The sequence below is a fragment of the Dendrobates tinctorius genome, unplaced genomic scaffold (assembly GCF_039654945.1).
Source record: "Dendrobates tinctorius isolate UK_male_01 unplaced genomic scaffold, ASM3965494v1 ptg000443l, whole genome shotgun sequence".
NCBI lineage: Eukaryota > Metazoa > Chordata > Amphibia > Anura > Dendrobatidae > Dendrobates > Dendrobates tinctorius.
In genome coordinates, this window is record NW_027362106.1 from 1,584,648 (window position 1) to 1,656,736 (window position 72,089).

The following is a 72,089-nucleotide window of genomic DNA, read 5'->3' on the forward strand; positions in this document are numbered from 1 at the left end:
GAGCAGTGCAGGTATATAAGGGCCGGAGTATTGGGTATAACATGCAGGGAATGTGCCCCTAGACCATGGTGATCTCCATTGTGAGGAGAGAAGTAGGGTCAGTGCTCAGTGTAATGGAGCACACAGGTCACTGATAAATGCTGATAGGAGACACATGAGCAGTGCAGGTATATAAGGGCCGGAGTATTGGGTATAACATGCAGGGAATGTGCCCCTAGACCATGGTGACCTCCATTGTGAGGAGAGAAGTAGGGTCAGTGCTCAGTGTAATGGAGCATGCAGGTCACTGATAAATGCTGATAGGAGACACATGAGCAGTGCAGGTATATAAGGGCCGGAGTATTGGGTATAACATGCAGGGAATGTGTCCCTAGACCATGGTGACCTCCATTGTGAGGGGAGAAGTAGGGTCAGTGCTCAGTGTAATGGAGCACGCAGGTCACTGATAAATGCTGATAGGAGACACATGAGCAGTGCCGGTATATAAGGGCCGGAGTATTGGGTATAACATGCAGGGAATGTGTCCCTAGACCATGGTGATCTCCATTGTGAGGAGAGAAGTAGGGTCAGTGCTCAGTGTAATGGAGCACACAGGTCACTGATAAATGCTGATAGGAAACACATGAGCAGTGCAGGTATATAAGGGCCGGAGTATTGGGTATAACATGCAGGGAATGTGCCCCTAGACCATGGTGATCTCCATTGTGAGGAGAGAAGTAGGGTCAGTGCTCAGTGTAATGGAGCACGCAGGTCACTGATAAATGCTGATAGGAGACACATGAGCAGTGCAGGTATATAAGGGCCGGAGTATTGGGTATAACATGCAGGGAATGTGTCCCTAGACCATGGTGATCTCCATTGTGAGGAGAGAAGTAGGGTCAGTGCTCAGTGTAATGGAGCACACAGGTCACTGATAAATGCTGATAGGAAACACATGAGCAGTGCAGGTATATAAGGGCCGGAGTATTGGGTATAACATGCAGGGAATGTGTCCCTAGACCATGGTGATCTCCATTGTGAGGAGAGAAGTAGGGTCAGTGCTCAGTGTAATGGAGCACGCAGGTCACTGATAAATGCTGATAGGAGACACATGAGCAGTGCAGGTATATAAGGGCCGGAGTATTGGGTATAACATGCAGGGAATGTGTCCCTAGACCATGGTGACCTCCATTGTGAGGAGAGAAGTAGGGTCAGTGCTCAGTGTAATGGAGCACACAGGTCACTGATAAATGCTGATAGGAGACACATGAGCAGTGCAGGTATATAAGGGCCGGAGTATTGGGTATAACATGCAGGGAATGTGCCCCTAGACCATGGTGACCTCCATTGTGAGGGGAGAAGTAGGGTCAGTGCTCAGTGTAATGGAGCACGCAGGTCACTGATAAATGCTGATAGGAGACACATGAGCAGTGCAGGTATATAAGGGCCGGAGTATTGGGTATAACATGCAGGGAATGTGTCCCTAGACCATGGTGACCTCCATTGTGAGGAGAGAAGTAGGGTCAGTGCTCAGTGTAATGGAGCACACAGGTCACTGATAAATGCTGATAGGAGACACATGAGCAGTGCAGGTATATAAGGGCCGGAGTATTGGGTATAACATGCAGGGAATGTGCCCCTAGACCATGGTGACCTCCATTGTGAGGGGAGAAGTAGGGTCAGTGCTCAGTGTAATGGAGCACGCAGGTCACTGATAAATGCTGATAGGAGACACATGAGCAGTGCAGGTATATAAGGGCCGGAGTATTGGGTATAACATGCAGGGAATGTGTCCCTAGACCATGGTGACCTCCATTGTGAGGAGAGAAGTAGGGTCAGTGCTCAGTGTAATGGAGCACGCAGGTCACTGATAAATGCTGATAGGAGACACATGAGCAGTGCAGGTATATAAGGGCCGGAGTATTGGGTATAACATGCAGGGAATGTGCCCCTAGACCATGGTGACCTCCATTGTGAGGGGAGAAGTAGGGTGAGTGCTCAGTGTAATGGAGCACACAGGTCACTGATAAATGCTGATAGGAGACACATGAGCAGTGCAGGTATATAAGGGCCGGAGTATTGGGTATAACATGCAGGGAATGTGTCCCTAGACCATGGTGATCTCCATTGTGAGGAGAGAAGTAGGGTCAGTGCTCAGTGTAATGGAGCACGCAGGTCACTGATAAATGCTGATAGGAGACACATGAGCAGTGCAGGTATATAAGGGCCGGAGTATTGGTTATAACATGCAGGGAATGTGCCCCTAGACCATGGTGACCTCCATTGTGAGGGGAGAAGTAGGGTGAGTGCTCAGTGTAATGGAGCACGCAGGTCACTGATAAATGCTGATAGGAGACACATGAGCAGTGCAGGTATATAAGGGCCGGAGTATTGGGTATAACATGCAGGGAATGTGTCCCTAGACCATGGTGACCTCCATTGTGAGGGGAGAAGTAGGGTGAGTGCTCAGTGTAATGGAGCACACAGGTCACTGATAAATGCTGATAGGAAACACATGAGCAGTGCAGGTATATAAGGGCCGGAGTATTGGGTATAACATGCAGGGAATGTGTCCCTAGACCATGGTGACCTCCATTGTGAGGAGAGAAGTAGGGTCAGTGCTCAGTGTAATGGAGCACACAGGTCACTGATAAATGCTGATAGGAGACACATGAGCAGTGCAGGTATATAAGGGCCGGAGTATTGGGTATAACATGCAGGGAATGTGCCCCTAGACCATGGTGACCTCCATTGTGAGGAGAGAAGTAGGGTCAGTGCTCAGTGTAATGGAGCACACAGGTCACTGATAAATGCTGATAGGAGACACATGAGCAGTGCAGGTATATAAGGGCCGGAGTATTGGGTATAACATGCAGGGAATGTGTCCCTAGACCATGGTGACCTCCATTGTGAGGGGAGAAGTAGGGTCAGTGCTCAGTGTAATGGAGCACACAGGTCACTGATAAATGCTGATAGGAGACACATGAGCAGTGCAGGTATATAAGGGCCGGAGTATTGGGTATAACATGCAGGGAATGTGTCCCTAGACCATGGTGATCTCCATTGTGAGGAGAGAAGTAGGGTCAGTGCTCAGTGTAATGGAGCACACAGGTCACTGATAAATGCTGATAGGAAACACATGAGCAGTGCAGGTATATAAGGGCCGGAGTATTGGGTATAACATGCAGGGAATGTGCCCCTAGACCATGGTGACCTCCATTGTGAGGGGAGAAGTAGGGTCAGTGCTCAGTGTAATGGAGCACACAGGTCACTGATAAATGCTGATAGGAAACACATGAGCAGTGCAGGTATATAAGGGCCGGAGTATTGGGTATAACATGCAGGGAATGTGTCCCTAGACCATGGTGACCTCCATTGTGAGGAGAGAAGTAGGGTCAGTGCTCAGTGTAATGGAGCACACAGGTCACTGATAAATGCTGATAGGAGACACATGAGCAGTGCAGGTATATAAGGGCCGGAGTATTGGGTATAACATGCAGGGAATGTGCCCCTAGACCATGGTGACCTCCATTGTGAGGGGAGAAGTAGGGTCAGTGCTCAGTGTAATGGAGCACACAGGTCACTGATAAATGCTGATAGGAGACACATGAGCAGTGCAGGTATATAAGGGCCGGAGTATTGGGTATAACATGCAGGGAATGTGTCCCTAGACCATGGTGACCTCCATTGTGAGGGGAGAAGTAGGGTGAGTGCTCAGTGTAATGGAGCACACAGGTCACTGATAAATGCTGATAGGAAACACATGAGCAGTGCAGGTATATAAGGGCCGGAGTATTGGGTATAACATGCAGGGAATGTGTCCCTAGACCATGGTGATCTCCATTGTGAGGAGAGAAGTAGGGTCAGTGCTCAGTGTAATGGAGCACACAGGTCACTGATAAATGCTGATAGGAAACACATGAGCAGTGCAGGTATATAAGGGCCGGAGTATTGGGTATAACATGCAGGGAATGTGCCCCTAGACCATGGTGACCTCCATTGTGAGGGGAGAAGTAGGGTCAGTGCTCAGTGTAATGGAGCACGCAGGTCACTGATAAATGCTGATAGGAGACACATGAGCAGTGCAGGTATATAAGGGCCGGAGTATTGGGTATAACATGCAGGGAATGTGTCCCTAGACCATGGTGACCTCCATTGTGAGGAGAGAAGTAGGGTCAGTGCTCAGTGTAATGGAGCACACAGGTCACTGATAAATGCTGATAGGAGGCACATGAGCAGTGCAGGTATATAAGGGCCGGAGTATTGGGTATAACATGCAGGGAATGTGCCCCTAGACCATGGTGACCTCCATTGTGAGGGGAGAAGTAGGGTCAGTGCTCAGTGTAATGGAGCACGCAGGTCACTGATAAATGCTGATAGGAGACACATGAGCAGTGCAGGTATATAAGGGCCGGAGTATTGGGTATAACATGCAGGGAATGTGCCCCTAGACCATGGTGACCTCCATTGTGAGGGGAGAAGTAGGGTCAGTGCTCAGTGTAATGGAGCACGCAGGTCACTGATAAATGCTGATAGGAGACACATGAGCAGTGCAGGTATATAAGGGCCGGAGTATTGGGTATAACATGCAGGGAATGTGCCCCTAGACCATGGTGACCTCCATTGTGAGGGGAGAAGTAGGGTGAGTGCTCAGTGTAATGGAGCACACAGGTCACTGATAAATGCTGATAGGAGACACATGAGCAGTGCAGGTATATAAGGGCCGGAGTATTGGGTATAACATGCAGGGAATGTGCCCCTAGACCATGGTGACCTCCATTGTGAGGGGAGAAGTAGGGTCAGTGCTCAGTGTAATGGAGCACGCAGGTCACTGATAAATGCTGATAGGAGACACATGAGCAGTGCAGGTATATAAGGGCCGGAGTATTGGGTATAACATGCAGGGAATGTGCCCCTAGACCATGGTGACCTCCATTGTGAGGGGAGAAGTAGGGTCAGTGCTCAGTGTAATGGAGCACGCAGGTCACTGATAAATGCTGATAGGAGACACATGAGCAGTGCAGGTATATAAGGGCCGGAGTATTGGGTATAACATGCAGGGAATGTGCCCCTAGACCATGGTGACCTCCATTGTGAGGGGAGAAGTAGGGTCAGTGCTCAGTGTAATGGAGCACGCAGGTCACTGATAAATGCTGATAGGAGACACATGAGCAGTGCAGGTATATAAGGGCCGGAGTATTGGGTATAACATGCAGGGAATGTGCCCCTAGACCATGGTGACCTCCATTGTGAGGGGAGAAGTAGGGTCAGTGCTCAGTGTAATGGAGCACGCAGGTCACTGATAAATGCTGATAGGAGGCACATGAGCAGTGCAGGTATATAAGGGTCGGAGTATTGGGTATAACATGCAGGGAATGTGTCCCTAGACCATGGTGACCTCCATTGTGAGGAGAGAAGTAGGGTCAGTGCTCAGTGTAATGGAGCACGCAGGTCACTGATAAATGCTGATAGGAGACACATGAGCAGTGCAGGTATATAAGGGCCGGAGTATTGGGTATAACATGCAGGGAATGTGCCCCTAGACCATGGTGACCTCCATTGTGAGGAGAGAAGTAGGGTCAGTGCTCAGTGTAATGGAGCACACAGGTCACTGATAAATGCTGATAGGAGACACATGAGCAGTGCAGGTATATAAGGGCCGGAGTATTGGGTATAACATGCAGGGAATGTGTCCCTAGACCATGGTGATCTCCATTGTGAGGGGAGAAGTAGGGTCAGTGCTCAGTGTAATGGAGCACGCAGGTCACTGATAAATGCTGATAGGAGACACATGAGCAGTGCAGGTATATAAGGGTCGGAGTATTGGGTATAACATGCAGGGAATGTGTCCCTAGACCATGGTGACCTCCATTGTGAGGAGAGAAGTAGGGTCAGTGCTCAGTGTAATGGAGCACACAGGTCACTGATAAATGCTGATAGGAGACACATGAGCAGTGCAGGTATATAAGGGCCGGAGTATTGGGTATAACATGCAGGGAATGTGTCCCTAGACCATGGTGATCTCCATTGTGAGGGGAGAAGTAGGGTCAGTGCTCAGTGTAATGGAGCACGCAGGTCACTGATAAATGCTGATAGGAGGCACATGAGCAGTGCAGGTATATAAGGGCCGGAGTATTGGGTATAACATGCAGGGAATGTGCCCCTAGACCATGGTGACCTCCATTGTGAGGAGAGAAGTAGGGTCAGTGCTCAGTGTAATGGAGCACACAGGTCACTGATAAATGCTGATAGGAGGCACATGAGCAGTGCAGGTATATAAGGGCCGGAGTATTGGGTATAACATGCAGGGAATGTGCCCCTAGACCATGGTGACCTCCATTGTGAGGGGAGAAGTAGGGTCAGTGCTCAGTGTAATGGAGCACGCAGGTCACTGATAAATGCTGATAGGAGACACATGAGCAGTGCAGGTATATAAGGTCCGGAGTATTGGGTATAACATGCAGGGAATGTGCCCCTAGACCATGGTGACCTCCATTGTGAGGGGAGAAGTAGGGTCAGTGCTCAGTGTAATGGAGCACGCAGGTCACTGATAAATGCTGATAGGAGACACATGAGCAGTGCAGGTATATAAGGGCCGGAGTATTGGGTATAACATGCAGGGAATGTGCCCCTAGACCATGGTGACCTCCATTGTGAGGAGAGAAGTAGGGTCAGTGCTCAGTGTAATGGAGCACGCAGGTCACTGATAAATGCTGATAGGAGGCACATGAGCAGTGCAGGTATATAAGGGCCGGAGTATTGGGTATAACATGCAGGGAATGTGCCCCTAGACCATGGTGACCTCCATTGTGAGGGGAGAAGTAGGGTGAGTGCTCAGTGTAATGGAGCACACAGGTCACTGATAAATGCTGATAGGAGACACATGAGCAGTGCAGGTATATAAGGGCCGGAGTATTGGGTATAACATGCAGGGAATGTGTCCCTAGACCATGGTGATCTCCATTGTGAGGAGAGAAGTAGGGTCAGTGCTCAGTGTAATGGAGCATGCAGGTCACTGATAAATGCTGATAGGAGACACATGAGCAGTGCAGGTATATAAGGGCCGGAGTATTGGTTATAACATGCAGGGAATGTGCCCCTAGACCATGGTGACCTCCATTGTGAGGGGAGAAGTAGGGTGAGTGCTCAGTGTAATGGAGCACGCAGGTCACTGATAAATGCTGATAGGAGACACATGAGCAGTGCAGGTATATAAGGGCCGGAGTATTGGGTATAACATGCAGGGAATGTGTCCCTAGACCATGGTGACCTCCATTGTGAGGGGAGAAGTAGGGTGAGTGCTCAGTGTAATGGAGCACACAGGTCACTGATAAATGCTGATAGGAAACACATGAGCAGTGCAGGTATATAAGGGCCGGAGTATTGGGTATAACATGCAGGGAATGTGTCCCTAGACCATGGTGACCTCCATTGTGAGGAGAGAAGTAGGGTCAGTGCTCAGTGTAATGGAGCACACAGGTCACTGATAAATGCTGATAGGAGACACATGAGCAGTGCAGGTATATAAGGGCCGGAGTATTGGGTATAACATGCAGGGAATGTGCCCCTAGACCATGGTGACCTCCATTGTGAGGAGAGAAGTAGGGTCAGTGCTCAGTGTAATGGAGCACACAGGTCACTGATAAATGCTGATAGGAGACACATGAGCAGTGCAGGTATATAAGGGCCGGAGTATTGGGTATAACATGCAGGGAATGTGTCCCTAGACCATGGTGACCTCCATTGTGAGGGGAGAAGTAGGGTGAGTGCTCAGTGTAATGGAGCACACAGGTCACTGATAAATGCTGATAGGAAACACATGAGCAGTGCAGGTATATAAGGGCCGGAGTATTGGGTATAACATGCAGGGAATGTGTCCCTAGACCATGGTGATCTCCATTGTGAGGAGAGAAGTAGGGTCAGTGCTCAGTGTAATGGAGCACACAGGTCACTGATAAATGCTGATAGGAGACACATGAGCAGTGCAGGTATATAAGGGCCGGAGTATTGGGTATAACATGCAGGGAATGTGTCCCTAGACCATGGTGACCTCCATTGTGAGGGGAGAAGTAGGGTCAGTGCTCAGTGTAATGGAGCACACAGGTCACTGATAAATGCTGATAGGAGACACATGAGCAGTGCAGGTATATAAGGGCCGGAGTATTGGGTATAACATGCAGGGAATGTGTCCCTAGACCATGGTGATCTCCATTGTGAGGAGAGAAGTAGGGTCAGTGCTCAGTGTAATGGAGCACACAGGTCACTGATAAATGCTGATAGGAGACACATGAGCAGTGCAGGTATATAAGGGCCGGAGTATTGGGTATAACATGCAGGGAATGTGTCCCTAGACCATGGTGACCTCCATTGTGAGGGGAGAAGTAGGGTCAGTGCTCAGTGTAATGGAGCACACAGGTCACTGATAAATGCTGATAGGAGACACATGAGCAGTGCAGGTATATAAGGGCCGGAGTATTGGGTATAACATGCAGGGAATGTGTCCCTAGACCATGGTGATCTCCATTGTGAGGAGAGAAGTAGGGTCAGTGCTCAGTGTAATGGAGCACACAGGTCACTGATAAATGCTGATAGGAGACACATGAGCAGTGCAGGTATATAAGGGCCGGAGTATTGGGTATAACATGCAGGGAATGTGCCCCTAGACCATGGTGACCTCCATTGTGAGGGGAGAAGTAGGGTCAGTGCTCAGTGTAATGGAGCACGCAGGTCACTGATAAATGCTGATAGGAGACACATGAGCAGCGCAGGTATATAAGGGCCGGAGTATTGGGTATAACATGCAGGGAATGTGTCCCTAGACCATGGTGACCTCCATTGTGAGGAGAGAAGTAGGGTCAGTGCTCAGTGTAATGGAGCACACAGGTCACTGATAAATGCTGATAGGAGGCACATGAGCAGTGCAGGTATATAAGGGCCGGAGTATTGGGTATAACATGCAGGGAATGTGTCCCTAGACCATGGTGACCTCCATTGTGAGGAGAGAAGTAGGGTCAGTGCTCAGTGTAATGGAGCACACAGGTCACTGATAAATGCTGATAGGAGACACATGAGCAGTGCAGGTATATAAGGGCCGGAGTATTGGGTATAACATGCAGGGAATGTGCCCCTAGACCATGGTGACCTCCATTGTGAGGGGAGAAGTAGGGTCAGTGCTCAGTGTAATGGAGCACGCAGGTCACTGATAAATGCTGATAGGAGACACATGAGCAGTGCAGGTATATAAGGGCCGGAGTATTGGGTATAACATGCAGGGAATGTGCCCCTAGACCATGGTGACCTCCATTGTGAGGAGAGAAGTAGGGTGAGTGCTCAGTGTAATGGAGCACGCAGGTCACTGATAAATGCTGATAGGAGACACATGAGCAGTGCAGGTATATAAGGGCCGGAGTATTGGGTATAACATGCAGGGAATGTGCCCCTAGACCATGGTGACCTCCATTGTGAGGAGAGAAGTAGGGTCAGTGCTCAGTGTAATGGAGCACGCAGGTCACTGATAAATGCTGATAGGAGACACATGAGCAGTGCAGGTATATAAGGGCCGGAGTATTGGGTATAACATGCAGGGAATGTGTCCCTAGACCATGGTGACCTCCATTGTGAGGGGAGAAGTAGGGTGAGTGCTCAGTGTAATGGAGCACACAGGTCACTGATAAATGCTGATAGGAGACACATGAGCAGTGCAGGTATATAAGGGCCGGAGTATTGGGTATAACATGCAGGGAATGTGTCCCTAGACCATGGTGACCTCCATTGTGAGGAGAGAAGTAGGGTCAGTGCTCAGTGTAATGGAGCACGCAGGTCACTGATAAATGCTGATAGGAGACACATGAGCAGTGCAGGTATATAAGGGCCGGAGTATTGGGTATAACATGCAGGAAATGTGCCCCTAGACCATGGTGACCTCCATTGTGAGGGGAGAAGTAGGGTCAGTGCTCAGTGTAATGGAGCACGCAGGTCACTGATAAATGCTGATAGGAGACACATGAGCAGTGCAGGTATATAAGGGCCGGAGTATTGGGTATAACATGCAGGGAATGTGCCCCTAGACCATGGTGACCTCCATTGTGAGGGGAGAAGTAGGGTGAGTGCTCAGTGTAATGGAGCACACAGGTCACTGATAAATGCTGATAGGAGACACATGAGCAGTGCAGGTATATAAGGGCCGGAGTATTGGGTATAACATGCAGGGAATGTGCCCCTAGACCATGGTGACCTCCATTGTGAGGGGAGAAGTAGGGTCAGTGCTCAGTGTAATGGAGCACACAGGTCACTGATAAATGCTGATAGGAGACACATGAGCAGTGCAGGTATATAAGGGCCGGAGTATTGGGTATAACATGCAGGGAATGTGTCCCTAGACCATGGTGACCTCCATTGTGAGGAGAGAAGTAGGGTCAGTGCTCAGTGTAATGGAGCATGCAGGTCACTGATAAATGCTGATAGGAGACACATGAGCAGTGCAGGTATATAAGGGCCGGAGTATTGGGTATAACATGCAGGGAATGTGTCCCTAGACCATGGTGACCTCCATTGTGAGGAGAGAAGTAGGGTCAGTGCTCAGTGTAATGGAGCACACAGGTCACTGATAAATGCTGATAGGAGACACATGAGCAGTGCAGGTATATAAGGGCCGGAGTATTGGGTATAACATGCAGGGAATGTGTCCCTAGACCATGGTGACCTCCATTGTGAGGAGAGAAGTAGGGTCAGTGCTCAGTGTAATGGAGCACGCAGGTCACTGATAAATGCTGATAGGAGGCACATGAGCAGTGCAGGTATATAAGGGCCGGAGTATTGGGTATAACATGCAGGGAATGTGCCCCTAGACCATGGTGACCTCCATTGTGAGGAGAGAAGTAGGGTCAGTGCTCAGTGTAATGGAGCACGCAGGTCACTGATAAATGCTGATAGGAGGCACATGAGCAGTGCAGGTATATAAGGGCCGGAGTATTGGGTATAACATGCAGGGAATGTGCCCCTAGACCATGGTGACCTCCATTGTGAGGAGAGAAGTAGGGTCAGTGCTCAGTGTAATGGAGCACGCAGGTCACTGATAAATGCTGATAGGAGACACATGAGCAGTGCAGGTATATAAGGGCCGGAGTATTGGGTATAACATGCAGGGAATGTGCCCCTAGACCATGGTGACCTCCATTGTGAGGGGAGAAGTAGGGTCAGTGCTCAGTGTAATGGAGCATGCAGGTCACTGATAAATGCTGATAGGAGGCACATGAGCAGTGCAGGTATATAAGGGCCGGAGTATTGGGTATAACATGCAGGGAATGTGTCCCTAGACCATGGTGACCTCCATTGTGAGGAGAGAAGTAGGGTCAGTGCTCAGTGTAATGGAGCATGCAGGACACTGATAAATGCTGATAGGAGGCACATGAGCAGTGCAGGTATATAAGGGCCGGAGTATTGGGTATAACATGCAGGGAATGTGTCCCTAGACCATGGTGACCTCCATTGTGAGGAGAGAAGTAGGGTCAGTGCTCAGTGTAATGGAGCACGCAGGTCACTGATAAATGCTGATAGGAGGCACATGAGCAGTGCAGGTATATAAGGGCCGGAGTATTGGGTATAACATGCAGGGAATGTGTCCCTAGACCATGGTGACCTCCATTGTGAGGGGAGAAGTAGGGTCAGTGCTCAGTGTAATGGAGCATGCAGGTCACTGATAAATGCTGATAGGAGACACATGAGCAGTGCAGGTATATAAGGGCCGGAGTATTGGGTATAACATGCAGGGAATGTGTCCCTAGACCATGGTGACCTCCATTGTGAGGAGAGAAGTAGGGTCAGTGCTCAGTGTAATGGAGCATGCAGGACACTGATAAATGCTGATAGGAGGCACATGAGCAGTGCAGGTATATAAGGGCCGGAGTATTGGGTATAACATGCAGGGAATGTGTCCCTAGACCATGGTGACCTCCATTGTGAGGAGAGAAGTAGGGTCAGTGCTCAGTGTAATGGAGCACGCAGGTCACTGATAAATGCTGATAGGAGGCACATGAGCAGTGCAGGTATATAAGGGCCGGAGTATTGGGTATAACATGCAGGGAATGTGCCCCTAGACCATGGTGACCTCCATTGTGAGGGGAGAAGTAGGGTCAGTGCTCAGTGTAATGGAGCATGCAGGTCACTGATAAATGCTGATAGGAGACACATGAGCAGTGCAGGTATATAAGGGCCGGAGTATTGGGTATAACATGCAGGGAATGTGCCCCTAGACCATGGTGACCTCCATTGTGAGGGGAGAAGTAGGGTCAGTGCTCAGTGTAATGGAGCACGCAGGTCACTGATAAATGCTGATAGGAGACACATGAGCAGTGCAGGTATATAAGGGCCGGAGTATTGGGTATAACATGCAGGGAATGTGTCCCTAGACCATGGTGACCTCCATTGTGAGGAGAGAAGTAGGGTCAGTGCTCAGTGTAATGGAGCACACAGGTCACTGATAAATGCTGATAGGAGACACATGAGCAGTGCAGGTATATAAGGGCCGGAGTATTGGGTATAACATGCAGGGAATGTGCCCCTAGACCATGGTGACCTCCATTGTGAGGGGAGAAGTAGGGTCAGTGCTCAGTGTAATGGAGCACGCAGGTCACTGATAAATGCTGATAGGAGACACATGAGCAGTGCAGGTATATAAGGGCCGGAGTATTGGGTATAACATGCAGGGAATGTGTCCCTAGACCATGGTGACCTCCATTGTGAGGGGAGAAGTAGGGTCAGTGCTCAGTGTAATGGAGCACACAGGTCACTGATAAATGCTGATAGGAGACACATGAGCAGTGCAGGTATATAAGGGCCGGAGTATTGGGTATAACATGCAGGGAATGTGTCCCTAGACCATGGTGACCTCCATTGTGAGGAGAGAAGTAGGGTCAGTGCTCAGTGTAATGGAGCACACAGGTCACTGATAAATGCTGATAGGAGACACATGAGCAGTGCAGGTATATAAGGGCCGGAGTATTGGGTATAACATGCAGGGAATGTGCCCCTAGACCATGGTGACCTCCATTGTGAGGAGAGAAGTAGGGTCAGTGCTCAGTGTAATGGAGCACACAGGTCACTGATAAATGCTGATAGGAGGCACATGAGCAGTGCAGGTATATAAGGGCCGGAGTATTGGGTATAACATGCAGGGAATGTGCCCCTAGACCATGGTGACCTCCATTGTGAGGAGAGAAGTAGGGTCAGTGCTCAGTGTAATGGAGCACACAGGTCACTGATAAATGCTGATAGGAGACACATGAGCAGTGCAGGTATATAAGGGCCGGAGTATTGGGTATAACATGCAGGGAATGTGCCCCTAGACCATGGTGACCTCCATTGTGAGGGGAGAAGTAGGGTCAGTGCTCAGTGTAATGGAGCACACAGGTCACTGATAAATGCTGATAGGAGGCACATGAGCAGTGCAGGTATATAAGGGCCGGAGTATTGGGTATAACATGCAGGGAATGTGCCCCTAGACCATGGTGACCTCCATTGTGAGGGGAGAAGTAGGGTCAGTGCTCAGTGTAATGGAGCACGCAGGTCACTGATAAATGCTGATAGGAGACACATGAGCAGTGCAGGTATATAAGGGCCGGAGTATTGGGTATAACATGCAGGGAATGTGCCCCTAGACCATGGTGACCTCCATTGTGAGGGGAGAAGTAGGGTCAGTGCTCAGTGTAATGGAGCACACAGGTCACTGATAAATGCTGATAGGAGACACATGAGCAGTGCAGGTATATAAGGGCCGGAGTATTGGGTATAACATGCAGGGAATGTGTCCCTAGACCATGGTGACCTCCATTGTGAGGAGAGAAGTAGGGTCAGTGCTCAGTGTAATGGAGCACGCAGGTCACTGATAAATGCTGATAGGAGACACATGAGCAGTGCAGGTATATAAGGGCCGGAGTATTGGGTATAACATGCAGGGAATGTGTCCCTAGACCATGGTGACCTCCATTGTGAGGAGAGAAGTAGGGTCAGTGCTCAGTGTAATGGAGCACGCAGGTCACTGATAAATGCTGATAGGAGACACATGAGCAGTGCAGGTATATAAGGGCCGGAGTATTGGGTATAACATGCAGGGAATGTGCCCCTAGACCATGGTGACCTCCATTGTGAGGAGAGAAGTAGGGTCAGTGCTCAGTGTAATGGAGCACACAGGTCACTGATAAATGCTGATAGGAGACACATGAGCAGTGCAGGTATATAAGGGCCGGAGTATTGGGTATAACATGCAGGGAATGTGCCCCTAGACCATGGTGACCTCCATTGTGAGGGGAGAAGTAGGGTCAGTGCTCAGTGTAATGGAGCACACAGGTCACTGATAAATGCTGATAGGAGGCACATGAGCAGTGCAGGTATATAAGGGCCGGAGTATTGGGTATAACATGCAGGGAATGTGCCCCTAGACCATGGTGACCTCCATTGTGAGGGGAGAAGTAGGGTCAGTGCTCAGTGTAATGGAGCACGCAGGTCACTGATAAATGCTGATAGGAGACACATGAGCAGTGCAGGTATATAAGGGCCGGAGTATTGGGTATAACATGCAGGGAATGTGTCCCTAGACCATGGTGACCTCCATTGTGAGGAGAGAAGTAGGGTCAGTGCTCAGTGTAATGGAGCACGCAGGTCACTGATAAATGCTGATAGGAGACACATGAGCAGTGCAGGTATATAAGGGCCGGAGTATTGGGTGTAACATGCAGGGAATGTGTCCCTAGACCATGGTGACCTCCATTGTGAGGAGAGAAGTAGGGTCAGTGCTCAGTGTAATGGAGCACACAGGTCACTGATAAATGCTGATAGGAGACACATGAGCAGTGCAGGTATATAAGGGCGGAGTATTGGGTATAACATGCAGGGAATGTGCCCCTAGACCATGGTGACCTCCATTGTGAGGAGAGAAGTAGGGTCAGTGCTCAGTGTAATGGAGCACGCAGGTCACTGATAAATGCTGATAGGAGACACATGAGCAGTGCAGGTATATAAGGGCCGGAGTATTGGGTATAACATGCAGGGAATGTGTCCCTAGACCATGGTGACCTCCATTGTGAGGAAAGAAGTAGGGTCAGTGCTCAGTGTAATGGAGCACGCAGGTCACTGATAAATGCTGATAGGAGACACATGAGCAGTGCAGGTATATAAGGGCCGGAGTATTGGGTGTAACATGCAGGGAATGTGCCCCTAGACCATGGTGACCTCCATTGTGAGGAGAGAAGTAGGGTCAGTGCTCAGTGTAATGGAGCACACAGGTCACTGATAAATGCTGATAGGAGACACATGAGCAGTGCAGGTATATAAGGGCCGGAGTATTGGGTATAACATGCAGGGAATGTGTCCCTAGACCATGGTGACCTCCATTGTGAGGGGAGAAGTAGGGTCAGTGCTCAGTGTAATGGAGCACGCAGGTCACTGATAAATGCTGATAGGAGACACATGAGCAGTGCAGGTATATAAGGGCCGGAGTATTGGGTGTAACATGCAGGGAATGTGTCCCTAGACCATGGTGACCTCCATTGTGAGGAGAGAAGTAGGGTCAGTGCTCAGTGTAATGGAGCACGCAGGTCACTGATAAATGCTGATAGGAGACACATGAGCAGTGCAGGTATATAAGGGCCGGAGTATTGGGTATAACATGCAGGGAATGTGTCCCTAGACCATGGTGACCTCCATTGTGAGGAGAGAAGTAGGGTCAGTGCTCAGTGTAATGGAGCACACAGGTCACTGATAAATGCTGATAGGAGACACATGAGCAGTGCAGGTATATAAGGGCCGGAGTATTGGGTATAACATGCAGGGAATGTGCCCCTAGACCATGGTGACCTCCATTGTGAGGAGAGAAGTAGGGTCAGTGCTCAGTGTAATGGAGCACGCAGGTCACTGATAAATGCTGATAGGAGACACATGAGCAGTGCAGGTATATAAGGGCCGGAGTATTGGGTATAACATGCAGGGAATGTGTCCCTAGACCATGGTGACCTCCATTGTGAGGGGAGAAGTAGGGTCAGTGCTCAGTGTAATGGAGCACGCAGGTCACTGATAAATGCTGATAGGAGACACATGAGCAGTGCAGGTATATAAGGGCCGGAGTATTGGGTATAACATGCAGGGAATGTGTCCCTAGACCATGGTGACCTCCATTGTGAGGGGAGAAGTAGGGTCAGTGCTCAGTGTAATGGAGCACGCAGGTCACTGATAAATGCTGATAGGAGACACATGAGCAGTGCAGGTATATAAGGGCCGGAGTATTGGGTATAACATGCAGGGAATGTGTCCCTAGACCATGGTGACCTCCATTGTGAGGGGAGAAGTAGGGTCAGTGCTCAGTGTAATGGAGCACGCAGGTCACTGATAAATGCTGATAGGAGACACATGAGCAGTGCAGGTATATAAGGGCCGGAGTATTGGGTATAACATGCAGGGAATGTGCCCCTAGACCATGGTGACCTCCATTGTGAGGAGAGAAGTAGGGTCAGTGCTCAGTGTAATGGAGCATGCAGGTCACTGATAAATGCTGATAGGAGACACATGAGCAGTGCAGGTATATAAGGGCCGGAGTATTGGGTATAACATGCAGGGAATGTGTTCCTAGACCATGGTGACCTCCATTGTGAGGAGAGAAGTAGGGTCAGTGCTCAGTGTAATGGAGCACGCAGGTCACTGATAAATGCTGATAGGAGACACATGAGCAGTGCAGGTATATAAGGGCCGGAGTATTGGGTATAACATGCAGGGAATGTGCCCCTAGACCATGGTGACCTCCATTGTGAGGGGAGAAGTAGGGTCAGTGCTCAGTGTAATGGAGCACGCAGGTCACTGATAAATGCTGATAGGAGACACATGAGCAGTGCAGGTATATAAGGGCCGGAGTATTGGGTATAACATGCAGGGAATGTGCCCCTAGACCATGGTGACCTCCATTGTGAGGAGAGAAGTAGGGTCAGTGCTCAGTGTAATGGAGCACACAGGTCACTGATAAATGCTGATAGGAGGCACATGAGCAGTGCAGGTATATAAGGGCCGGAGTATTGGGTATAACATGCAGGGAATGTGCCCCTAGACCATGGTGACCTCCATTGTGAGGAGAGAAGTAGGGTCAGTGCTCAGTGTAATGGAGCACGCAGGTCACTGATAAATGCTGATAGGAGGCACATGAGCAGTGCAGGTATATAAGGGCCGGAGTATTGGGTATAACATGCAGGGAATGTGCCCCTAGACCATGGTGACCTCCATTGTGAGGAGAGAAGTAGGGTCAGTGCTCAGTGTAATGGAGCACACAGGTCACTGATAAATGCTGATAGGAGGCACATGAGCAGTGCAGGTATATAAGGGCCGGAGTATTGGGTATAACATGCAGGGAATGTGCCCCTAGACCATGGTGACCTCCATTGTGAGGAGAGAAGTAGGGTCAGTGCTCAGTGTAATGGAGCATGCAGGTCACTGATAAATGCTGATAGGAGACACATGAGCAGTGCAGGTATATAAGGGCCGGAGTATTGGGTATAACATGCAGGGAATGTGCCCCTAGACCATGGTGACCTCCATTGTGAGGAGAGAAGTAGGGTCAGTGCTCAGTGTAATGGAGCACGCAGGTCACTGATAAATGCTGATAGGAGACACATGAGCAGTCCAGGTATATAAGGGCCGGAGTATTGGGTGTAACATGCAGGGAATGTGTCCCTAGACCATGGTGACCTCCATTGTGAGGAGAGAAGTAGGGTCAGTGCTCAGTGTAATGGAGCACGCAGGTCACTGATAAATGCTGATAGGAGACACATGAGCAGTGCAGGTATATAAGGGCCGGAGTATTGGGTATAACATGCAGGGAATGTGTCCCTAGACCATGGTGACCTCCATTGTGAGGGGAGAAGTAGGGTCAGTGCTCAGTGTAATGGAGCATGCAGGTCACTGATAAATGCTGATAGGAGACACATGAGCAGTGCAGGTATATAAGGGCCGGAGTATTGGGTATAACATGCAGGGAATGTGCCCCTAGACCATGGTGACCTCCATTGTGAGGAGAGAAGTAGGGTCAGTGCTCAGTGTAATGGAGCACGCAGGTCACTGATAAATGCTGATAGGAGACACATGAGCAGTCCAGGTATATAAGGGCCGGAGTATTGGGTATAACATGCAGGGAATGTGCCCCTAGACCATGGTGACCTCCATTGTGAGGAGAGAAGTAGGGTCAGTGCTCAGTGTAATGGAGCACGCAGGTCACTGATAAATGCTGATAGGAGGCACATGAGCAGTGCAGGTATATAAGGGCCGGAGTATTGGGTATAACATGCAGGGAATGTGCCCCTAGACCATGGTGACCTCCATTGTGAGGAGAGAAGTAGGGTCAGTGCTCAGTGTAATGGAGCATGCAGGTCACTGATAAATGCTGATAGGAGACACATGAGCAGTGCAGGTATATAAGGGCCGGAGTATTGGGTATAACATGCAGGGAATGTGCCCCTAGACCATGGTGACCTCCATTGTGAGGAGAGAAGTAGGGTCAGTGCTCAGTGTAATGGAGCACGCAGGTCACTGATAAATGCTGATAGGAGACACATGAGCAGTGCAGGTATATAAGGGCCGGAGTATTGGGTATAACATGCAGGGAATGTGTCCCTAGACCATGGTGACCTCCATTGTGAGGAGAGAAGTAGGGTCAGTGCTCAGTGTAATGGAGCATGCAGGTCACTGATAAATGCTGATAGGAGACACATGAGCAGTGCAGGTATATAAGGGCCGGAGTATTGGGTATAACATGCAGTGAATGTGTCCCTAGACCATGGTGACCTCCATTGTGAGGAGAGAAGTAGGGTCAGTGCTCAGTGTAATGGAGCACGCAGGTCACTGATAAATGCTGATAGGAGGCACATGAGCAGTGCAGGTATATAAGGGCCGGAGTATTGGGTATAACATGCAGGGAATGTGCCCCTAGACCATGGTGACCTCCATTGTGAGGAGAGAAGTAGGGTCAGTGCTCAGTGTAATGGAGCACGCAGGTCACTGATAAATGCTGATAGGAGACACATGAGCAGTGCAGGTATATAAGGGCCGGAGTATTGGGTATAACATGCAGGGAATGTGCCCCTAGACCATGGTGACCTCCATTGTGAGGAGAGAAGTAGGGTCAGTGCTCAGTGTAATGGAGCACACAGGTCACTGATAAATGCTGATAGGAGACACATGAGCAGTGCAGGTATATAAGGGCCGGAGTATTGGGTATAACATGCAGGGAATGTGCCCCTAGACCATGGTGACCTCCATTGTGAGGAGAGAAGTAGGGTCAGTGCTCAGTGTAATGGAGCACACAGGTCACTGATAAATGCTGATAGGAGACACATGAGCAGTGCAGGTATATAAGGGCCGGAGTATTGGGTATAACATGCAGGAAATGTGCCCCTAGACCATGGTGACCTCCATTGTGAGGAGAGAAGTAGGGTCAGTGCTCAGTGTAATGGAGCACACAGGTCACTGATAAATGCTGATAGGAGGCACATGAGCAGTGCAGGTATATAAGGGCCGGAGTATTGGGTATAACATGCAGGGAATGTGCCCCTAGACCATGGTGACCTCCATTGTGAGGGGAGAAGTAGGGTGAGTGCTCAGTGTAATGGAGCACGCAGGTCACTGATAAATGCTGATAGGAGACACATGAGCAGTGCAGGTATATAAGGGCCGGAGTATTGGGTATAACATGCAGGGAATGTGCCCCTAGACCATGGTGACCTCCATTGTGAGGGGAGAAGTAGGGTGAGTGCTCAGTGTAATGGAGCACACAGGTCACTGATAAATGCTGATAGGAGACACATGAGCAGTGCAGGTATATAAGGGCCGGAGTATTGGGTATAACATGCAGGGAATGTGCCCCTAGACCATGGTGACCTCCATTGTGAGGGGAGAAGTAGGGTCAGTGCTCAGTGTAATGGAGCACACAGGTCACTGATAAATGCTGATAGGAGGCACATGAGCAGTGCAGGTATATAAGGGCCGGAGTATTGGGTATAACATGCAGGGAATGTGCCCCTAGACCATGGTGACCTCCATTGTGAGGGGAGAAGTAGGGTCAGTGCTCAGTGTAATGGAGCACACAGGTCACTGATAAATGCTGATAGGAGGCACATGAGCAGTGCAGGTATATAAGGGCCGGAGTATTGGGTATAACATGCAGGGAATGTGTCCCTAGACCATGGTGACCTCCATTGTGAGGGGAGAAGTAGGGTCAGTGCTCAGTGTAATGGAGCACACAGGTCACTGATAAATGCTGATAGGAGGCACATGAGCAGTGCAGGTATATAAGGGCCGGAGTATTGGGTATAACATGCAGGGAATGTGTCCCTAGACCATGGTGACCTCCATTGTGAGGGGAGAAGTAGGGTCAGTGCTCAGTGTAATGGAGCACACAGGTCACTGATAAATGCTGATAGGAGGCACATGAGCAGTGCAGGTATATAAGGGCCGGAGTATTGGGTATAACATGCAGGGAATGTGTCCCTAGACCATGGTGACCTCCATTGTGAGGGGAGAAGTAGGGTCAGTGCTCAGTGTAATGGAGCACACAGGTCACTGATAAATGCTGATAGGAGACACATGAGCAGTGCAGGTATATAAGGGCCGGAGTATTGGGTATAACATGCAGGGAATGTGTCCCTAGACCATGGTGACCTCCATTGTGAGGGGAGAAGTAGGGTCAGTGCTCAGTGTAATGGAGCACACAGGTCACTGATAAATGCTGATAGGAGACACATGAGCAGTGCAGGTATATAAGGGCCGGAGTATTGGGTATAACATGCAGGGAATGTGCCCCTAGACCATGGTGACCTCCATTGTGAGGAGAGAAGTAGGGTCAGTGCTCAGTGTAATGGAGCACACAGGTCACTGATAAATGCTGATAGGAGGCACATGAGCAGTGCAGGTATATAAGGGCCGGAGTATTGGGTATAACATGCAGGGAATGTGCCCCTAGACCATGGTGACCTCCATTGTGAGGAGAGAAGTAGGGTCAGTGCTCAGTGTAATGGAGCACACAGGTCACTGATAAATGCTGATAGGAGGCACATGAGCAGTGCAGGTATATAAGGGCCGGAGTATTGGGTATAACATGCAGGGAATGTGTCCCTAGACCATGGTGACCTCCATTGTGAGGGGAGAAGTAGGGTCAGTGCTCAGTGTAATGGAGCACACAGGTCACTGATAAATGCTGATAGGAGGCACATGAGCAGTGCAGGTATATAAGGGCCGGAGTATTGGGTATAACATGCAGGGAATGTGTCCCTAGACCATGGTGACCTCCATTGTGAGGGGAGAAGTAGGGTCAGTGCTCAGTGTAATGGAGCACACAGGTCACTGATAAATGCTGATAGGAGGCACATGAGCAGTGCAGGTATATAAGGGCCGGAGTATTGGGTATAACATGCAGGGAATGTGCCCCTAGACCATGGTGACCTCCATTGTGAGGGGAGAAGTAGGGTCAGTGCTCAGTGTAATGGAGCACGCAGGTCACTGATAAATGCTGATAGGAGACACATGAGCAGTGCAGGTATATAAGGGCCGGAGTATTGGGTATAACATGCAGGGAATGTGCCCCTAGACCATGGTGACCTCCATTGTGAGGGGAGAAGTAGGGTCAGTGCTCAGTGTAATGGAGCACGCAGGTCACTGATAAATGCTGATAGGAGGCACATGAGCAGTGCAGGTATATAAGGGCCGGAGTATTGGGTATAACATGCAGGGAATGTGCCCCTAGACCATGGTGACCTCCATTGTGAGGGGAGAAGTAGGGTCAGTGCTCAGTGTAATGGAGCACGCAGGTCACTGATAAATGCTGATAGGAGACACATGAGCAGTGCAGGTATATAAGGGCCGGAGTATTGGGTATAACATGCAGGGAATGTGCCCCTAGACCATGGTGACCTCCATTGTGAGGAGAGAAGTAGGGTCAGTGCTCAGTGTAATGGAGCACGCAGGTCACTGATAAATGCTGATAGGAGACACATGAGCAGTGCAGGTATATAAGGGCCGCAGTATTGGGTATAACATGCAGGGAATGTGTCCCTAGACCATGGTGACCTCCATTGTGAGGGGAGAAGTAGGGTCAGTGCTCAGTGTAATGGAGCACGCAGGTCACTGATAAATGCTGATAGGAGACACATGAGCAGTGCAGGTATATAAGGGCCGCAGTATTGGGTATAACATGCAGGGAATGTGCCCCTAGACCATGGTGACCTCCATTGTGAGGAGAGAAGTAGGGTCAGTGCTCAGTGTAATGGAGCACACAGGTCACTGATAAATGCTGATAGGAGGCACATGAGCAGTGCAGGTATATAAGGGCCGGAGTATTGGGTATAACATGCAGGGAATGTGTCCCTAGACCATGGTGACCTCCATTGTGAGGGGAGAAGTAGGGTCAGTGCTCAGTGTAATGGAGCACGCAGGTCACTGATAAATGCTGATAGGAGACACATGAGCAGTGCAGGTATATAAGGGCCGGAGTATTGGGTATAACATGCAGGGAATGTGTCCCTAGACCATGGTGACCTCCATTGTGAGGGGAGAAGTAGGGTCAGTGCTCAGTGTAATGGAGCACACAGGTCACTGATAAATGCTGATAGGAGGCACATGAGCAGTGCAGGTATATAAGGGCCGGAGTATTGGGTATAACATGCAGGGAATGTGTCCCTAGACCATGGTGACCTCCATTGTGAGGGGAGAAGTAGGGTCAGTGCTCAGTGTAATGGAGCACACAGGTCACTGATAAATGCTGATAGGAGGCACATGAGCAGTGCAGGTATATAAGGGCCGGAGTATTGGGTATAACATGCAGGGAATGTGCCCCTAGACCATGGTGACCTCCATTGTGAGGGGAGAAGTAGGGTCAGTGCTCAGTGTAATGGAGCACACAGGTCACTGATAAATGCTGATAGGAGACACATGAGCAGTGCAGGTATATAAGGGCCGGAGTATTGGGTATAACATGCAGGGAATGTGCCCCTAGACCATGGTGACCTCCATTGTGAGGGGAGAAGTAGGGTGAGTGCTCAGTGTAATGGAGCACACAGGTCACTGATAAATGATGATAGGAGACACATGAGCAGTGCAGGTATATAAGGGCCGGAGTATTGGGTATAACATGCAGGGAATGTGCCCCTAGACCATGGTGACCTCCATTGTGAGGGGAGAAGTAGGGTCAGTGCTCAGTGTAATGGAGCACGCAGGTCACTGATAAATGCTGATAGGAGGCACATGAGCAGTGCAGGTATATAAGGGCCGGAGTATTGGGTATAACATGCAGGGAATGTGCCCCTAGACCATGGTGACCTCCATTGTGAGGGGAGAAGTAGGGTCAGTGCTCAGTGTAATGGAGCATGCAGGTCACTGATAAATGCTGATAGGAGACACATGAGCAGTGCAGGTATATAAGGGCCGGAGTATTGGGTATAACATGCAGGGAATGTGCCCCTAGACCATGGTGACCTCCATTGTGAGGGGAGAAGTAGGGTCAGTGCTCAGTGTAATGGAGCACGCAGGTCACTGATAAATGCTGATAGGAGACACATGAACAGTGCAGGTATATAAGGGCCGGAGTATTGGGTATAACATGCAGGGAATGTGTCCCTAGACCATGGTGACCTCCATTGTGAGGGGAGAAGTAGGGTCAGTGCTCAGTGTAATGGAGCACGCAGGTCACTGATAAATGCTGATAGGAGGCACATGAGCAGTGCAGGTATATAAGGGCCGGAGTATTGGGTATAACATGCAGTGAATGTGTCCCTAGACCATGGTGACCTCCATTGTGAGGAGAGAAGTAGGGTCAGTGCTCAGTGTAATGGAGCACGCAGGTCACTGATAAATGCTGATAGGAGACACATGAGCAGTGCAGGTATATAAGGGCCGGAGTATTGGGTATAACATGCAGGGAATGTGTCCCTAGACCATGGTGACCTCCATTGTGAGGGGAGAAGTAGGGTCAGTGCTCAGTGTAATGGAGCACGCAGGTCACTGATAAATGCTGATAGGAGACACATGAGCAGTGCAGGTATATAAGGGCCGGAGTATTGGGTATATTATAGTATATAGCAGTGACGTCATCTTGTAGCTCCGCCTCCGCAGTTCATTTGGGGGCGTGTCGGTTGTCTCCTTGCTGACACGTGACCATTAGAAGATGGCGGCGCTGTGTAGAAGGTTGTTGTGTTCGCGGGTAATTCTATAGTACAGTGCTCTGACCTCTGTATAGCGCGCCCTCATTGTTTTTTTCTGTGGCGCGTTATATTTTCTCGGTGACGTTCTGTGACCGCTGTTTCTGTCTCCTCAGCTCCTCCGCTCCTCTCTATACGGCGCTTACTATGTGTCTCCAAGATGCAGCGTCAGCACCGGTGAGTACAAGACCAGCAGGGGGCGCCGCCCTCCACATACCGGCACCGATCACACCGCCTGCAGGGGGCGCCACCCTCCATATACCGGGCGCCGATCACACCGCCTGCAGGGGGCGCCGCCCTCCATATACCGGGCGCCGATCACACCGCCTGCAGGGGGCGCCACCCTCCATATACCGGCACCGATCACACCGCCTGCAGGGGGTGCCACCCTCCATATACCGGGCACCGATCACACCGCCTGCAGGGGGCGCCACCCTCCATATACCGGCACCGATCACACCGCCTGCAGGGGGCGCCACCCTCCATATACCGGCGCCGATCACACCGCCTGCAGGGGGCGCCACCCTCCATATACCGGCACCGATCACACCGCCTGCAGGGGGCGCCACCCTCCATATACCGGCGCCGATCACACCGCCTGCAGGGGGCGCCACCCTCCATATACCGGCACCGATCACACCGCCTGCAGGGGGCGCCGCCCTCCATATACCGGCACCGATCACACCGCCTGCAGGGGGCGCCACCCTCCATATACCGGGCGCCGATCACACCGCCTGCAGGGGGCGCCACCCTCCATATACCGGCACCGATCACACCGCCTGCAGGGGGCGCCACCCTCCATATACCGGCACCGATCACACCGCCTGCAGGGGGCGCCACCCTCCATATACCGGCGCCGATCACACCGCCTGCAGGGGGCGCCGCCCTCCATATACCGGCACCGATCACACCGCCTGCAGGGGGCGCCACCCTCCATATACCGGGCGCCGATCACACCGCCTGCAGGGGGCGCCGCCCTCCATATACCGGCACCGATCACACCGCCTGCAGGGGTCGCCGCCCTCCATATACCGGCACCGATCACACCGCCTGCAGGGGGCGCCACCCTCCATATACCGGCACCGATCACACCGCCTGCAGGGGGCGCCACCCTCCATATACCGGCACCGATCACACCGCCTGCAGGGGGCGCCACCCTCCATATACTGGCACCGATCACACCGCCTGCAGGGGGCGCCACCCTCCATATACCGGCACCGATCACACCGCCTGCAGGGGGCGCCGCCCTCCATATACTGGCACCGATCACACCGCCTGCAGGGGGCGCCGCCCTCCATATACCGGCACCGATCACACCGCCTGCAGGGGGCGCCGCCCTCCATATACCGGCACCGATCACACCGCCTGCAGGGGGCGCCTCCCTCCATATACCGGGCACCGATCACACCGCCTGCAGGGGGCGCCGCCCTCCATATACCGGGCGCCGATCACACCGCCTGCAGGGGGCGCCTCCCTCCATATACCGGGCGCCGATCACACCGCCTTCAGGGGGCGCCACCCTCCATATACCGGGCGCCGATCACACCGCCTGCAGGGGGCGCCACCCTCCATATACCGGGCACCGATCACACCGCCTGCAGGGGGCGCCACCCTCCATATACCGGCACCGATCACACCGCCTGCAGGGGGCGCCACCCTCCATATACCGGCACCGATCACACCGCCTGCAGGGGGCGCCACCCTCCATATACCGGCACCGATCACACCGCCTGCAGGGGGCGCCACTTTCCATATACCGGACACCGGTGAGTACAAGACCAGCAGGGGGCGCCGCCCTCCATATACCGGGCGCCGATCACACCGCCTGCAGGGGGCGCCACCCTCCATATACCGGGCACCGATCACACCGCCTTCAGGGGGCGCCACCCTCCATATACTGGGCACCGATCACACCGCCTGCAGGGGGCGCCTCCCTCCATATACCGGGCACCGATCACACCGCCTGCAGGGGGCGCCACCCTCCATATACCGGCACCGATCACACCGCCTGCAGGGGGTGCCACCCTCCATATACCGGCACCGATCACACCGCCTGCAGGGGGTGCCACCCTCCATATACCGGCACCGATCACACCGCCTTCAGGGGGCGCCACCCTCCATATACCGGGCACCGATCACACCGCCTGCAGGGGGCGCCACCCTCCATATACCGGCACCGATCACACCGCCTGCAGGGGGCGCCACCCTCCATATACCGGCACCGATCACACCGCCTGCAGGGGGCGCCACCCTCCATATACCGGCACCGATCACACCGCCTGCAGGGGGCGCCACCCTCCATATACCGGCACCGATCACACCGCCTGCAGGGGGCGCCGCCCTCCATATACCGGGCGCCGATCACACCGCCTGCAGGGGGCGCCGCCCTCCATATACCGGGCACCGATCACACCGCCTGCAGGGGGCGCCGCCCTCCATATACCGGGCACCGATCACACCGCCTGCAGGGGGCGCCACCCTCCATATACCGGCACCGATCACACCGCCTGCAGGGGGCGCCTCCCTCCATATACCGGCACCGATCACACCGCCTGCAGGGGGCGCCGCCCTCCATATACCGGGCGCCGATCACACCGCCTGCAGGGGGCGCCGCCCTCCATATACCGGCACCGATCACACGACATGATGCCATGTGGCTGATATTTCTCGCCGTCTCTCGGCGGTCGTGGGACCGCTTTCAGGTAATCTGCAGGTAACTTTGCTCTTCCTCCATCCACATTGTAATGTGTGTTGTTTTTTTTTTTTTAGGGTTGGTGCGCTTTCTCCCTGCTGTTACCCAGGCTGCACCTGCCTTTAAAGGGACGGCCGTAGTCAGCGGAGAGTTCAAAGAGCTGAGCCTGGAGAAATACAGGGGCAAATACCTGGTGCTGTTCTTCTACCCTTTGGACTTGTGAGTAGTCAGCGTCTCGCGCCCTGGCCCGCCGTCTCACGCCCTTGCCCGCCGTCTCGCGCGCCCTCTCATCCCTTCTCTCTGTTTCAGCACCTTCGTCTGTCCCACTGAGATTGTGGCTTTCAGTGACAAGGCCAATGAGTTCCACGATGTGAACTGTGAAGTGGTCGCCGTCTCTGTTGACTCACATTTCTGCCACTTGGCCTGGACTAACACCCCCCGGAAGGTGAGTGCCCTGGTACTGTCACCAATTCGGGTCACGTTTAGTCCACTGTTTCCATTTTTATGTTAGTGACTTGCGAAAGTATTCACCCCCTCTTGGTTTTTTTACCTTTTTTTGTTACGTTACAATCAGGGCTGTGGAGTCGGAGTCGGTGCTCATTTTGGTGGAGTCGGAGTTGGTATAAAATGGACCGACTCCGACTCCTAAAATATATAATAAATTGGGTACAGTAATTCAATGCAGAATGTGCTGAATATTTATTCATAGGAGTTTGTGAAAGTTATGAAATGTCCTATAAATGGCTGTTATATTCCTGATCTAAGGCTACATTCACACACAGCATTTTTGCTGCGTTTTTTGAGGATACGTTTTTCAGCTGCAAAAGCTGATCAGCTTTTTAAAAAACCGCATCACCTGAAAGGTTTTTGAGCTCATAGATAATGTTTTCAATAGCAAAAGCAGATTTCTAATCTGCTTTTATCTATATATCTATCTATCCATTTATCCATATCTGTCTATCCATATCGTATCTGTACCAAAAAGAATGAAAACCGGGTAGTACACCAATATATATTCTGTTCTATCTAAATATCTTGATTATTGGATCATAAAAATGATTAAATGTCTGATGTTCACATTGTCCTACAATAAATTTTTCACTTAAATATAATATATGTGGGAGTTGGAGTCGGTGTAAGGGAAATTGAGGAGTCGGAGTCGCAGGTTTGGCTTACCGACTCCACAGCCCTGGTTACAATCTCAGCAAGATCATGCATGGGTTATAAGAAATAAATGTAGTGGAAATACACTGCTCAAAAAAATAAAGGGAACACATAAACAGAATATAACGCCAAGTAAATCAAACTTCTGTGAAATCAAACTGCCCACTTAGGAAGCAACACTGACTGACAATCAACTTCACATGGAATAGACAACAGATGTAAATTATTGGCATTTATCAAGACCTCCTCAGTAAAGGAGTGGTTCTGCAGGTGGGGACCACAGGCCACATCTCAGTACCAACGCTTTCTGGCTGATGGTTTGGTCACTTTTGAATGTTGGTTGTGCTTTCACACTCGTGGTAGCATGAGATGGACTCTACAACCCACACGAGTGGCTCAGGTAGTGCAGCTCATCCGGGATGGCACATCAATGCGAGCTGTGACAAGGTTTGCTGTGTCAGTGTAAAGTCCAGAGGCTGGAGGCACTACCAGGAGATGTGGAGGGGGCCGTAGGAGGGCAACAGCCCAGCAGCAGGACCGCTACCTCCGTCTTTGTGCAAGGAGGAGCACGGCCAGAGCCCTACAAAATGACTTCCAGCAGGCCACAAATGTGCATGTGTCTGCACAAATGATTAGAAACCGACTCCATGAGGATGGTCTGAGGGCCCGACGTGATAAGAAACCGCGACGGAGGTTCACCTTCCAACAAGACAATGACCCAAAGCGTACTGGTAAAGCAACACTCGAGTGGTGTAAGGGGAAACGTGTAAATGTTCTGGAGTGGCAGAGTCGCAGCCTAGACCGTAATCCAATGGAGAATCTGGTCAGACGTGAAGATCACTGTTCACCAGAGGAAACCTCTAACTTGAAGGAGCTGGAGCAGTTTTGCCTTTAGGAATGGGCAAAAATCCAAGTGGCCAGTTGTGGAAAGCTCATAGAGACTTATACAAAGCAACTTGCAGTTGTAATTGCCACAATAGGAGGCTCTCCAAAGTCCTGACTTTAGGGGAGTGAAAAGCAGTGATTGGCAAGCCTCTGGATGTTCCGGTCCAATGTGTTCACCCGAACAATTAAAATAAAGTTTGGTTTTGGTACCAGAACAGTACCCGAAACTAGACCCCATTTGGATCATTGGGGACGCCTGAGCATTCATTGTTTGCCATTCATCTGACAGCACGGCAAACACTGCCTCTGATAGGCGGTAAGAGCATTGCCGCCGGTCAGAGAATTGCGGTTCCAACGCTGTCAGATGACGGCATGAGCAGCAGCTGTGACCGGCGATTAAAAAGTTTCCATCCAGTCAGAGGTGTCAACTAATGGGAGTATTAATCAGCCTGCACCTGCAAAATAAACGGTGTGGGTTCCCCAGTAATTCTGATAACCGGCCAAGCAAAACGGACAGCTGTGGGCTTCAACCTTCAACTGTCAGCTTCAGCATGGCTGGGAGTTAAAAACACAGGGGAACCTGTATAAACCACCATAAGTCCGGTGCAGGCTGAATACTCCCATCAGCAGCGCCTGCTATTGCTGTTATTAGCAGCAGCGAGTGGTTGTCTCTCGTCAGCTGACGCCTCTGTGACTAGAGGTAATCTTGCTGCCCATCAGATCTGCCAATGTTTCTCACGCTGTCATGCAGGTGGCATTGTGGGAAGCACCCCGTGATTTGGTAGCTGAACCCAAAGAGTAACACAGACTTCCTGGAAAAGACTGTTTGGGGTCAGTGCCCGCACAGTAGGCGTTCGGTACGGACCCCAAGCTTCACTGTTCGGGTTCGCCCTCCTCTAGTGAATTGTTTTGCACTCTGAAGCTTTCAGTTATTTTGTCCTATTTGTTTGCTTCACAATAGAAAGAAAACCAAATGTTCAGAGTTGTCGGCATGTTCTCTACATGAACTGATGCAAACCCTCAAACAGTGAAATTCCAAAACACGAAAAATGCCAAGAGGGTGAATAATTTCGCAAGCCACTGTAGCAGCTGTGGCGCTGCCTCTTTCCGTGCCTCATGCCTGGTGTTTGTGTTGTAGAGCGGAGGTTTGGGACACATGAACATTGCGCTGCTATCAGACTTATCCAAACAGATTTCTCGGGACTACGGGGTTCTCCTTGAAACTGCGGGGATCGCTCTCAGGTAATGGTCGTCTGCGTGGCTTCCTTATGTCATATGTGGACTCTGTGGTGCTACCATGCACTCTCCCCTCCCCCATCTGTCCTGGGTGCAGCCCCCGGTGTTGTCCACTCCCCGGTCAGTCCTAGGTGCGGCCCTGGTGTGCCCCCCCACACTCCCACGTCTGTCCTGGGCGTGACCTCTGTTATGCCCCCCCCCCTCACTCGTCTCGCCCGGGCTCAACCTTTATGCCCCCCCACTCACTCGTCTATTCTGGGTTCAACCTTTGTTATGCCCCCCCCCCCCCACACTCGTCTGTCCAGGGTTCAACCTTTGTTATGCCCCACTCACTCGCTCGTCTGTCCTGGGTTCAACCTCTGTTATGCCCCACTCACTCGCTCGTCTGTCCTGGGTTCAACCTCTGTTATGCCCCACTCACTCGCTCGTCTGTCCTGGGTTCAACCTCTGTTATGCCCCCTCCCACTTGCTCGTCTGTCCTGGGTTCAACCTCTGTTATGCCCCCCCCACGCTCGCTCGTCTGTCCTGGGTTCAACCTCTGTTATGCCCCCCCACACTCACTCGTCTGTCCTGGGTTCAACCTCTGTTATGCCCCCCCACTCACTCGTCTGTCCTGGGTTCAACCTCTGTTATGCCCCACTCACTCGATCGTCTGTCCTGGGTTCAACCTCTGTTATGCCCCCCCGCACTCACTCGTCTGTCCTGGGTTCAACCTCTGTTATGCCCCCCCACACTCACTCGTCTGTCCTGGGTTCAACCTCTGTTATGCCCCCCCACACTCACTCGTCTGTCCTGGGTTCAACCTCTGTTATGCCCCCCCACACTCACTCGTCTGTCCTGGGTTCAACCTCTGTTATGCCCCCCCACACTCACTCGTCTGTCCTGGGTTCAACCTCTGTTATGCCCCCCCCACTCACTCGTCTGTCCAGGGTTCAACCTTTGTTATGCCCCACTCACTCGATCGTCTGTCCTGGGTTCAACCTCTGTTATGCCCCACTCACTTGCTCGTCTGTCCTGGGTTCAACCTCTGTTATGCCCCACTCACTTGCTCGTCTGTCCTGGGTTCAACCTCTGTTATGCCCCACTCACTTGCTCGTCTGTCCTGGGTTCAACCTCTGTTATGCCCCACTCACTTGCTCGTCTGTCCTGGGTTCAACCTCTGTTATGCCCCACTCACTTGCTCGTCTGTCCTGGGTTCAACCTCTGTTATGCCCCCCCCCCCCCCCCCCCCACTCTCTTGTCTGTCCTGGGCACAGCCTCCCATTATGCTACCCTCCCAATATAAAAATGAGAAATGACACCGGGAAAAGTCTTGAACACATGAAAAAAGAGAGGAGCAAAAGACCTTTAAAGTCTTGACACTGGCTGAGATCTATCAGTAATTGGGAAGCAGTCCTGCCACTTAGTGACCAATAATATCAACTGATTCATCTAATGGCCTAAAGAGGTGTCTCATTACCAAGGCACCAAACAAGAAACATCTCCTGATGGTTAACACCAGTGAGCTGTCTCAAGACCTTCACAACCTTATTGTTACAAAACATCCTGATGGCATTGGTTACAGAAGAATTTCTAAACTACTGAAAGGTTCCAGTGAGCACTGAAGAGACAATCCGGAAGTGGAAAGATCATTTCACCATAAACTGGCCACGTCCAGCTGCTCCCCGGAAGATTTCGCCATAAACTGGCTACGTCCAGGTTTTCATACAGGAGTTAAGAGTTATCAGAAGAGTTGTCCAAGAACCCAGGACTGATGTGGAGAGCTACAGAAATGCCTGGAATCCGCAGCTACAAGAAAAATAATGCACTCAACCTCCATGGTGCGTATGCACACTCGCCACACAAGGCTCCATGGTGCGTATGCACACTCGCCACACAAGGCTCCATGGTGCGTATGCACACTCGCCACACAAGGCTCCATGGTGCGTATGCACACTCGCCACACAAGGCTCCATGGTGCGTATGCACACTCGCCACACAAGGCTCCATGGTGCGTATGCACACTCGCCACACAAGGCTCCATGGTGCGTATGCACACTCGCCACACAAGGCTCCATGACGTGTCCTAGAAAATATCTTTCTTTTGCCTTCTAAGTCTTAGCCTTAAACTGTAATTTAACTACTGGTTTCACACTGGCGTATCTACACGCAGCGCACGGTGCCGTTAAGCCCCGCCCCCTCCGGTCATCTCCATACTATCGCACACTGCTGCATGCGATCTGCGCACCCTATCTTTAGCGCAGATCTACCACGTCCAATGACTCACCTTGGTCCAGTCTATAGCTTACCTCTCCATAAAAGCTGATTAGATTGGTGTGACAGGAGCGATTCCTCATAACCCCATGCTGATATGGCGTTACACAGTTATTCTCAGTGAGATCATCCAGAATAACAACCCTCAGAAACCCTTCACATATCTCACCAACAATAGAGGGTAGACTTACTGGCCTATAATTTCCAGGTCACTTTTAGAGCCTTTTTGAATATTGGTACCACATTTGCTGTGCGCCAGTCCTGTGGAACAGACCCCGTCGCTATAGAGTCTCTAAATATAAGAAATAATGGCTTGTCTATTACATTACTTAGCTCTCTTGGTACTCGTGGGTGTATGCCATCTGGACCCGGAGATTTATCTATTGTAATCTTATTGAGCCGGTTTCGCACCTCTTCTTGGGTTAGATTGGTGACCCGTAGCCCCTTTCTGACATCAGACGTACTATCCCGTCCATGGGACCCGGGCCCCTATGCCCATGGACGGGATAGTACGTCTAGCGCGATCAGCGGCGCCCACGTGATGAGCGCCGCTAATCGCGGCCTGGTGTCAGCTGATTATCACAGCTGACACCCGGCACAATGTGTCAGGGGCGGTCACGGACCGCCCCGACACGTTAACCCCTTGCACACCGCGATCAAACATGATTGTGGTGTATCAGGGGTTAAAGGGAAGCATCAGCAGGGAGGGGGCTCCTGTGCTTCCCTGAGCCCCCCACGGCAGCGCAATGTGCAGCGCTGCTGCGGGGGGCTCCTTCCCTGCAGGCCCCCGAATCCAAGATGGCGACCGGGACCTTTGGGGGGCCTGCAGGAAGCTGACTTCCTCACTGCCTGCAAAGCGCAGGCATGAGGAAGTCTGCAGAACTGCCTGTGACAGATCGCTGATCTGTCACAGTGATCTGTGATGTGACAGATCAGCGATCTGGGACTATATAATAAAGTTAAAAAAAAAAAAAAAAAAGTTAAAATTTTTAAAAAATCGCCAAATAAATTAGAAAAAAAAATTCCCCAATAAATTCATTTTTTGGAAATAAAAACAAAACAATAAAAGTACACATATTAGGTATCGCCGCGTCCGTAACGACCCGCCCTATAAAACTGTCCCATTAGTTAACCCCTTTAGCGAACCCCTTAAAAAATAAAAATAAACGAAGCAAAAAATGATTTATCATACCGCCAAACAAAAAGTGCAATAACGCGCGATCAAAAAGACGCATATAAATATCCATGGTACCGCTGAAAACGTCATCTTGTCCCGCAAAAAACGAGCCGCCATACAGCATCAGCGAAATAATAAAAAGTTATAGCTTGCAGAATAAAGCGATGCAAAAATAATTATTTTTTATATAAAATTGTTTTCATTGCATAAAACCGACAAAACATAAAAAAAGACCTAAATGAGGTATCGCTGTAACCGCACTGACCCAAAGAATAAAACCACTTTATCAATTTTACCGCACACAGAACGGTGTAAACGCACCCCCCAAAAGAAATTCATGAAACGCTGGTTTTTGTTCATTCTGCGTCCCAAAAATCGGAATAAAAAGCGATAAAAAAAAGTCACGTGCCCGAAAATGGTACCAATAAAAACGTCAACTCGTCCCGCAAAGCAGTGGTCCCCAACCTTTTTTGCACCAGGGACCGGCTTCAAGCAAGACCATTCTTCCATGGCCCGGCAGGGCGGGGAATGGAGGTGTGACAGGGGCGGGGCTTTGGTCATAAGGGGGCGGGGCTATGGACGCGATTGTAGTTTAGCAGTGCATACTTATCATTTAATTATAACATTTATAATGTGACTCAACTCACCATAGGTTATGAATGAGTGGGAGCACCGGGCTTGTTTCTCTGTTTCAGTGGGAGCACTGGGCTACTTCTACTGATGACCGTCACTGCTAATGATGATTGGAACCTACAAGGAAATGGGAGCATTGAGCACTTAAGAAAAATTGTACTGGAGTACTGTACATGCTGATTATTTTCTAATCATCAGAAAATGTATGTGTTCCCCCCCATCCTGTCCAGCTCTGTGTGGCTCCCCCTGTTGTATGCATGGCTCCCCTGTTCCATCCTGTATACATGGCTCCGCTCCCATTCTCCCTCCCTTGTATATACGGCTCCCCTCCCATTCTCCCTCCCTTGTATATACGGCTCCACTCCCACTCTCCCTCCCTTGTATATATGGCTCCGCTCCCACTCTCCCTCCCTTGTATATATGGCTCCGCTCCCACTCTCCCTCCCTTGTATACATGGTTCCCTTCCCATTCTCCCTCCTGTATATACGGCTCCACTCCCACTCTCCCTCCCCTGTATATACGGCTCCGCTCCCACTCTCCCTCCCTTGTATATATGGCTCCGCTCCCACTCTCCCTCCCCTGTATATACGGCTCCGCTCCCGCTCTCCCTCCCTTGTATATACGGCTCCGCTCCCGCTCTCCCTCCCTTGTATATACGGCTCCGCTCCCGCTCTCCCTCCCTTGTATATACGGCTCCGCTCCCGCTCTCCCTCCCTTGTATATACGGCTCCGCTCCCGCTCTCCCTCCCTTGTATATACGGCTCCGCTCCCGCTCTCCCTCCCTTGTATATACGGCTCCGCTCCCGCTCTCCCTCCCTTGTATATACGGCTCCGCTCCCGCTCTCCCTCCCCTGTATATACGGCTCCGCTCCCGCTCTCCCTCCCCTGTATATACGGCTCCGCTCCCACTCTCCCTCCCCTGTATATACGGCTCCGCTCCCACTCTCCCTCCCCTGTATATACGGCTCCGCTCCCACTCTCCCTCCCCTGTATATACGGCTCCGCTCCCACTCTCCCTCCCTTGTATATACGGCTCCGCTCCCACTCTCCCTCCCTTGTATATACGGCTCCGCTCCCACTCTCCCTCCCTTGTATATACGGCTCCGCTCCCACTCTCCCTCCCTTGTATATACGGCTCCGCTCCCACTCTCCCTCCCTTGTATATACGGCTCCGCTCCCACTCTCCCTCCCTTGTATATATGGCTCCCCTCGGCTCCCCATCATACTTACCCTCACATCGCTGACCTTCCTTCCGCTGAACTTCCCTCCCTGCATCTTGCGGCGCTTCAGCTCCTGTGCGGAGCGGTCACGTGCTACCGCTCATTAAGGTCTATGAATATGGACGCCACGCCTATGGGAGATGAGTGCATCCATATTCATGACCTTAAATGAGCGGTACACTTGACCGCTCAGCGCTGGATGAAGCCGCCGCGCTGACAGGGACCGCTAGGTGAGTATCAGCTGCTGCACCGGCGCCGGTTCCCCTTGTGTCTGCGGACCGGCAAGGGCACTGCAACGGCCCGGTGCTGGGCCGCGGACCGGTGGTTGGGGACCCCTGCTGCAAACAATAAGACCTCACATGACTCGGTGGGTCTAAAGACGGAAAATTTATAGCTCTCAATATGTGGTGATGCAAAAACTATTTTTACAATAAAAAGCGTCTTTTAGCGTGTGACAGCTGCCAAACATAAAAACCGCCATAAATAGTAAATCAAACCCCCCGTTATCACCCCCTTAGTGAGGGGAAAATAATAAAATAAAAAAAATGTATTTATTTCCATTTTCCCATTAGGGTTAGGGCTAGGGTTAGGGCTGAGATTAGGGTTAGGGGTGTGTTGGGGTTAGGGCTCAGATTAGGGTTAGGGTTGGAGTTATAATTGGGGGTTTCCACTGTTTGGGCACATCAGGTGCTCTCCAAACGTAACATGGCGTCTGATCTCAATTCCAGCCAATTCTGAGTTGAAAAAGTCCAATGGTGCTCCTTCCCTTCCAAGCTCTGCCATGCGCCCAAACAGTGTTTTACCCCCACATATGGGGTATCGGCCTACTCAGGACAAATTGCAAAACAACTTTTGGGGTCCAATTTCTCCTGTTGCCCTTAGAAAAATAAATTGGGGGCAAAAATATTTTTGTGGAAAAAAAGATTTTTTTTATTTTCACGCCCGGGTGTTATAAACTTCTGTGAAGCCCTTGGGGGTTCAAAGTGCTCACCACACATCTAGATAAGTTCCGTGCGGGGTCTAGTTTCCAAAATGGGGTCATCTGTGGGGGTTTTCCACTGTTTAGGTACATCAGGGGCTCTCCAAAGGCAACATGACACCCGCAGACCATTCCATCAAAGTCTGCATTCCAAAACGTCACTACTTCCCTTCCGAACCCCGACGTGTGCCCATACAGTAGTTTTCTCCTACATATGAGGTATCAGTGTACTCAGGACAAATTGGAAAACAACTTTTGGGGTCCAATTTCTCCTGTTACCCTTGGGGAAAATAAAAAAAAATTGGGGACTAATTGATCATGTTTGTGGAAAAAATGATTTTTTATTTTCATGCCCGGGCATTATAAACTTCTGTGAAGCACTTTGGGGTTCAAAGTGCTCACCACACATCTAGATAAGTTCCGTAGGGGGTCTAGTTTCCAAACTGGGGTCACTTGTAGGGGGTTTCCACTGTTTAGGTACATCAGGGGCTCTCCAAATGTGACATGGCGTCCGATCTGAATTCCAGACAATTTTGCATTGAAAAAGTCCATCGGCGCTCCTTCCCTTCTGAGCTCTGTCATGCGCCGAAACAGTCGTTCCCCCCCACATATCAGGTATCGGCGTACTCAGGACAAACTGCACAATAACTTTTGCAGTCCAATTTCTCCTGTTACCCTTGGTAAAATAAAAAAAATTGAACCAGAGAAATACTAAGGAAATCCTGAAAACATGATCTGTTGGTGGGCCTTGAGGACTGGAGTTGGGGAACCCAGGGTTACAGGACGGCCAAGAGAAGAGGACTCGGGTCCTGCCAGTGCTGCTGCTGCTGTTCCTTCATCCTCATCAGATGAGGAGTTTGATTTCGAAAAGTATTTGGACGACATGGAGCAGGGAAAGCGTTGCTGCAGGAAAAAGATTCCACTGCCATAGAAAACAGTGACCAGATTTCAGCAAAGAAGTAGAAGATTTCAATCGTTCATGAAACCTGACTGTGCACGAGGCAATTCCATCCCACCCTGACATTGTTAGAGATGCTGCCCACGTGGTTACTACTTTGCCACCAGCCCAAGTTACTGTAGAGAGGTTGTTCTCTAACCTTAGAATAATGATGAGGTCAGATGTGAGGTCATCTATGAGGGAGGGTCTGATGGAGGCAATACTATTTCTCAGAACACATTCATAGACTGCACACACGCTACTCAGTACGGTTTTGTTAAAAACTGTTTTTTTTCCCCATTTACTGCAGTGTGTAATTGTAAATATGCAAAGTGTTTTTGTTCTAAAGATGTATTCCAATAAATGTATTTTATGTTCTAAATGGCTTGATTATGGTATCATAATAACGATTAAAAGCCTGATGCTACCATTTTACTACAGTACATTTATCACTTAAACATGAGCCACGTATGAGGGAGTTCATGGGAATAGGGGAGTCGGAGGTTTGCCCTGGTATTTGCTACATGGCATAGTGTGATAGTGTGACAAGTTTTTTTAGACGTTCAGTCATCGTGGAGCGGGAGCACCGTATAGCTGACACTAGGGTGCCGACCTCCCGACATGTAGGGGCACCTTAGGGAATTAGACTATAGAGCCTGTGACTTTGATTATTTTTACGCTGTTTTCCCGTGATGTCTTTTTTACTATTTTAAAATAGTTTAAAAATGTTTTCTTTCTAGAATTGTTCATTTCTCATTATTGTACAACTTATGGACATCTATGGTGATTTATTTGCCTGTGTGGATTGGATGGGAGAATTTCATGTCAATAGCACCTTTACAAACAGACTTGCTGTGGCAATGCACATACAGGAGCTTCTCGCAAAAGTAGATTATCAAAAAGTGAATTTATTTCATTTCTTCAATACAAAAAAGTGAAGCTCATATATTTATATCGTCTTTACAAAAGGTGATCTATTTCACGTGTTTATGGATGGAAGGCTTTTGAGTGTCATCGTAAAGAAAGGTGGCTATGTTGGTCACTGATTTTTGTTTTTCAATGTCAAATGTTTATTTCTAAACTAGAGGTATGCCCGATGCTATCGGGAGGGAAGTGTGAGTAACGTGTGTGTATGTACGTGTGTGTATGTACATGGTGGGCAGGCGGCGGCGGGGCTCCCGGCGGTGGCCAGCTGACAGGAAAGACCGCGGCTTGCGGCCTATGCTGGAGATGGGGTGTGACGCCACCAGAGGTCGCCCGCACCCCATCTCCAGCACAGGCCGCAAGCCGCGGTCTTCCCTGCCAGCTGTGACGGAGGTGGGTGGGCAGACAGCGGCGGGTCATGTGTGTGGGGTGGAGGGTCCCGGCGCGACACGCTGTAACGTGTATTTTTTCAGTACGACGACACACTGTAGGTGCACTGAGACGCTTTACCCTTTATGTACAGCGTGTAGTATTTTAGGTCCAGTGACACACTGTAGTGTGTGTGTTTTAGGTCCAGTGACACACTGTAGTGTGTGTGTGTTTTAGGTCCAGTGACACACTGTAGTGTGTGTGTGTTTTAGGTCCAGTGACACACTGTAGTGTGTGTGTGTTTTAGGTCCAGTGACACACTGTAGTGTGTGTGTGTTTTAGGTCCAGTGACACACTGTAGTGTGTGTGTGTTTTAGGTCCAGTGACACACTGTAGTGTGTGTTTTAGGTCCAGTGACACACTGTAGTGTGTGTGTGTTTTAGGTCCAGTGACACACTGTAGTGTGTGTGTGTTTTGGGTCCAGTGACACACTGTAGTGTGTGTGTGTTTTGGGTCCAGTGACACACTGTAGTGTGTGTGTGTTTTAGGTCCAGTGACACACTGTAGTGTGTGTGTGTTTTAGGTCCAGTGACACACTGTAGTGTGTGTGTGTTTTAGGTCCAGTGACACACTGTAGTGTGTGTGTGTTTTGGGTCCAGTGACACACTGTAGTGTGTGTGTGTTTTGGGTCCAGTGACACACTGTAGTGTGTGTGTGTTTTAGGTCCAGTGACACACTGTAGTGTGTGTGTGTGTTTTAGGTCCAGTGACACGCTGTAGTGTGTGTTTTAGGTCCAGTGACACGCTGTAGTGTGTGTTTTAGGTCCAGTGACACGCTGTAGTGTGTGTTTTAGGTCCAGTGACACGCTGTAGTGTGTGTGTTTTAGGTCCAGTGACACGCTGTAGTGTGTGTGTTTTAGGTCCAGTGACACGCTGTAGAGTGTGTGTTTTAGGTCCAGTGACACGCTGTAGAGTGTGTGTTTTAGGTCCAGTGACACGCTGTAGAGTGTGTGTTTTAGGTCCAGTGACACGCTGTAGAGTGTGTGTTTTAGGTCCAGTGACACGCTGTAGTGTGTGTGTTTTAGGTCCAGTGACACGCTGTAGTGTGTGTTTTTTAGGTCCAGTGACACGCTGTAGTGTGTGTGTTTTAGGTCCAGTGACACGCTGTAGTGTGTGTGTTTTAGGTCCAGTGACACGCTGTAGTGTGTGTTTTAGGTCCAGTGACACGCTGTAGTGTGTGTGTTTTAGGTCCAGTGACACGCTGTAGTGTGTGTGTTTTAGGTCCAGTGACACGCTGTAGTGTGTGTGTTTTAGGTCCAGTGACACGCTGTAGTGTGTGCAGGGCTGTGGAGTCGGTAAGCCAAACCTGCGACTCCGACTCCGACTCCTCAATTTCCCTTACACCGACTCCGACTCCGACTCCCACACATATTGCTTATATTTAAGTGAAAAATGTATTGTAGTACAATGTGAACCTCAGACATTTAATCATTTTTATGATCCAATAATCAAGATATTTACATAGAACAGAATATATATTGGTGTACTACCCGGCTTTCATTCTTTTTGGTACAGATACGATATGGATAGACAGATATGGATAAATGGATAGAGCAGATTTCTAATCTGCTTTTGCTATTGAAAACATTATCTATGAGCTCAAAAACCTTTCAGGTGATGCAGTTTTTTAAAAAGATGATCAACTTTTGCAGCTGAAAAACGTATCCTCAAAAAACACAGGAAAAATGCTGTGTGTGAATGTAGCCTTAGATCAGGAATAGAACAGCCATTTATAGGACATTTCATAACTTTCCCAAACTCCTATGAAAAAATATTCAGCACATCCTGCATTGAACTACTGTACCCAATTTATTATATATTTTAGGAGTCGGAGTCGGTCCATTTTATACCAACTCCGACTCCGACTCCACCAAAATGAGCTCCGACTCTCCGACTCCGACTCCACGACTCCGACTCCGACTCCACAGCCCTGAGTGTGTGTGTGTGTTTTAGGTCCAGTGACATGCTGTAGTGTGTGTATGTTTTAGGTCCAGTGACATGCTGTAGTGTGTGTATGTTTTAGGTCCAGTGACACGCTGTAGTGTGTGTGTTTTGGGTCCAGTGACACGCTGTAGTGTGTGTGTGTTTTGGGTCCAGTGACACGCTGTAGTGTGTGTGTTTTGGGTCCAGTGACACGCTGTAGTGTGTGTGTGTTTTGGGTCCAGTGACACGCTGTAGTGTGTGTGTGTTTTGGGTCCAGTGACACACTGTAGTGTGTGTGTGTGTGTGTTTTAGGTCCAGTGACACACTGTAGTGTGTGTGTTTTAGGTCCAGTGACACACTGTAGTGTGTGTGTTTTAGGTCCAGTGACACACTGTAGTGTGTGTGTTTTAGGTCCAGTGACACACTGTAGTGTGTGTGTTTTAGGTCCAGTGACACACTGTAGTGTGTGTGTTTTAGGTCCAGTGACACACTGTAGTGTGTGTGTTTTAGGTCCAGTGACACACTGTAGTGTGTGTGTTTTAGGTCCAGTGACACACTGTAGTGTGTGTGTTTTAGGTCCAGTGACACACTGTAGTGTGTGTGTTTTAGGTCCAGTGACACACTGTAGTGTGTGTGTTTTAGGTCCAGTGACACACTGTAGTGTGTGTGTGTGTGTGTTTTAGGTCCAGTGACACGCTGTAGTGTGTGTGTGTTTTAGGTCCAGTGACACGCTGTAGTGTGTGTGTGTTTTAGGTCCAGTGACACGCTGTAGTGTGTGTGTGTGTTTTAGGTCCAGTGACACGCTGTAGTGTGTGTGTGTGTTTTAGGTCCAGTGACACGCTGTAGTGTGTGTGTTTTTTAGGTCCAGTGACACACTGTAGTGTGTGTGTTTTTTAGGTCCAGTGACACACTGTAGTGTGTGTTTTAGGTCCAGTGACACGCTGTAGTGTGTGTGTGTGTGTTTTAGGTCCAGTGACAGGCTGTAGTGTGTGTGTGTGTGTGTGTGTTTTAGGTCCAGTGACAGGCTGTAGTGTGTGTGTGTGTGTTTTAGGTCCAGTGACAGGCTGTAGTGTGTGTGTGTTTTAGGTCCAGTGACAGGCTGTAGTGTGTGTGTGTGTGTGTGTGTGTTTTTTTTAGGTCCAGTGACACACTGTAGTGTGTGTGTTTTAGGTCCAGTGACACACTGTAGTGTGTGTGTTTTTTAGGTCCAGTGACACACTGTAGTGTGTGTGTTTTTTAGGTCCAGTGACACACTGTAGTGTGTGTGTTTTAGGTCCAGTGACACGCTGTAGTGTGTGTGTGTGTTTTAGATCCAGTGACACGCTGTAGTGTGTGTGTGTGTGTTTTAGGTCCAGTGACACGCTGTAGTGTATGTGTGTTTTAGGTCCAGTGACAGGCTGTAGTGTGTGTGTTTTAGGTCCAGTGACAGGCTGTAGTGTGTGTGTGTGTTTTAGGTCCAGTGACAGGCTGTAGTGTGTGTGTGTGTGTGTGTGTTTTAGGTCCAGTGACAGGCTGTAGTGTGTGTGTGTGTGTGTGTGTTTTAGGTCCAGTGACAGGCTGTAGTGTGTGTGTGTGTGTGTTTTAGGTCCAGTGACAGGCTGTAGTGTGTGTGTGTGTTTTAGGTCCAGTGACAGGCTGTAGTGTGTGTGTGTGTGTTTTAGGTCCAGTGACAGGCTGTAGTGTGTGTGTGTTTTAGGTCCAGTGACAGGCTGTAGTGTGTGTGTGTGTGTGTGTGTTTTTTTTAGGTCCAGTGACACACTGTAGTGTGTGTGTTTTAGGTCCAGTGACACGCTGTAGTGTGTGTGTGTTTTAGGTCCAGTGACAGGCTGTAGTGTGTGTGTGTGTGTTTTAGGTCCAGTGACAGGCTGTAGTGTGTGTTTTAGGTCCAGTGACAGGCTGTAGTGTGTGTGTGTGTGTGTGTGTGTGTGTGTTTTAGGTCCAGTGACAGGCTGTAGTGTGTGTGTTTTAGGTCCAGTGACAGGCTGTAGTGTGTGTGTTTTAGGTCCAGTGACAGGCTGTAGTGTGTGTGTGTGTGTGTGTTTTAGGTCCAGTGACAGGCTGTAGTGTGTGTGTGTGTGTTTTAGGTCCAGTGACAGGCTGTAGTGTGTGTGTGTGTTTTAGGTCCAGTGACAGGCTGTAGTGTGTGTGTGTGTGTGTGTTTTAGGTCCAGTGACAGGCTGTAGTGTGTGTGTGTGTGTTTTAGGTCCAGTGACACGCTGTAGTGTGTGTGTTTTAGGTCCAGTGACACGCTGTAGTGTGTGTGTGTGTTTTAGGTCCAGTGACACGCTGTAGTGTGTGTGTGTGTTTTAGGTCCAGTGACACGCTGTAGTGTGTGTGTGTGTTTTAGGTCCAGTGACACGCTGTAGTGTGTGTGTGTGTGTGTGTTTTAGGTCCAGTGACACGCTGTAGTGTGTGTGTGTGTGTTTTAGGTCCAGTGACACGCTGTAGTGTGTGTGTTTTAGGTCCAGTGACACGCTGTAGTGTGTGTGTTTTAGGTCCAGTGACACGCTGTAGTGTGTGTGTTTTAGGTCCAGTGACACGCTGTAGTGTGTGTGTGTGTGTTTTAGGTCCAGTGACACACTGTAGTGTGTGTGTGTGTGTGTGTGTTTAGGTCCAGTGACACTGTAGTGTGTGTGTGTGTGTGTGTGTTTTAGGTCCAGTGACACACTGTAGTGTGTGTGTGTGTTTTAGGTCCAGTGACACACTGTAGTGTGTGTGTGTTTTAGGTCCAGTGACACGCTGTAGTGTGTGTGTGTGTTTTAGGTCCAGTGACACGCTGTAGTGTGTGTGTGTGTGTGTGTGTGTGTGTTTTAGGTCCAGTGACACACTGTAGTGTGTGTGTTTTAGGTCCAGTGACACGCTGTAGTGTGTGTGTGTGTGTGTTTTAGGTCCAGTGACACACTGTAGTGTGTGTGTGTTTTAGGTCCAGTGACACACTGTAGTGTGTGTGTGTTTTAGGTCCAGTGACACACTGTAGTGTGTGTGTGTGTGTGTGTTTTAGGTCCAGTGACACACTGTAGTGTGTGTGTGTGTGTGTGTGTTTTAGGTCCAGTGACACACTGTAGTGTGTGTGTGTGTGTGTTTTAGGTCCAGTGACACACTGTAGTGTGTGTGTGTGTGTGTGTGTTTTAGGTCCAGTGACACACTGTAGTGTGTGTGTGTGTGTGTTTTAGGTCCAGTGACACACTGTAGTGTGTGTGTGTGTGTGTTTTAGGTCCAGTGACACACTGTAGTGTGTGTGTGTGTGTGTTTTAGGTCCAGTGACACACTGTAGTGTGTGTGTGTGTGTGTGTTTTAGGTCCAGTGACACACTGTAGTGTGTGTGTGTGTGTGTGTGTGTGTTTTAGGTCCAGTGACACACTGTAGTGTGTGTGTGTGTGTGTGTTTTAGGTCCAGTGACACACTGTAGTGTGTGTGTGTGTGTGTGTTTTAGGTCCAGTGACACACTGTAGTGTGTGTGTGTGTGTGTTTTAGGTCCAGTGACACACTGTAGTGTGTGTGTGTGTGTGTTTTAGGTCCAGTGACACGCTGTAGTGTGTGTGTGTGTGTTTTAGGTCCAGTGACAGGCTGTAAGTGTAACCTTTTTTTTTATGTACACCAATGCAGAGTCTGCTGGCAGGTGCATCACACCAATGACATGCAGTGACGCAGTTCATAATTGAACAGTTAGAGCAACTGAATTCACACATGCGCGGTGGCCGGGATCCCAGTGGCGGCTGTGATTCCAATGGCCGTCGGGATCGCAGCGGTGGCCTGGATCCGAGCGGCATCACTTGGGTGTACCAAAATGGTGGTCGGCGTACTTCCGGTGCGGAGCAGTGGATTGTGGGATTTGGGGACATCCAGACGGAAGTGGATGACAGACAATTTAAGGCAATTATATATAGTGTCATATTGGTTTGCCTGGTGAAAATAAATAAGTGAGATGGGTATATATTTGGTTTTTATTAAGTTACCTAGTAATTCTGCACAGTAATAGTTACCTGCACAAACCGAGATCCTCCTAAGGCTGCTTTCAGACTTGCGTTACCAGGAACAGCGCTCGGCCGCAGCTAAGCTCCGCCCCCTCCGGTCAGCTCCTCCTATGGTCGCATGACGCTGCATGCGATCAGTGTACCCTATATTTAGCGTTGGGTACACTCGCCGTGCACTGGTGTTTTTGCTGGCGCGTGCGCCCTTTTTGCGCTGCGCCAATGTGCGCCAAATGCACCTTGTTGCATTATTGTGCGTTCGGCACAGCACAAAAAGGGTGCACGCGCCAGCAAAAACATACCAGCGCACCCAGCGCTATATATAGGGTACGCTGATCGCATGCGTCATGCGACCATAGGAGGAGCTGACCGGAGGGGGCGCGGCTGGGGGCGGAGCTTAGCTTGGTAACGCAAGTCTGAGAATCCTCTCAAATACAATTTGCCTAATAATTCTGCTCACAGTGTAGTATAGGGATGAGGGCGATCATTCCTGCCAGGATAGGGATGACGGGGCCGTGTGTATCAGGATGGGGATGAGGGGACCATATATACCCGGATAGGTGATATTAAGTACAGAATTGACCATTTTTTGCTTCAATTTTTTTTTTTCTCCTAATTTCCTCCTCTAAACCTAGGTGCAGTGCGTCTTATATACCGTATTTTTTGGGCTATATTATATAAATATTGCTAAAAAAGAAAGGGAACATTACACCCCCACATCCTAGATATCACAATGAAATATTCCAGTTGCAGATCTTTGCTCATTACATAGTGGAATGCATTGAGAACATTAAACTGATGTACAGTATATATAATAATTTCATAATTGGTGTATATATCTTGTATGTACCGTATATATAATGTATGCATAGTGTGTATATTGTGTGTGTATACACATGCCTCTCCCTTTTCCAGGGGGCTCTTTATAATTGATCCCAATGGGATTGTGCGGCACATGAGCGTGAACGACCTTCCTGTGGGGCGGAGTGTGGAGGAGACGCTGCGATTGGTCAAAGCCTTCCAGTATGTAGAGACACATGGGGAGGTCTGTCCTGCCAACTGGACTCCCCGCTCACCCACGGTACGTACCCTCCATCCGCTTCCAGTACAGCCCCCGCCAGCTTGTTAATGCTCATATGTCTGCTTGCTGTTGAACTTGATATGTCTTGTTGGATCATTGCATGAACTCATCTGGCTTTTGTCACACTCTGGATTATCTGCTCGTTGTTATCTAGCACATGATGGCGCTCTTATGTGAATGCTGACTTATTAGAATGTTATCACAGCTTCATGTGTGGCTCAGTCTCCAAAGTTTAACATGGGTTTTCTGCCTTTAAACATATTTAGTTTTCATTTTCACCAGCAGAGGTCTTGATAATGTTTAGGAAATGAATCCATGTTAGAGGAAGCCACCTGAGCTCTGGGAATGTGGAGGGGAGAGCCGCAGAGATCCGCCACCTGAGCTCTGGGAATGTGGAGGGGGGAGTCTCAGAGATCCGCCACCTGAGCTCTGGGAATGTGGAGGGGGGAGTCTCAGAGATCCGCCACCTGAGCTCTGGGAATGTGGAGGGGGGAGTCTCAGAGATCCGCCTCCGAGCTCTGGGAATGTGGAGGGGAGAGCCGCAGAGATCCGCCACCTGAGCTCTGGGAATGTGGAGGGGAGAGCCGCAGAGATCCGCCACCTGAGCTCTGGGAATGTGGAGGGGAGAGCCGCAGAGATCCGCCACCTGAGCTCTGGGAATGTGGAGGGGGGAGTCTCAGAGATCCGCCTCCGAGCTCTGGGAATGTGGAGGGGGGAGTCTCAGAGATCCGCCTCCGAGCTCTGGGAATGTGGAGGGGGGAGTCTCAGAGATCCGCCACCTGAGCTCTGGGAATGTGGAGGGGAGAGCCGCAGAGATCCGCCACCTGAGCTCTGGGAATGTGGAGGGGGGAGTCTCAGAGATCCGCCTCCGAGCTCTGGGAATGTGGAGGGGGGAGTCTCAGAGATCCGCCTCCGAGCTCTGGGAATGTGGAGGGGGGAGTCTCAGAGATCCGCCTCCGAGCTCTGGGAATGTGGAGGGGGGAGTCTCAGAGATCCGCCTCCGAGCTCTGGGAATGTGGAGGGGGGAGTCTCAGAGATCCGCCTCCGAGCTCTGGGAATGTGGAGGGGGGAGTCTCAGAGATCCGCCTCCGAGCTCTGGGAATGTGGAGGGGGGAGTCTCAGAGATCCGCCTCCGAGCTCTGGGAATGTGGAGGGGGGAGTCTCAGAGATCCGCCTCCGAGCTCTGGGAATGTGGAGGGGGGAGTCTCAGAGATCCGCCTCCGAGCTCTGGGAATGTGGAGGGGGGAGTCTCAGAGATCCGCCTCCGAGCTCTGGGAATGTGGAGGGGGGAGTCTCAGAGATCCGCCTCCGAGCTCTGGGAATGTGGAGGGGGGAGTCTCAGAGATCCGCCTCCGAGCTCTGGGAATGTGGAGGGGGGAGTCTCAGAGATCCGCCTCCGAGCTCTGGGAATGTGGAGGGGGGAGTCTCAGAGATCCGCCTCCGAGCTCTGGGAATGTGGAGGGGGGAGTCTCAGAGATCCGCCTCCGAGCTCTGGGAATGTGGAGGGGGGAGTCTCAGAGATCCGCCTCCGAGCTCTGGGAATGTGGAGGGGGGAGTCTCAGAGATCCGCCTCCGAGCTCTGGGAATGTGGAGGGGGGAGTCTCAGAGATCCGCCTCCGAGCTCTGGGAATGTGGAGGGGGGAGTCTCAGAGATCCGCCTCCGAGCTCTGGGAATGTGGAGGGGGGAGTCTCAGAGATCCGCCACCTGAGCTCTGGGAATGTGGAGGGGGGAGTCTCAGAGATCCGCCACTGAGCTCTGGGAATGTGGAGGGAGGGGGGGGGGGGTGCAGAGATTCGCCTCTGAGCTCTAGGAATGTGGAGGGAGAGAGCCGCAGAGATCCGCCTTTGAGCTCTGGGAATGTGGAGGGAGGGCCGCAGAGATCGGTCTCTGAGCTCTGGGAATGTAGAGGAGGGGGCCGCAGAGATCGGTCTCTGAGCTCTGGGAATGTGGAGGGAGGGCCGCAGAGATCGGTCTCTGAGCTCTGGGAATGTAGAGGAGGGGGCCGCAGAGATCGGTCTCTGAGCTCTGGGAATGTAGAGGAGGGGGCCGCAGAGATCGGCCTCTGAGCTCTGGGAATGTAGAGGAGGGGGCCGCAGAGATCCGCCTCTGAGCTCTGGGAATGTGGAGGGAGGGCCGCAGAGATCCGCCTCTGAGCTCTGGGAATGTGGAGGGAGGGCCGCAGAGATCCGCCTTTGAGCTCTGGGAATGTGGAGGGAGGGCCGCAGAGATCCGCCTCTGAGCTCTGGGAATGTGGAGGGAGGGCCGCAGAGATCCGCCTTTGAGCTCTGGGAATGTGGAGGGAGGGGGCCGCAGAGATCCGCCTTTGAGCTCTGGGAATGTGGAGGGAGGGCCGCAGAGATCCGCCTCTGAGCTCTGGGAATGTGGAGGGAGGGCCGCAGAGATCCGCCTCTGAGCTCTGGGAATGTGGAGGGAGGGCCGCAGAGATCCGCCTTTGAGCTCTGGGAATGTGGAGGGAGGGGGCCGCAGAGATCCGCCTTTGAGCTCTGGGAATGTGGAGGGAGGGGGCCGCAGAGATCCGCCTTTGAGCTCTGGGAATGTGGAGGGAGGGCCGCAGAGATCCGCCTCTGAGCTCTGGGAATGTGGAGGGAGGGGGGGGCCGCAGAGATCGGTCTCTGAGCTCTGGGAATGTGGAGGGAGGGCCGCAGAGATCGGTCTCTGAGCTCTGGGAATGTAGAGGAGGGGGCCGCAGAGATCGGTCTCTGAGCTCTGGGAATGTGGAGGGAGGGCCGCAGAGATCGGTCTCTGAGCTCTGGGAATGTAGAGGAGGGGGCCGCAGAGATCGGTCTCTGAGCTCTGGGAATGTAGAGGGAGGACTGCCTATTTTTGTTTATATTTTGTTTCATCTCTCCTCTTCTCACTTCCAGATTAAGCCAAGTCCAGACGGATCTAAAGAATACTTTGAGAAAGTGAACTGATGGTGATGTGTATGAAGATGAATTCTGACAGAATTAAAGCTGTTTTTCGCATATGACTACCGTGTTGTAGTGCTTGTACCCCCCCCCCCCCCCCCGATCACAGTTATCACTCACTAAATTCCCTCAACACTTCGAAAACCAGAGTAGACCGCCACATGACAGAACATCTCTGCATTTGGTGAATGCCATCAACCATACTCCTGTCTGTTCCTGTCTCCCGTTCTTTCCATTACAGCCCTATTCTAACACTAAGTAGTGCCATTCGCCTATGTGAAGTGTCTAGAACAGCCTGGGGGTAGTAGAAGACTGCTGCACACAATCAGGGGAGGGGTCGGAGACTGGTAATTAATGCACACGTCCTCGGGGGGGTTCTCAAGAATTTGAGGGGCCTCAGAATATCTGGTCTGTGCTGCACTCGGAGGTTGTGAGACTCTGCATCCAGTGGGTGGAGGGGACTTACAGGGGGCCTGGGCTCAGACCCCTCTGGACTCTGTGCCTGCAGTGATTACCAGCGGAGGCTCCTCCTGAACTGCACACCGTCCTGCTCACTGTCGGCACTGCCACTATCGGTGAATGATGGCTCAGCCTTACAGCTGTCGGCACATTTCTGTCTCAATCATTTATATCACAGCTGAAAGAAAACTTCTTAGGCTGGAGTCATACTAAATGTATAAAAAGTCTGATTCTCACTGCTGAGAGTCGCACAAGTGTCACGCACGGACAATCCGATTTTTCACAGCATCCGGTTTACATCCGATTGCAATGCGATTTTAACATGAGTTCTAACATTGCGCAATTCTGTCATTTACACACAGATTTCAAAGGAAATATTCATCTCTATATATAAAAATGAATATGTCTGTGTATCACCAACCAATCACGAAGCAGATTTCATTTCACCAGAGCTGTTCAAAAGAACCTCAGCTGTGATTGGTTGCTATGATCAACAGTTTTCCTTACAACCAATCATTAAGCTTCTCTCATTTCACCAGAGCTGGTTAAAAGTAGCTGAGCTGTGATTGGTTGCTATGAGCAAGTTTTCCCACTTGACAACACCTCAGCAGACACTGACATGGCGGGAGAAATCTAGCATCCCCGGGAACATAAGCTCCAGCCATCATCTGTCCCCCAGAAAGGAGCACATGACAGAAATGAATCCCCCCTCCTGTGGATCAATGGTATGCAAGTTAGGGCAAATCCACACTGCGCTTTGGTTCTGACCCCAGGCCTCTATTATAGGGATTCCCGGTATGGAAGTCAGGGCAAATCCCTCAGCGCTCTGGTTCTGACCCCAGGCCTCTATTATAGGGATTCCCGGTAGGGAAGTCAGGGCAAATCCCTCAGCGCTCTGGTTCTGATCCCAGGCCTCTATTATAGGGATTCCCGGTATGGAAGTCAGGGCAAATCCCTCAGTGCTCTGGTTCTGACCCCAGGCCTCTATTATAGGGATTCCCGGTATGGAAGTCAGGGCAAATCCCTAAGCGCTCTGGTTCTGACCCCAGGCCTCTATTATAGGGATTCCCGGTATGGAAGTCAGGGCAAATCCCTCAGCGCTCTGGTTCTGACCCCAGGCCTCTATTATAGGGATTCCCGGTAGGGAAGTCAGGGCAAATCCCTCAGTGCTCTGGTTCTGATCCCAGGCCTCTATTATAGGGATTCCCGGTATGGAAGTCAGGGCAAATCCCTCAGCGCTCTGGTTCTGACCCCAGGCCTCTATTATAGGGATTCCCGGTATGGAAGTCAGGGCAAATCCCTAAGCGCTCTGGTTCTGACCCCAGGCCTCTATTATAGGGATTCCCGGTATGGAAGTCAGGGCAAATCCCTCAGCGCTCTGTTTCTGACCCCAGGCCTCTATTACAGGGATTCCCGGTATGGAAGTCAGGGCAAATCCCTCAGCGCTCTGGTTCTGACCCCAGGCCTCTATTATACGGATTCCCGGTATGGAAGTCAGGGCAAATCCCTCATTGCTCTGGTTCTGACCCCAGGCCTCTATTACAGGGATTCCCGGTATGGAAGTCAGGGCAAATCCCTCAGCGCTCTGGTTCTGACCCCAGGCCTCTATTATAGGGATTCCCGGTATGGAAGTCAGGGCAAATCCCTCATTGCTCTGGTTCTGACCCCAGGCCTCTATTACAGGGATTCCCGGTATGGAAGTCAGGGCAAATCCCTCAGCGCTCTGGTTCTGACCCCAGGCCTCTATTATAGGGATTCCCGGTATGGAAGTCAGGGCAAATCCCTCAGCGCTCTGGTTCTGATCCCAGGCCTCTATTATAGGGATTCCCGGTATGGAAGTCAGGGCAAATCCCTCAGCGCTCTGGTTCTGACCCCAGGCCTCTATTATAGGGATTCCCGGTATGGAAGTCAGGGCAAATCCCTCAGCGCTCTGGTTCTGATCCCAGGCCTCTATTATAGAGATTCCCGGTATGGAAGTCAGGGCAAATCCCTCAGCGCTCTGGTTCTGACCCCATGCCTCTATTACAGGGATTCCCGGTATGGAAGTCAGGGCAAATCCCTCAGCGCTCTGGTTCTGACCCCATGCCTCTATTTTAGGGATTCCCGGTATGGAAGTCAGGGCAAATCCCTCAGCGCTCTGGTTCTGACCCCAGGCCTCTATTACAGGGATTCCCGGTATGGAAGTCAGGGCAAATCCCTCAGCGCTCTGGTTCTGACCCCAGGCCTCTATTATAGGGATTCCCGGTATGGAAGTCAGGGCAAATCCCTCAGCGCTCTGGTTCTGACCCCAGGCCTCTATTATAGGGATTCCCGGTATGGAAGTCAGGGCAAATCCCTCAGTGCTCTGGTTCTGACCCCAGACCTCTATTACAGGGATTCCCGGTATGGAAGTCAGGGCAAATCCCTCAGCGCTCTGGTTCTGATCCCAGGCCTCTATTATAGGGATTCCCGGTATGGAATCAGGGCAAATCCCTCAGCGCTCTGGTTCTGATCCCAGGCCTCTATTATAGGGATTCCCGGTATGGAAGTCAGGGCAAATCCCTCAGCGCTTTGGTTCTGACCCCAGGCCTCTATTATAGGGATTCCTGGTATGGAAGTCAGGGCAAATCCCTCAGCGCTCTGGTTCTGATCCCAGGCCTCTATTATAGGGATTCCCGGTATGGAAGTCAGGGCAAATCCCTCAGCGCTCTGGTTCTGACCCCAGGCCTCTATTATAGGGATTCCCGGTATGGAAGTCAGGGCAAATCCCTCAGCGCTTTGGTTCTGACCCCAGGCCTCTATTATAGGGATTCCCGGTATGGAAGTCAGGGCAAATCCCTCAGCGCTCTGGTTCTGACCCCAGGCCTCTATTATAGGGATTCCCGGTATGGAAGTCAGGGCAAATCCCTCAGCGCTCTGGTTCTGATCCCAGGCCTCTATTATAGGGATTCCCGGTATGGAAGTCAGGGCAAATCCCTCAGCGCTCTGGTTCTGACCCCAGGCCTCTATTATACGGATTCCCGGTATGGAAGTCAGGGCAAATCCCTCAGCGCTCTGGTTCTGATCCCAGGCCTCTATTATAGGGATTCCCGGTATGGAAGTCAGGGCAAATCCCTTAGCGCTCTGGTTCTGACCCCAGGCCTCTATTATAGGGATTCCCGGTATGGAAGTCAGGGCAAATCCCTCAGCGCTCTGGTTCTGATCCCAGGCCTCTATTATAGGGATTCCCGGTATGGAAGTCAGGGCAAATCCCTCAGCGCTCTGTTTCTGACCCCAGGCCTCTATTATAGGGATTCCCGGTATGGAAGTCAGGGCAAATCCCTCAGCGCTCTTGTTCTGATCCCAGGCCTCTATTATAGGGATTCCCGGTATGGAAGTCAGGGCAAATCCCTCAGCGCTCTGTTTCTGATCCCAGGCCTCTATTATAGGGATTCCCGGTATGGAAGTCAGGGCAAATCCCTCAGCGCTCTTGTTCTGATCCCAGGCCTCTATTATAGGGATTCCCGGTATGGAAGTCAGGGCAAATCCCTCAGCGCTCTGGTTCTGACCCCAGGCCTCTATTATAGGGATTCCCGGTATGGAAGTCAGGGAAAATCCCTCAGCGCTCTTGTTCTGATCCCAGGCCTCTATTATAGGGATTCCCGGTAGGGAAGTCAGGGCAAATCCCTCAGCGCTCTGGTTCTGATCCCAGGCCTCTATTATAGGGATTCCCGGTATGGAAGTCAGGGCAAATCCCTCAGCGCTCTGGTTCTGACCCCATGCCTCTATTATAGGGATTCCCGGTATGGAAGTCAGGGCAAATCCCTCAGTGCTCTGGTTCTGATCCCAGGCCTCTATTATAGGGATTCCCGGTAGGGAAGTCAGGGCAAATCCCTCAGCGCTCTGGTTCTGACCCCAGGCCTCTATTACAGGGATTCCCGGTATGGAAGTCAGGGCAAATCCCTCAGCGCTCTGGTTCTGATCCCAGGCCTCTATTATAGGGATTCCCGGTATGGAAGTCAGGGCAAATCCCTCAGCGCTCTGGTTCTGATCCCAGGCCTCTATTATAGGGATTCCCGGTATGGAAGTTAGGGCAAATCCCTCAGCGCTCTGGTTCTGACCCCAGGCCTCTATTATAGGGATTCCCGGTAGGGAAGTCAGGGCAAATCCCTCAGCGCTCTGGTTCTGATCCCAGGCCTCTATTATAGGGATTCCCGGTAGGGAAGTCAGGGCAAATCCCTCAGCGCTCTGGTTCTGATCCCAGGCCTCTATTATAGGGATTCCCGGTATGGAAGTCAGGGCAAATCCCTCAGCGCTCTGGTTCTGATCCCAGGCCTCTATTATAGGGATTCCCGGTATGGAAGTCAGGGCAAATCCCTCAGCGCTCTGGTTCTGACCCCAGGCCTCTATTATAGGGATTCCCGGTATGGAAGTCAGGGCAAATCCCTCAGCGCTCTTGTTCTGACCCCAGGCCTCTATTATAGGGATTCCCGTTATGGAAGTCAGGGCAAATCCCTCAGCGCTCTGGTTCTGATCCCAGGCCTCTATTATAGGGATTCCCGGTATGGAAGTCAGGGCAAATCCCTCAGCGCTCTGGTTCTGACCCCAGGCCTCTATTATAGGGATTCCCGTTATGGAAGTCAGGGCAAATCCCTCAGCGCTCTGGTTCTGATCCCAGGCCTCTATTATAGGGATTCCCGGTATGGAAGTCAGGGCAAATCCCTCAGCGCTCTTGTTCTGATCCCAGGCCTCTATTATAGGGATTCCCGTTATGGAAGTCAGGGCAAATCCCTCAGCGCTCTGGTTCTGATCCCAGGCTGTCGTTTTTTTTTTTTTTTAAACATCATTTTTATTGATTTTGTAATGAAGTCGCATATTACAAGTTATAAACGTTGCATTGAATTGTTACAAAGAACATATTAAACCTGCTTATCACCTAAGCCTGAATAGAAGCAAAAATAAGCTTAACAAATATAAAATTATCAAACCCCCCTTACGTCCACATTTTCATACAGTAGATTACATTGACTGAGATCAGACGCCTTCTCTCCAGCTCCACCGTTTCCTCCATACAGCTCATATAACACATTTCAGTTTACCCAGATTACCACTCAAATCCTCTAATAGACACCACTCCGAATCCACAAAGGCGCTCACTAAGGCTTGAATTTCTCTGGTGGTCAGGGACGTTTCTATAAACACTCTCCATTTTATCTTTATTTCTTTCTGTTTCTCTTTTTTCCAAAAATAAGACCGATGTTAAACCTTCCTTGATCTCTTTTGCCCCTGGGAGTGTTTTCGCTAGCCAGTGTTGCAGAATTAGACGTCTTGTCACCATTGCAATGGTGTGAAACAAGTCATGTCGCCGTCCCCCTCTTGTTTTACCCGTCGTACACAATGGATCTACTTCTACCCATATCCCACAGATCTTCAGATACAGATCCTGGACTGTTAACCAGAGTTCTTGTGTCCTGGGACATTGACTACAGTCCATGTTCTGTGTCTGTTTTGGACAGTGTACATTTTGGGCAGGATTCTGCAGAGTCGGAGGTATATTGAAGCCACCTATTGTTTTAGGCATTATTCTGAACTATCTCTCCATTGTTCATTCTTTCTTACCAATTCCCAGCCCCGCAGAATCTTGTGCTCAAGTTCTTCATCATGTATGTTTTTCCCATTTGTGAAATATTTTGCCCTTCCCTGAAGGGAGTGATATGTCCCTCAGCATCCCATATATTGAGGTGATAGATATTTCTCCAATGTCTTTGGTAACCAAGTCCTCCCATATTTCTGAATCGATTTCCTCCCTCACATCCTGAAGGAGGTCTAATACATAATGCTTTAATTGACTATATAACATCAGATGAAATCTCGGCAGCTCAGATTTGTCTATCGCTTCCAATCCCGCCAACCAGCGGCCTTCTTGTAAATGTAGTAAGCCCCCTAGCGTCTGTATACCTTTCCCCAACCACTCTGTGTAGAATTTATTTTCTCTTCCTAATCTAAAGGCAGGAGATGCCCAAGGGTTCAGGTGTTTCTCTCCACGACATGTTTAGTTTTTTTTCTTACTGCCTTCCATGTGGCAATGGTATCTTTACATATTACCGAATATTTAATGTTTGGCGGTATGTGTGACAGCGGCGTATGTAGCAGCACCGTCAGGTCCCACAAACCACAAAATTCCGTTTCCAATTTGTAGTCAGTATATCGCCCCGTTTTTTTAATCCAGTCTATTACATTCCTCATAAGGCCTCTTTCACACTTCAGTTTTTTGCATCAGTTATAATCCGCCAAAAAGGCGGACAAGCGGATCCGTTCTAAACTGATGTGAACGGATGGCACAGGATCCGTTTTCAGACGGATCCTGAAAATGAAGAAATTTAAAGGAATCGCTGGCCGGGAAGGAGAGAGAGAGAGAGAGAGAGAGAGAATTTTTTTATTTTTGTCCGGTACCCAGAAAGAATTTCGGGTTAAATGAGTGTCTGGAGGATCCGCCAGAGAAAAAAACGTTACAAGCTCCGTTCTGAAATCTTTGAGGATGGTGACGGACAGCAACTTTTGGCGGATCCTCACAAAAAACGGATGCAACGGACAGCAATCCGTCACAATCCGCCATTAATGCAAGTCAATGGGAAAAAAACGGATCCTCAAAAAAAACTGAGGATCCGTTTTTTTTCAAAACCTGGCGGATTGTGACTGATTGTAAAAAACGGAAGTGTGAAAGAGGCCTTAAACACGATAAATTATATCCCCTAATATTTGGCAATCCCGCGCCCCCTCCCTCCTTTGTGTGCATTAGAGTTCTTATAGCCAGTCTCGCCCTTTTACCCCTCCAGATGAATTTAGAGAAGGCCCTGTTTAATCTGAGAACATCTGCGTGACGAAATAACATTGGGATAGTTTGCATTGGGTACAGTAATCTCAGAGCTTGTCCTCTTGATTAGGTGGCAGCGGCCCAGCAGCGAGAGGGGCAGATTTCCCACCTCTCCAACTCCTCTGTTTTGTCTATGATAGGCTTATAATTGAGATCATAAATCTGTTTCGGCGTTCTCCCCAAATACATTCCCAAGTACTTTAATGGGGTATCCCGAAAGCAACAACATCTATATATTACTCTCCTGGCCACGTTTTTTACCTCACTCCTCATGGACAGAATCTCACATTTAGACTTAAAGGAAAGCCCGAGAATTTTCCAAAATTTTCAATTTCAAGCCGCAACATAGGGAGATCTTCCTCTGGGTTGTTCATGAACAGAATTATGTCATCTGCAAATAGGGCATTTTTGACTGTCTCATTTCCCACCTTTATCCCTTTGTAGGAACTGCAAGCACTTAAATATCTCGACAATAGGTTCTGTCGCCAAATTAGAATCATAGAATCGTAGAGTTGGAAGGGACCTCCTGGGCCATCTGGTCCAACCCCCTGCTCAAAGCAGGATTCGCTAAATCATCCCAGTCAGATGTCTGTCCAGCCTCTGTTTGAAGACTTCCATTGAAGGAGAACTCACCACTTCTCGTGGCAGCCTGTTCCACTCATTGATCACTCTAACTGTCAAAAAGTTTTTTCTAATATCTAATCTGTGTCTCCTCCCATTCAGTTTCATCCCATTGCTTCTAGTCTTTCCTTGTGCAAATGAGAATAAAGTTGATCCTTCTACAATGTGACAGCCCTTTAGATATTTGTAGACAGCTATTAAGTCTCCTCTCAGTCTTCTCTTTTGCAAACTAAACATTCCCAAATCCTGCAACCTTTCCTCATAAGACAGGGTTTGCAGACCAGTCACCATTCTGGTCGCTCTTCTCTGAACTTGCTCCAGTTTGTTGATGTCTTTTTTAAAATGTGGTGCCCAAAACTGGACACAATATTCCAGATGAGGTCTGACCAAAGAGGAGTAGAGGGAAATAATGACTTCACGTGATCTAGACTGTATGCTTCTGTTAATACATCCTAGAATTGCATTTGCCTTTTTAGCTGCTGCATCACACTGTTGACTCATATTCAGTCTGTGATCTATTAGTATACCCAAGTCTTTTTCACATGTGCTGTCACTTAGCCCTATTCCTCCCATTCTATATATGCTTTTTTCATTTTTATTGCCCAGATGTAGTACTTTGCATTTTTCCCTGTTAAAAACCATTCTGTTAGTTGCTGCCCACTGCTCCAGTTTATTTATATCTTTTTGAATCCTCTCTCTCTCTTCTCTAGTATTTGCTATCCCTCCTAGCTTTGTGTCATCAGCAAATTTAATCAGTTTACCCTCAATTCCTTCATCTAAATCGTTGATAAAGATGTTGAACAATACAGGGCCCAGGACAGAGCCCTGTGGTACCCCACTTGAGACATTCTTCCAACTGGATGTGCAGCCATTTACGACCACTCTTTGGGTCCGATCACTAAGCCAGTTATGAATCCACCTAACAGTTGCCTTGTCCATTCCATACTTAGTCATTTTTTCAATAAGGATTCTATGAGAGACTTTGTCAAATGCTTTGCTGAAGTCAAGATATACTATATCTACAGCATTTCCTTGATCCACCCAATCAGTGATTCCGTCATAGAAGGAAATTAAGTTAGTCTGACATGACTTATTAGTTACAAACCCATGCTGACTGTTTAATCACTTCATTCTTATTCAGGTACTGACATACATGTTTAATAATTTGTTCAAAGATCTTTCCTGGTATAGAAGTCAGACTCACCGGCCTATAGTTGCCTGGGTCCACCTTCTTCCCCTTTTTGAAGATAGGAACAACATTTGCTCTTCTCCAGTCTTCTAGGACTGCTCCTGTTCTCCAAGAACTTTCAAAGATTATGGAGAGGGGTTCAAAAATTTATTCTGCTATCTCCTTCAGTACTCTGGGGTGTAATTCATCTGGAGACTTGAATTCATTTAGGTTAGCTAAGTGTTTCCTCACTATCTTTCTGTTTATAGATATCCTGGATTCTTCTATTCCCTTAATAGGACAGTGAAGAACAGTTGATGTTACATTTCCTTTCTGAGAGAAAACAGATGCAAAATAGGAATTTAAAAGTTCGGCCTTCTCAACATCCTGTCTTACCATTTCATCATTTTCATCCTGTAAAAATCCTATAGCATATTTGACTTTTCTTTTACTTTTGACATATCCCCAAATCCTTTATTATTGCTTTTGACATCTCTTGCAAGCCTCAAATCATTGTCAGCTTTAGATAATCTGATTAATGCCCTGAAGGTTCTGCAGACAGCATTATATTCTTCTTTAGATATGCCTCCCTCTTTCCATTTTATAAACATTTTTTTCTTCCTTTTTAGCATGTGCTTAAGTTCTGTGTTCATCCATCCTGGCTTCCTTAAATGCTTCCTATTCTTCCCTCTTTTCGGAATTGTTAACTGTGCTTTGAGAATTTCATTTTTCAAGATTTCCCATCCTTCCTGGACATTTTTGTCTTTAAGGATATCCAGCCATTGGATCCCTCCAATTCTCTTTCTGAATCCCTTAAAATCTGCCTTTCTGAAATCTAACCTTGTCGTCTGAGTCTTCACAGGTCTTCCTCCTCTAGTTATCCAAAATTCTAAAAGAGCATAGTCGCTACCTCCTAGGGTCCCAGCCACTTTTATCTCGTCAACCATTTCCTCCCTGTTTATAAGGATTAGATCCAAGGTAGCAGTTCCCCTTGTTTTCTCCCTTACCTTTTGGAAGATAAAGTTGTCAGCAAGAGAGGATAAGAATTTCCTTGACCTGTTAGTTTTGCCTGAGAGAGATTCCCAACAAATGTCTGGATAGTTGAAATCTCTCATGACAACTATGTCATATTTTTTGGAGAACTTGGCCATTTGATGCATAAAGAGTTCATCCATATCTTCAGCTTGCACAGGCGGCCTGTAGTAAATGCCTACAATGGTGTCCTTTCCATTGTTCTGTCCTTGTATTCTTACCCAAACAGTTTACACAGAACTCCCAGTCTCTGAAGCTTGGATCTCTGTGCAGATATACGCGTTTTTAACATACAATGCGACACCCCCTCCTCGTTTATCAAGTCTGTTTCTTGCAAATAAGTTGTATCCTTCTAGTCTTGTATTCCAATCATGTGTATCGTCCCACCAAGTTTCAGTGATTCCAATGACATCATATTTCTTTTCCTGTGTTAGTAGTTCCAATTCTCCTTGTTTGTTGCCCATGCTTTGTGCATTAGTATAGAAACATTTTAGTTTGTGATAGGTTTCTCTTTCTCCAATATTTTTATGAATTAGATTCTTTTGTCTTTGTTCTTCCTTTCCACTTCTAATAGCAGAGTTCTCAATAGCATTTGTCAGGTGTTTGGCTTTTTCTGGCCTTTTGCTTCCCTTCCCATGTTGTTCTAGTTTAAAGCTCTCCTTACAAGTGTAGCAAGGCGACTTCCAAATACATGCTTACCAGTCTTCGTAAGGTGCACCCCATCTCTAGCAAGTAGTCCATCGTATAGGTAATTCACTCCGTGATCCAGAAATCCAAATCGTTGCTGACAGCACCACCGACGTAGCCAGTTGTTCACCTGCAGAATCTTATTCCACCTCCTTGTTCCATGGCCATCCACTGGGAGGATGGAAGAGAAGACCACCTGCGCTCCCAGTTCTTTCACTTTCTTGCCTAAGTCTTCAAAGTCTCTGCAGATGGTTTCCAGGTCATTTCTTGCGGTGTCATTCGTCCCCACATGTAGTAGCAGGAATGGGTAGTCATCTGTAGGTCTAAAGAGTCCTGATATCCTGTCAGACACATCTTTAATTTTTGCCAGAGAAGACAGCACATTTCTCTTGAAGTTATATCCGGTCTGCAGATAGCGGCCTCTGTTCCTCTCAGCAGGGAATCCCCCATGACCACCACTCTCCGTTTCTTCACAACATTCTTCTTTCTCCATCCAGGAGGACTCTGAAGGCGTACAAGGTTGCTGTTTGTTGACAAAGTCTTCTCCTGATGTATTTCTTCATCGTTTTCCTGCGTGAGAGCCTGGTACTGGTTCCTGAGCAGTATGGGTGCTGACTGCCTCCTGATCCTCCTGCTTCTCTGGGTCACATGTCTCCATTCCTCTGTTTCTTCAGGTGCACTTCGAATTTCTTCTCTTTCTGTAACATGAAGAGATAATTCTGCTCTGTCCAAGAACTCTTCACCTTCTTTAATGATCTTCAACGTAGCTAACCTCTCTTCCTCCAACAGGGACACAAGCTGCATTTGTGGCATGTGAAGTTTGGCTTTTCCACTGGTAAGTCTGTGAACATGTAGCAAGAAATGCAGCTCACCAAATGGCTCCTGGCCTCTTCCATCTTGAGATTTCTTAAAAACAATGAAAGATGAGCCAAAATCGGCACGCGGTTTTCCGATTTCCTCTTTTCAGCTGCAATGGCCAAAACACAGTGATCGTTGAGCTCGTGGAGACTCCTCACTTATCCCAGAAGGCACTGGGAATATGCAAATGATCTCAAGACTCTTCCCCTTCTGACATGTCCACCCCTGCCTCGTTCCCTTTTTCAGCTCGAAGGCATCTAAGAGAAACCCCGGCGTGTATACCCTTGCTTTGGGATTCTGATATAGTATCGCCAAAAACTGTCTAAACGGACCTACCAGATTTATTCTATCCAACACTTGACCCAGCCATGGCCACCTCACATTATCGAACGCTTTTTCTGCGTCCAGTGTGACCATCGCTGGATCCTCTCCCTTATCCAGTTGCTTCCCTCTAATCTTGTCTAGCAGTAACATGGCTTTCCTTATATTAGTAGCGGCTGATCTTCCCTTCACAAAACCTGCTTGTTGCTTTGATACCAATCTAGGTAGTATCCTATCCAGCCTGTCTGCCATTATCTTTGAGAGAAGTTTAACATCTTGATTTATTAATGATATCGGTCTATATCCCGAAGGGTCTTCCAAATCCTTCCCTCCCTTCGGGAGAAGCTTTATGTAGGCCGTAGTCATCCCTTCTGACATGGCTTCCCCATGCAAAATGTGATTATGTAAATCTTTAAGCGTGGGAACTATTTTCTCACTCAGCGCCTTATAAAATGAACCATTAAAGCCATCGGGCCCTGGAGCCTTATTGGCCCCAGTCCTTTTATTGCCATAGTAATTTCTTCCTCCGTGATGCAGCCATGTAAATCCTGTAATTCCTCCTCCGTCAGTTTAGGGATATCAGCTCTACCCAACCATGTCTCCCCGCTACACCCTGATGGTCCTCATCCTTGTATAGCCTGGCATAGGAGATATGCCCTGCACTCTGTTTATCTCTTTGGGATTAGTCGGTCGTTGTCCTTTTTTATCTCTAATTGCCATTATAGATGTACCCACATATCTTCCCCTAGCCAAATTAGCCAGTGTTCTCCCTGCTTTGTCACCATACCGACTTCATTCTACCTCCCAGTGATTCCTATAGAATTGCTCTCTTTTTTCCGCCCATTCTTCGTTTTTGGCCGCATCCATTTGTCTTTATCCTCATCCAGTAGTGAGTTCTTATACTTTGTATAGCTGCTCCTAACTTCGCTGCTTGCTGTTAAGTGCTGCTCTTTTACTCGTTTTTTTGTTCTCTGCATGTAAGCCATGATGTTTCCCCTTCACTGTTTCCCAGTATAGTCTCGGGTTAGGTTTGTGCTCCTCATTGTACATTGCAAACTCTGTCCACCATTCTCCCATCCGTCTCACAAAATCCTGCTCTCTCGTCATGTTTCCTGGGAATCGCCATAGGTAGTCCGTCCCTTTCTGATGTGCGTCAGCTAAGTCTAGAGATATAGGACCATCATCAGATATCACCAGGTCCTCAATATTGAGATCACACATTTTGTGTAGTATCTGACACACAGAACATGTCTATTCTCCACCCTGTGTGCATGAGAGTAATGTGAGATTCCCGCTCCATGGGGTGTGACGTTCTCCACGCATCTCTCAGCTGTGAATTCGATGTCATACCTTCCACATAACCTTCTTCCCCCCTATATCTCTTCCCTCCTCCTGGATTTAATCTTATTAAGCTCCTTTCCTGTCCTCGTCCTCCTCATTAGTCTCCTCCTGTGATTATGCTGTTATCAGCCAGGAGTTTGTTCTGTAAGGACATAGAACATTTCTTTTATGTTCGGGGCGTATATATATTGTACGGGGTGATACTCTCATTATTTATCTCTAATTTCAGACGGATGACCCTTCCCTCCTGCTCCATTTTTACGGATGAATCACTGTGTGCCAATTCTTTATGTATCAGTATTAGGACTCCTGCTTCTCTGTCTACCGAGCTAGAACCATACACTTCTCCCACCCATAATGTCTGCATTCTGGAAAAGTCTTCTTTACCCAAGTGTGTCTCCTGGAGCGAGGCTATATCTGCTTTCAGTCTTTTCAGGTGGCGAAGTATCATCATCCTTTTATGTGCTGAGTGCAACCCTTTTACGTTCCATGTTATTAATGTAACCATTAATTGCACAATGGGTTCTTCTGCGAGGACAAGTGAAGCTTCTCCCTCTTGGGTATGGACGGCCAGTCAGTAATAAAATAGGACAATAGCAGTGGGCTCATGAACTATAACCTCCCCCCTTCTCATCTCACCCTCTCTCCATACATCAACCTCTTTGTTGACTCCTCTGTTCCACCATTATCCAAACCAAAAGAAAAGCAATTTCCCGCCTGTTATCCCATATTTATCATGTTGTACCTATTTTATATCCATTCTCTATCTCAGCACTGACCCTCATGTAACCCTGAAACTCTGAAATCTTAGCTCAACATCTATTCCCCTTAATTTATCATATCGATTTCCTAACCTCTTAATATTCACAACCGTATTATCTTAAGTTCTCCATCTCTCCTTTTTGATGTCAGAGAGGTATAAAAATACTTTACTCCCACCCCCTTCATCCCCCCAAGCAGTATCTCCCAATGTGAACCCAGCATTTGTATGATACTTTCCCCCTGGAAGATATCTGAATTTAACACAAAATACTCCCCTCAGCATTCAATGAAGATCTTCTACCTGGTCTACACATCACATCTGGTCATCATTATCCCAAGTTCATATATGTCCATAAACCTGGATGTCACAAATTCGCCGTCAGTCAGTATGATCAGCTCGCAGACCAATTAAATCAGCACCCCAAATTCTCCATTCAGTCCAACAGAACCTGTGAAAAGAAAGAAGATGGGAAAAAAAAGAAATAGGAGAAGGGGGATCTCTCCACCAGCTGTCCTGCAGTCTTCCTTGAACATACAGAGTTCCGTCTGATAGTGACCCGGTCGGGTGAATATACCTGTGAATTTGTACGTTTTGTACACCACCATGTGGTTCACAGATGATATCCCTTATTACTGTGCGTCTTCCTATTTTAGGTGATTGGGAGTGTAAGTAGTCTTTTTTTTGTAGCTCAACCTGGACCACAAAAATGTCTCCCTTCCATCTTCATCTTATCATGTGAGGTATTCCAGTCACACTTTTCACTTACACTGACCCCAGGATACATCTTGACATAATCTCATAAGCATTAGATCATTTAGTATTCTGTCTTGTTTGGTTCTTCCTGAACGCCCTTGTCATTGGGGTTCTTTGTTCCTTAGCCATTGTCTCTTTCATTATCCCAACCTCAGGCTATACGGATAGGGTCTCCCCCTCTCGTCCTCAGCATCTCCCCCTGTCTGGTATTTTCAGGTGATTGTTGGCCAGATGAAGGTTGCTGCTGGGACATAATTTTCATGGCCTCCTTGGGATCTGTACATGACCTCATCACACCATCTCTTGTCCTAACATGCAGCATTGCTGGGTAGTTTAGCTGGAATCTGATGTTGCGTTTAAACAGCAGAGTGCATGCTTCGCTGAATGCCCTTCTTCTCCGTGTCACCTCTGCTGAATAGTCTCCCAATTAACCCCTTACCTACAATGGACGTAATATTCCGTCCATGTGACCATGGACCTAATTACCATGGACGGAATATTACGTCATCGCGATCAGCGGCGCCCACGTGGTGAGCGCCGCTGATCGCGGCCGAGTGTCAGCTAATTATCATAGCTGACACCCGGCACAATGTGTCAGGGGCGGTCACGGACCGCCCCCGACACGTTAACCCCTTGCACACCGCGATCAAACGCGATCGCGGTGTACCGGGGGTTAAAGGGAAGCATCGGCAGGGAGGGGGCTCCCTCCGTGCTTCCCTGAGCCCCCCACGGCAGCGCAATGTGCAGCGCTGCTGCGGGGGACTCCCTTCCTCCAGGCCCCCGAATCCAAGATGGCGACGGGGGCCTTCGGGGGCCTGAGGAAGCTGGCTTCCTCAGTGCCTGCAAAGCGCAGGCATGAGGAAGTCTGCAGCAGTGCCTGTGACAGATCGCTGATCTGTCACAGTGATCTGTGATGTGACAGATCAGCGATCTGTCACAGGACAGTGATGTCCCACCTGGGACAAGGTAATAAAGTAAAAAAAAAAAAAAAAAAGTGTTAAAAATAATTTAAAAAAAAATCGCTAAATAAATTAGTTAAAAAAAAAAAAATATTCCCCAATAAATCCATTTTTTGAAAATAAAAAAAAAAAAAAACAATAAAAGTACACATATTTGGTATCGCCGCGTCCGTAATGACCTGCCCTATAAAACTGTCCCATTAGTTAACCCCTTTAGCGAACCCCTTAAAAAATAAAAATAAAAAACAAAGCAAAAAATAATGATTTATTATCATACCACCGAACAAAAAGTGCAATAACGCGCGATCAAAAAGACGCATATAAATATCCATGGTACCGCTGAAAACGTCATCTTGTCCCGCAAAAAACGAGCCACCACACAGCATCATCCGCAAAAAAATAAAAAAGTTATAGCTCGCAGAATAAAGCGATACAAAAATAATTATTTTTTATATAAAATTGTTTTCATTGCAAAAAACCGACAAAACATAAAAAAACGACCTAAATGAGGTATCGCTGTAACCGTACTGACCCGAAGAATAAAAACGCATTATCAATTTTACCGCACACGGAACGGTGTAAACGCACCCCCCAAAAGAAATTCATGAAAAGCTGGTTTTTGTTCATTCTGCATCCCAAAAATCGGAATAAAAAGCGATCAAAAAATGTCACGTGCCCGAAAATGGTACCAATAAAAACGTCAACTCGTCCCGCAAAAAATAAGACCTCACATGACTCGGTGGGTCAAAATATGGAAAAATTATAGCTCACAATATGTGGTGATGCAAAAACTATTTTTACAATAAAAAGCGTCTTTTAGCGTGCGACAGCCGCCAAACATAAAAACCGCCATAAATCGTAAATCAAACCCCCCGTTATCACCCCCTTAGTTAGAGAAAAATAATAAAACTAAAAGAAAATGTATTTATTTCCATTTTCCCGCTAGGGTTAGGGTTAGGGTAGGGTTAGGGCTAGGGCTAGGGTTAAGGCTAGGGTTAGGGCTAGGGTTAGGGCTAGGGTTAGGGTTAGGGATAGGGTTAGGGCTAGGGCTCAGATTAGGGTTAGGGGTGTGTTGAGGTTAGGGTTGGAGTTATAATTGGGGGTTTCCACTGTTTGGGCACATCAGGTGCTCTCCAAAGGCAACATGGCGTCTGATCTCAATTCCAGCCAATTCTGCGTTGAAAAAGTCAAATGGTGCTCCTTCCCTTCCAAGCTCTGCCATGTGCCCAAACAGTGTTTTACCCCCACATGTAGGGTATCAGCCTACTCAGGACAAATTACAAAACAACTTTTGGGGTCCAATTTCTCCTGTTACCCTTAGGAAAATAAAAAACTGGGGGCAAAAATATAATTTTGCGGAAAAAAATGTTTTTTTTATTTTCACGCCCAGGCGTTATAAACTTCTGTGAAGCACTTGGGGGTTCAAAGTGCTCACCACACATCTAGATAAGTTCATTAGGGGGTCTAGTTTCCAAAATGGGGTCACTTGTGGGGGGTTTCCACTGTTTAGGTACATCAGGGGCTCTCCAAACGCAACATGACACCCGCAGACCATTCCATCAAAGTCTGCATTCCAAAACGTCACTACTTCCCTTCCGAGCCCCGACGTGTGCCCATACAGTAGTTTTCTCCCACATATGAGGTATCAGCATACTCAGGACAAATTGGACAACAACTTTTGGGGTCCAATTTCTCCTGTTACCCTTGGGAAAATAAAAAAATGGGGACTAAAAGATCAAGTTTGTGGAAAAAATACGATTTTTTTATTTTCACGCCCGGACGTTATAAACTTCAGTGAAGCACTGGGGGGTTCAAAGTGCTCACCACACATCTAGATAAGTTCCTTGGGGGGTCTAGTTTCCAAAATGGTGTCATTTGTGGGGGGTTTCTACTGTTTTGGTACATCAGGGGCTTTCCTAATGCGACATGGTGTCCGATCTCAATTCCAGCCAAAAACGTCAAATGGCGCTGCTTCCCTTCCGAGCTCTGCCATACGCCCAAATAGTGGTTTACACCCACATGTGGGGTATCTGCGTACTCAGGATAAATTGCACAATATCTTTTAGGGTCCTGTTACTTTTGGAAAAATAAGAATTGAGGGTGAAAAGATCATTTTTGTGGAAAAAATATGATTTTTTAATTGTACTGCTGTACGTTATAAACTTCTGTGAAGCCCTTGGGGGTTCAAAGTTCTCACCACACATCTAGATAAGTTCCTTGGGGGGTCTAGATTCCAAAATGGTGTCATTTGTGGGGGGTTTCCACTGTTTTGGTACATCAGGGGTTTTCCAATCGCGACATGGTGTCCGATCTCAATTCTAGCCAAAAACGTCAAATGGCGCTGCTTCCCTTCCGAGCTCTGCTATGCGCCCAAATAGTCATTTACACCCACATATGGGGTATCAGCGTACTCAGGACAAATTGCACAAAAACTTTTAGGGTCCTGTTACCCTTGGAAAAATAAAAATTGTGGGTGAAAAGATCATTTTTGTGGAAAAAATATGATTTTTTAATTGTACCGCTGTACGTTATAAACTTCTGTGAAGCCCTTGTGGGTTCAAAGTTCTCACCACATATCTAGATAAGTTCCTTGGGGGGTCTAGTTTCCAAAATGGGGTCACTTGGGGGGGTTTCCACTGTTTAGGTACATCAGGGGCTCGCCAAACGTGACATGGCGTCCGATCTGAATTCCAGCCAATTTTGCATTGAAAAAGTCAAACGGCGCTCCTTCCATTCTGAGCTCTGCCATGCGCCGAAACAGTGGTTCCCCCCCACATATCAGGTATCAGCGTAGTCAGGACAAATTGGACAATAACTTTTGCAGTCCAATTTCTCCTGTTACCCTTGGTAAAATAAAGAAAATTGAACCTGAAGTATTTTTTTTGTGAAAAAAAGTTAAATGTTCATTTTTTTTTTAATATTCAAAAAATTCCTGTGACGCACCTAAAGGGTTAATAAACTTCTTGAATGTGGTTTTAAGCACCTTGAGGGGTGCAGTTTTTAGAATGGTGTCACTTTTGGGTATTTTCTATCAGATAGACCCCTCAAAGTGGCTTCAAATGTGAAGTGGTCCCTAAAAATAAAATGGTGTTGCAAAAATGAGAAATCGCTGGTCAAATTTTAACCCTTATAACTTCCTAGCAAAAAAAAATTTTGGTTGCAAAATTGTGCTGATGTAAAGTAAACATGTGGGAAATGTTATGTATTAAGTTTTTTGTGTGCCGTATCGCTGTGATTTAAGGGCATTAAAATTCAAAGTTGGAAAATTGCGAAATTTTCAAAATTTTCGCCAAATTTCCGTTTTTTTCACAAATAAACGCAAGTTATTTGAATGCAATTTTACCACGAACATGAAGTACAATATGTCACGAGAAAACAATGTCAGAATCACCAGGATCCATGAAAGCGTTCCAGAGTTATGACCTCATAAAGGTACAGTGGTCAGAATTGTAAAAATTGGCCCGGTAGTTAACGTGCAAACCACCCTTGGTAGTGAAGGGGTTAAAGGACTTTGTCCCTGAATTATCAGTGGTCTCCTTCTTCCTTTATAATGTCACGTCGCTGTCAGACTCGGCCTGCTGTTCCGGCTTCGGCCACTAGGAGGCGCCGGACTGACACTTCGACGCCAGACTCGGGGCCTGCTGTTCCGGTCTCGGTCACTAGGAGGCGCCGGGTCATCACATCGCCATCAGACTTGGGGACGGCTGTTCCTGCCTCGACCACTGGGAGGTGCCATGGTTCGCCTCAGGGTGAGGGTGGTGACAGAGAAAAGGCCCCTGCGCAGGCATCTGGTGGCTGCAGGCTCCGCCCCTCTGTCAATCATGTAGGGCTTACTGCATGTCCGTCTGGCCTGGTCCTGGGGGCGGTCCTGGTTACATCATCAGCCCGGGAGCTTTTGAGGGATGACCTGATCCCTCAAATACCTTGGGACTGGTCTTGCAAGGTGCCGGATATATTCTTGGTTCCCCTGCATGCTACTGTGTAATTTGCTATAGTGTATACTCTGACCTCAGCCTAGATTCCTGACTATTCTATTGCCTGCCGTTTTTGTACCTCTGCCTCTATTCTGATATTTTGACGCTGACCTTTGCTTGGATTCCTGACCCTTCTTCTGCTGCCTGCTGATTCTGTACCTTGCTGCTCTCCTGGTTTTACTGACCCTGGCCCGGACTTTTGACTCTCCTTCTGTCTACTGATTTTGTACCTCTGCTGCCCTCCTGGTTTTACTGACCCTGGCCCAGACTTTTGACTCTCCTGCTGCTTGCTGATTCTGTACCTTGCTGCTCTCCTGGTTTTACTGACCCTGGCCCAGACTTTTGACTCTCCTGCTGCCTGCTGATTCTGTACCTTGCTGCTCTCCTGGTTTTACTGACCCTGGCCCAGACTTTTGACTCTCCTGCTGCCTGCTGATTCTGTACCTTGCTGCTCTCCTGGTTTTACTGACCCTGGCCCGGACTTTTGACTCTCCTTCTGTCTACTGATTTTGTACCTCTGCTGCCCTCCGGCCTCCGACTCCTGCCTCCTGACTTTAATTACGGGTTTTAGTTTTAACCCTTGGCGGCCATCCTGCTCTGGTCCACTGCTCCTCTAAACAGCTACCCCCTGGGCCTTGCTACAATTCCAGATCCCTGTATAGGGGTTAAGGGTCTCGGGGTTACTCGGGGTGCTGTTCCTACTGCAGCCCAGATTCGCAGACGGCCGTCACATATAAGCCCTGAGTATTTCTTCCTTATCTTTAACGTTCAAGTACTTTGCCGCTGCCTAGCGTGGTCTCTGAGCTTCCTTGCTATTCTGTTTATTCCTGCCCCTCTCCGCCTCGGAGGCCTCTCTGGGGGGCCTATCCTGTGTGCACCTCCACTCTGCAGTTATAGGACAGTCCCAGTGCATCTGGCAATTCCACCTCCTAGCTATCATTTAGCTGCTGTGTGTTTGTCTCTGGGAGGCCTATCATTTTCAGATTGCTTCTGCGGGACCTATTCTCCAGATCCTCTAGTTTATCCACAGTGTAGGAGGCTTGTTTCTTTAAGTCACTGACTTGTTTTTCTAGCTGAATAACTTTGTCCTCCGCCTCAGAGATTCTCTGCTCGGCTTTCTGCAGTTTCTGCTCCTGATGAGTCATCTTGCTTTGCAGCTCTTTAGTGGTAGATTGGATCATGTCAGCCACTGCCTGCTTAAAGTCTTCAGCAAGGTATTCTTTTGCTAGCTGTTTAATGAGCCATGAGCATGTAGCTGCGGTTCCAATGTGCCTCCTGTCTCCACTGTCTCCCCCTGGCTGAAATGTCCTTCTTTCTCTGGGGCTTCCTCCTCCCGTTCTATCTCATGTGCTTGCCCTGTTTGTGCCTGTGTCTCCGTCACCATGACTGTGCTCCCACTCTGCCGGCCTCCTCCGACCTCCTCCGACCTCTGCTCCTTCCCTGCGCCTCTCTTGACAAACCGATCCATGTTGCGGACGGTCCCGGATGGTCTCACGTTTATCCCAGTACCTTTTGTGAGTCAGGGCTCGGTGTAAATCCAGAGTATTTGCAGCGGTCAGCAGGAGCTCCCTCACATGTGTCTGCACATGGCGGCGCCGGAACAGGAAGTCACCCCAGGCTTTCTTAAAGGGATCACTGGTATAGAAGTCAGGGCAAATTCACTCAGCACTCTGGTTCTGATGCCAGGCTGACGGGATGATGTAAGATATTAGGGGTAGTAGTCCGGTGGCTCTGGCTGACGGGATGATGTGGGATATTAGGGGTAGTAGTCCAGTGACTCTGGCTGACGGTATGATGTGGGATATTAGTGGTAGTAGTCCGGTGGCTCTGGCTGATGGGATGATGTGGGATATTAGGGGTAGTAGTCCGGTGGCTCTGGCTGACGGGATGATGTAAGATATTAGGGGTAGTAGTCTGGTGGCTCTGGCTGACGGGATGATGTGGGATATTAGTGGTAGTAGTCCGGTGGCTCTGGCTGACGGGATGATGTAAGATATTAGGGGTAGTAGTCTGGTGGCTCTGGCTGATGGGATGATGTAAGATATTAGGGGTAGTAGTCTGGTGGCTCTGGCTGACGGGATGATGTAAGATATTAGGGGTAGTAGTCCGGTGGCTCTGGCTGACGGGATGATGTAAGATATTAGGGGTAGTAGTCTGGTGGCTCTGGCTGATGGGATGATGTGGGATATTAGTGGTAGTAGTCCGGTGGCTCTGGCTGACGGGATGATGTGGGATATTAGGGGTAGTAGTCCGGTGGCTCTGGCTGACGGGATGATGTGGGATATTAGTGGTAGTAGTCCGGTGGCTCTGGCTGACGGGATGATGTGGGATATTAGGGGTAGTAGTCCAGTGACTCTGGCTGACGGTATGATGTGGGATATTAGTGGTAGTAGTCCGGTGACTCTGGCTGACGGTATGATGTAAGATATTAGGGGTAGTAGTCCGGTGGCTCTGGCTGACGGGATGATGTAAGATATTAGGGGTAGTAGTCCGGTGGCTCTGGCTGACGGGATGATGTGGGATATTAGTGGTAGTAGTCCGGTGGCTCTGGCTGACGGGATGATGTGGGATATTAGGGGTAGTAGTCCGGTGGCTCTGGCTGACGGGATGATGTGGGATATTAGGGGTAGTAGTCCGGTGGCTCTGGCTGACGGTATGATGTAGGATATTAGGGGTAGTAGTCCGGTGGATCTGGCTGATGGGATGATGTGGGATATTATGGGTAGCAGTCCGGTGGATCTGGCTGACGGGATGATGTGGGATATTAGTGGTAATAGTCCGGTGGCTCTGGCTGATGGGATGATGTGGGATATTAGTGGTAGTAGTCCGGTGGCTCTGGCTGACGGGATGATGTGGGATATTAGGGGTAGTAGTCCGGTGGCTCTGGCTGACGGGATGATGTGGGATATTAGGGGTAGTAGTCCGGTGGCTCTGGCTGACGGGATGATGTGGGATATTAGGGGTAGTAGTCCGGTGGCTCTGGCTGACGGGACGATGCGGGATATTAGGGGTAGTAGTCCGGTGGCTCTGGCTGATGGGACGATGTGGGATATTAGTGGTAGTAGTCCGGTGGCTCTGGCTGACGGGACGATGTGGGATATTAGGGGTAGTAGTCCGGTGGCTCTGGCTGACGGTATGATGTAGGATATTAGGGGTAGTAGTCCGGTGGCTCTGGCTGACGGGATGATGTGGGATATTAGGGGTAGTAGTCCGGTGGCTCTGGCTGACGGGATGATGTGGGATATTAGGGGTAGTAGTCCGGTGGCTCTGGCTGATGGGATGATGTGGGATATTGGGGTAGTAGTCCGGTGGCTCTGACTGATGGGATGATGTGGGATATTATAGTGAATGTGGCTATGCGGTGTGGGCGGGGCTCAACACTCGTGTGTGTGTGTGTGTGTATGTGTGTATATATATATATAATATATATATTAGCCGAAGAGCCCGGCACTGCCCGGACATAGTAACTAACTGTGGTTAGTTATAACAAATTATAATTATCCTCCATCCCATAGTCCCGTGCCCATATACCCATCACACATCCTTCATCCCATAGTCCCGTGCCCATATACCCATCATACATATCCTCCATCCCATAGTCCAGTGCCCATATACCCATCATACATATCCTCCATCCCATAGTCCAGTGCCCATATACCCATCATACATATCCTCCATCCCATAGTCCCGTG

At 49.2% G+C, this 72,089-nt stretch overlaps 1 protein-coding gene across 1 annotated transcript; it reads left to right on the forward strand.

Moving 5' to 3' along the window:
• Positions 1-24,062: 24,062 nt before the first annotated feature.
• PRDX3 (peroxiredoxin 3) lies at positions 24,063-48,691 on the forward strand. Its single transcript, XM_073564278.1, has 7 exons — positions 24,063-24,196; positions 24,311-24,371; positions 26,964-27,105; positions 27,196-27,331; positions 30,074-30,177; positions 45,533-45,698; positions 48,585-48,691. The coding sequence occupies exons 1-7, from the start codon at positions 24,161-24,163 to the stop codon at positions 48,633-48,635; spliced, it is 696 nt and encodes a 231-aa protein (XP_073420379.1). The 5' UTR covers positions 24,063-24,160; the 3' UTR covers positions 48,636-48,691.
• The last annotated feature ends 23,398 nt before the right edge of the window (positions 48,692-72,089 follow it).

Bases quoted from the DNA above. Each gene is read 5' to 3' on its own strand.
- PRDX3 (XM_073564278.1), top strand. From the start codon at position 24,161: ATGGCGGCGCTGTGTAGAAGGTTGTTGTGTTCGCGG. The intron at 27,106-27,195 runs GTGAGTAGTCAG...TCTCTGTTTCAG, and splicing joins TTCTTCTACCCTTTGGACTT to CACCTTCGTCTGTCCCACTG. The intron at 30,178-45,532 runs GTAATGGTCGTC...TCCCTTTTCCAG, and splicing joins ACTGCGGGGATCGCTCTCAG to GGGGCTCTTTATAATTGATC.